Below are 72,089 nucleotides of genomic sequence, written 5' to 3' on the forward strand. Positions count from 1 at the left end.
GAGAGGCTTCAAAAATATAAATCTGCATTGTGCTCTTGACAATATCATATAGAGAGGAATGGATCCAAGTAATCTGCATCTCATAAAGTTGAGGAGTCCTCTTTAAGAAGAAGAATTATGAGTATAAAATTCTCCCACAGGGTCCTAAAGTTTAATCTTCATTAAACAACTTCTAATCCACTGTCAACACTGGACCTCCAATAGGCCCTATTTATATTACCTAAGGGGAAAGTATAAAAAAGACCCACCAAGCCTTATATTCTATATGCTGGAATAGCTCCCATTATGCACAGATCTATTTTTAGAACAGAGAAAGCTTTATTATAAAGCTGCATACATTTTATAGTTGCTATGCAAAATATGTTGAGAAAAGCAGCAACAGTTAAAGACTGAAAGACTTCTGGAAATGGTTCTTGTGACATTAACAGGAGGTTAATTAATGGGAAAATCTGACCTTGAACCTACTCCCGTCTAGAGAGACATGGATGAGGGTATGGAATAAAAACTGCTATTTTGGTCCACAGCTACATCTGATTTCTGAGCTTTGAATGAAAAATCGTGAATGTGGAACTGTAATATCTGCTGTCTCAGTATCTCTCAGCCAGCATCTCAAACTATGGAAGAGAAGGAGGAGCCCCAGTAACCCCCAGAAATGGATGAGTGGGAAAACCCGCCATTAGCAAATCAGGAGCTTCTATCTCCTGGCCTCAATCCTGGAAGGGAACTGATGATATCTGAGTTTTGGCAATGATCCCCCAGAAGCAGACCCCAGAGCACAGGAGGAGCATGCCACAGCATGTTCTAGGAGCCACTTGTTTTTGAAAAGAATTTTTTAAGTTTTCAAAAGTGACTGTTGAATTAAAAATCTCTTTTGTGCACTCATCCCCATGTGTCCCGCAGCAGCTTCTTCAACTGTCAATAGCATCAGCTTGGTTGAGTACCTACTACGTGTTAAGCACTCTGTGTCCCACATTCACTAGATAAATATGTAGAGACCCCACCATGTGCCAGGCTCCACTCGGAAGTCAGAGGCTCAGCTCCTAAGGTGTCGGTGTTATGTCTCTGAGGGGTGAAGTGTGTCCCCAACAGACTGCTCATCATCGAGACTTTTGTGTCCCCAGACGGCATTTAAGGAGACAAGACGCTCCTGTCCCTACCTCTGCTTCTTCTTAACCCCTCTGAAGCTGAAAAAAAGATCCTAACACTCCACTGTCTTCTAGAGTGCATATTCCCAGTGGCCATCTTGATCCCAGCTGGAGGAAGCTCAAATTACTTACGTTTTATACTGCACAAAGTAGATACTGCTGTTGCTGGTGCAAGCCCTCCCAGGCTGCCAGTGCAAAACGTTGTGGAAATTTCGAGACTGGAAATGTACTCTCTGAGGCTTCAGAGACTCATGGGCTGACTGAGTTTCTAAAATAAAAGGAGAAGGAAAAACTTTGAACATGAACACGGGCACAGTTGTTCTTAGCAATACTTTGCAGTGTGATGCCTGCATCAGGATTTCCTAAAGGAGTTGCTGGAAGTGCAGATGGGAGAGGTGGAGCCCAGAAGTCAACTTCTGAAACTGGAGTGTGAAGATTTTTATGCACGCTCAAGTTCTAGAACAACTGTGCTCCTCACTATAAAAACTCAAGCGATACCCTCCCATCCCATTGCCGAGCTCCAGAGGGAGCAAATGGCAGTGGAAAAAAAAATAGCATCTTCAGTCCCTTCCATGACGGTGATGGAATGTAATGACCAAGATGAAAAGCTCACACCAAGGCCACTCATCCACCTTCCCAGGAGCCATTATATGACTGCTACACTGAGGTGAAATTTTGCCTGGGATCCATTTTGGTTCCAGGCCCTCAGCCCAGGCCTAGGTTTCTCCTTCCTCAGGATATGAAGTTTCTTGAGTGTCTCCCCTTTCGTAGCTACTTATTAAGTCCACCTGGAGTTATGCAGGCTGCAGAGAGAAACTGACTCCATGTCTGTTCTGACCATTTCATGTCAGAAGAAAGCTGAAAATTTGACAAAGCCAGGAAAAGTAGAGCCATTTTCAACAGTCCCTTGAGCAGACTCAGATGACAAAGTCGTGAGCAGTTAAAAAGAAGTGAAGCACTTACCTACAACCCCAGTCGGGAAGAAACAGATGAGGAAGCCTAGAAAGCAATGCTTGGGCGGCATGGCTGGAGCGCGACCGGTCAGGCAACCAATGGCCCCCTCACTGAGAGTGTAGCTCTGCACAGAAGAGGAAACTGAAGAATCCTCAGGCAGGACATCCCCTCGTGGATTTAACCATGGTTCCTTGAAGCCACTACGATTTCACTTTGTTAAGACACTATGTTGTTTATTATTCTAGGGTTATTGTAAAAGTATAAAAATCACTTCAAAGAATATTTGCCGTAAGTCACTTCAACATGGAAGCTTGTTTTTGTCGGGACTGGGATTTTGTTAGCTCCGAAAAGGCAGAACACAGAGGATTGGCAGACCGCAGGGCAGGGTAGAGCAGGAATTGTGCAAGGTACTAGATAGAAAGTGAGGGAGTAAAACAGCTCCTGAGGCCCTCAGGGAATGTAGCCCTGGGAGGCTGAGGTGCTGGCTGGCAGATTGATTCTGAGAAATGTACTCGGGAGTTACAGCTACCCGGGCTCCCGGCTGTGGTTCAAGCTGGTAGGGTGTCTGATTGATTCTTCCTTTTCCTCTCTTTTTGGAAGCTCTCTAACTTCCTGGGTATACCTCCTACCCTCCACATCCTCTGGCTCTCCACAGGGCTTCCGGGCCCTACTCATCCCTCTTCCCAGTCCATGGTGGCCCGGGGCCCCACTCAACTAATGTTCTTCCTTTTCCATTCCCCACCTTCGTTTCCAGCCATCTGAGAAAGATTTTGAGCTGTCAAACTGCAGGAGTCCTTAAAACGTTGAATGATGGAGGGCAATCCTGTGGCGCTACATTCTCTCTTTTTCATATCTTCTTTGAAATCTGATCGAACTAGGTCATCTGTTCTTTGCCTATGATTCATTATATTCATTTTTCTTACCGATTTTTTAAACCACGCGTTTGTAGAGGTTGTACATTAGAGCACAAGAAGAAAGTCATGATTTTTTTAATAGATTTTATTTATTTTTTTGACAGACAGAGATCACAAGTAGGCAGAGAGGCAGGCAGAGAGAGAGGGGAGGAAGCAGGCTCCCCACTGAGCAGAGACATAATTTTTTTAAGTGAGGATTTTTAGGTCAAAAAGGGAAATACCTGTAGTCTCTTTTAAGTCCTTGGTAGAAAAACCTCTGTAGTAAGTACTAGGTAGGGCTGCTAAGCAGTTCTCATTCATTCCTTCATTCAGTAGCATGCACCAGACATTTGCCGCCTGGTTATTCTCAGGGGCAAGGGTCCAGCAGCGGTTGAGACAGACATTGCCCCTGCCTCCCAAAGCCTACTTGTATGGGGAAGTAGACATAACTGCCAGAGCAGTACGGAGGGGTCTGTGAAGATAATGCCAGGCTTTCCAGTGCCTCCATGCTGTGTCCAGCTTTGGAACCAGAACTTGCATCTCCTCCAGGTGGGATTTCCACTGCTTAGAAGCAAACCAAGGCTTTCAAGGAAGAAACATGCAACAGATCTTGGGCTCCCTTTGTACTCTCTCAGTGCTCCTTGTCCTCTAGGCGTCTCAGCAGCACATACTTACTCACTGATATTACCCAGTGAGCTGTAGACTTTGCATTCACCTTGGGTTTTTTTTTTTGTTTTATTTATTTATTTATTTTTAAGTAGACTCCATGCCCAGCATGGAGCCCAATGCAGGGCCTGAACTCTCAACTCTGAGATCAAGACTTGAACTGAGATCAAGAGTCAGACACCCAACTGACTGAGCCACCCCGGTGCCCCACATTAACCTTGACTTATAAGTCGGGGGAGAGAGTGATAACCTGTGCTTGAACTACTGATGTTCCCTATCTTCCACACAAATAGTTCTTGTTTCAAAGCAACCCAATTATCCCAAATTCCAGTTAAGAAAAAAAGAAAAATATTTTAATTCAAAGTTTAATAAGTAGTGCAGCAGTCAATGAAATCCATGTTTCCACTGGGTTACTGATTTTTGTAGAGCAAATAAGGGACAATTAGAGGGGAAAGGAGATCACAGAATATACTAAGTACTGAATTCTCTCAAAGATGTGTGAACTTTTGTGCTATGTCAAATTGCAGAAAACAAGCCAGTCCTGTAAGCATTCAATGAGCTCTCTAGTTGTGTGATATCATAATCTGCCTAAAAGCCAGTTCTGCCACAACACCTCAGGTAGATGAGAAGGTCAAGTTAAATTCAAAATCCTACTAATTTGAAGCAGAAGAATTTGTACAGAAATATTTCCAATGAAAATACATTTGCTTTGGGAAGTGAGAAAATTAGAGATAACAGAAGATGTCTGCTCTACTTTGCTTCAAGCATGGAATGTTGACTTCCAACTCCTCATTACCCATCTTTCCCCGGTACCCTCCTCCCCTCTAACTCATGGGCAGGAAGAGTCCAACTTGACAGTGACAAGGGCACCTCCATCATGCCGGGTCTGGAGAGAACTTGCCTAAGCCTCTGCCTTGGACAGACCTAATTCTCTTCTTTTTCCCTATGGCTTCCCACAAACCAAAAATTTACCTAATTAAGAAAATATTAATTATTTTTAAGTGTAATATGGGATTTTGGTTATCATTATTATTATTGTTATAAATGTATATTGAAGTATTACAGATAACATGACATGATGTCTGGGATTTGTTTCAAGATAATCCAAGAGGTCAGGAAGAGGGTGACCAGCTGGCTACAAGCTGATAGTTATTGAAACTGGGTTTTGGGTACAGGGATACTTATTATACTTTTTACTTGTATATGTATTTGAACTTTTTCATAACAAAAGGAAAAGGACTTTAAAAGTTTATCTACAAGATGCCATCTTTATAAAACTTTTGGTAGTTTAAGTGCCATTTTAGTGTCGGTAACAGGAGCTAATAACTATGGAAGACTGTGTTAAATTCTTTTCATGCATTATTTTAGTTAATTTTCAGGACAAGCCCAGGAGGTATTATTATCCTGATATTATAGATGAAGAAAACAAGACATAAGCTCAAAGAACCTAATCAGCTTCATCACATGTAGTGACAAAGCAAGGAGTGAAGTCAGGTCTGGCTGACCTAAAGGGTCTATTACAAAATCACTCTGTGTTATTCTTCACCTGTAGCATTTATTCCATAAAGGGATAGAACGATGTCAATGAAGATTTGGCCATTCATTCCTTTCATTGTTGATTCACTCAACTGAATGTTGACTGAGCATGTGCCGTTTCCCGAGGCACTGTGCTAGGCATGAAGTGATGAACAAGAGGGCAGAGCCAGTTCTGATGGCACCAGCTTCATTTTCTTCAGCCACATCTTATAGTAAAAGGCCACATATTCCTCATGCTCCTTCATAAAAGTGTTTAAAAATTGCCTCAGTAGTATATATCCAAGATGGACTGGGTTTCTGCTCCAGGTTCTTTCCCTCATTCTACGATTTGGTAAGCAACAGGGCCTCTTTCTAAAGTTGACTTAACAGAGCACAATGGTAACTTGCAATCCACTCTTCTCTTCCTCGGACCTAGAGAGAACCATATACTTGTAATACCAGTAACTGGGAAACAATTTGTTCTCTCTTTTGCACCCTGCCCTCAATAACTCTGAATAATCATGACCTTTAAGCACTTCTGCATTCTGGAAATAATTGGCATGCATTTCAAAACAGTTTATGGACTAGAATCCAGAAAAAAAAAAAAAAAGAACTTCATTGTTCAAGTACATGCAATCAACACATGACCAATCTGATTAAGTTTAGTTCTGACTAATTTTCGGACCACGAACACTGATACATTATTTAAAATTTCCATTCATATGACTGAGGGCTTCCTTAGGGTAACTTTCTGCTCTTCATGCCTGTTACTGATTTGGTTTTGACTATTCTTGACTAAGGTCTTTTACTGACCCTGAGCACCCTATTGGATATAACCAGTCATTATGCCAATTCCCCTAACATGTGCCTGGGCATTGTTCCAACTCTGGAAAGATTTCCATGGCATAACCAGAATCCACCCCGTTGCCACCCTTTCCACTGCAATCACTTGGGTACCCCCCAACTACCATCTGTTGCTCGGGTTGTGGCTGTAGCCTCCTGTCCATTCTCCCTGCTGTTGACACTGTCCTCTGCATCAGCAGGACTGTTTTCTTTAAAAATATTCGATCTGAGCCTTTGCGTAGAACCTTCTAATGTCTTCACATCTCTTTCAAAATAAAAGTCAATATTTTTATACTCACCTATAAGGCTGTGGGCAATCTGGCCCCATTACCCCTAACTTCACCTCCTACACTTCTCCTAACCCACAGTGCTCTGGCCCTAATGGGGGCATGCCAGTCTTATTCCCTCACTAAGATCTTTAACTCACTGTCCTTTCTGTTTGCACGCTTTCTGAGATGTTGAGACACACCTGTCACTTTCTTTCTGTGTCTACTCAGATATTACCTTACCAGTGGATTCTTCCATGACCACCCAACATGGGTGCACTTCTCCCCCCTGGCCCACCATCTGTCCGCATCTCCTTTGTCTGCTTAATTTTCCTGCATAAATTTTATCATCTTCTGATAGACTGTTTATTTTTTTCTTGCTGTCTATCTTCCCCACTGGAACAGAAACTCCAGGAGTGACCTCCTGACGTTCATGTGTTGTTTGCTGTACGGGCCATGCTGGGCACATAGTTAAGTACAAAGGCATAGCTAGTGAACCAGTGAAAAGGAATGTATATTAGCAGCTGAAAGGAATTTACAAGATTTAAGCCAGAAGAACATGAAGATGCTTCTCTGCTTCTTATAGTTGAGGGTGGGAGTCCTGATGAGATGGGACTGAGATTGTTGGATCTGCAAGGTCACTGTGTTTCTTTAGACACATACAGACAACTCAGGCTCTGTAACACCAGGTGGCACCACTGCCAACTCTCCAGCCCGACCACATAATCTGTGTGACCTGAGATGTAGCTGCTTCTTGAGGGTTGGAGACATTTCTTTGATTAATCACCTGGGTACTTCTCTGGGTGAAGAATGTGTGTGTGTGTGTGTGTATGTGCGCGCGCGCGTGTGCGTGCATGCAATTCTTTGGCAATTTTCTAATTCGAATTCTCCTAATTAGTGTGTTCAGATGTTTTATCTCTTTAAGGTTCGGTTTCAATAAATTATATTTTCTTTAGAAGAATGTCCATTTCATTCACGCTTTTGAATTTATTTGCATGGAGTTATACGAATTATTCGCTAACGATATCCATATTTGATTTCCCTCGTTTCTGCCATTTCTTTTACAATTTCCATTTTGAGAAATGATATTTTCTCCCTTTTCTAAAATTTTATTCTTAGTTAAGTCAGCTAGTTATTTATCTTTAAAAATTTTTCAAGGAACCAGATTTTGTGATTAGTTGTACCTCCTACTTTTTTTTTTTTTTTTAGATTTTTATTTATTTATTTGACAGACAGAGATCACAGGCAGGCAGAGAGGCAGGCAGAGAGAGGAAGGGAAGCAGGCTCCCTGCTGAGCAGAGAGCAGGACCCTGGGATCATGACCTGAGCCGAAGGCAGAGGCTTTAACCCGCTGAGCCACCCAGGCGTCCCATGTACCTCCTACTTTTTAAAAAAATTTCATGTTTCGTTTGTATCTCCTTTGCCTTTTAAAATTCCTTCCTACTGTCTTCTACTTCATTTGTTGCTTATTTTTGTAAGAACTCCTGGAGTCAGATGTTTGTTTCATTTGTTTTATTCTTTTTTTTTTTTTGAAAGACCCAAAATTTCAATAACAAAACACCTCACTTTTGAATGGGGTTATAAAGGTTTCATGGAACAATTATGCATGCAATCACTTATTCTGCTTTAAAAGAAAATTTATTATTGAAGTACAATTATATTTGTTCCATTCTTTATTTTACATCAATACAAGTAATTTACACTAGAAATTTACTCTGAACTATATCCCAGGGGTCTTTTGCTGTGAAGTGGGATCTTTTCCTTTTTAGCAATTCTGCAGTTTAGATCGCTTTTTCTGACTCATGGATAAAACTTTTTAATTCTCATTGTTTTTTCATGATTCCCAGAGAAGAAAATGTTGACTTACGCAACCATGTGCAGTTTGGAAATCCCCTCTTATTGTTTTGTTTTCTGGGAGTTGAAGGGCAGGAGGATGGATTAGTATTCATTCATTATTCACGAACAAAGATAAAATATGGCCACATAACTGCTTAGGCGTAATGTCCCTTCAAGAAGATGAACACTGAGCTTCTAAACAAAATTTAGAAATCCTCCTGAACCTCAGAGTAAGGAAAGTAACTTTTGCATTTTAAAGTAATGACTTTTTGTCTTATTTTACTGTAGCACTGTAACCAACATAAGTAGCTTATTGGTTTTAGAGTGTATTTCCAGCTGCACCTAAGGCTATTTCTGGAGGGAGCTGCCTGGTTATCAAAGTTAAAGCAGGACTTATATTCAAAGACAAATGGAAGGAGCCTGCACTTTGGAAACAGATAAAACTTGAGATCGAATCCCTCAAAATAGATCTCTCTCAGTTTCATACACTTGCGATGGGTTTCCCATCCTGGTACTCAAAGGCCTGTGACTTATCCCCCCGAATGCCCAGACAAACCTAAAGGACAGACTAAGTTCATTTGATTTCTGGGATCTCTAGATTCTTTACAGAACGCATTTAAACATCCCATATTCAAAAGATACAAACTTAGGGTTATAAGTCCGTGGGATGTCACCTATAGCATGGTGACTAGAGTTCACGATACTGTACTGTGTAAGTGAAAGTTGCTAAGAGAATAGATCTTAAACATCCTTAGGACAAGAAAAAAAAATTGTAACTATGTGTGGTGATGAACGATAACTAGACTTGTTGTAGTGATTGCTATATAACATGAACAAACATTGAATCATTCTGTTGCATACCTGAAACTGATACAATGTTAAATGTCAATTTCATTTCAATTTTCTAAAATCCTATATTCCCCCAAGGCGGGGGGCTCCTGCAGAGGCTACTTACTTTCTCTCCACCTGTGCTCTTCTGTCAGCCAAACACGACTCCAGAAGAGGTTTCTGGGCAAGGCTCCAGGCTCCAGATTCCCATGTCACAGCTCTTGGCTGACTCCTTAGCCTTGAGGTGCACTTTTTCCCAGGCTCTGTGGCATCCCTCCAACTTCCCTGGCTCCCCAATGCCCCAGTCCTGCCATCCTCCATGTTGTATGTACATTCTGAGTTCCTACTGCGTTGTATTCCCTAGATATACCTCTTTGGTTTCTCGTTTACCAAAAAACAACTACTTTCTTGTGGCCTTGTTTCCTCACTTGGAAAAAATGTATAATATCTGTCTCACCAGACAGCAAGGAGGGTCGATAAGAGAAATTTGCCAAACATCTGCCTATAGCGGAGCCATGATAAATATTCATCCTCCTTCTAGGTTTGGTGAGTTCGGACAGCTGCCATAATGTTCCCCAAACACTCAGGAAGGAGTCAAGCAGGAATCCTGCTATGCAGAAAGAGAGGATTGGCCACAGGTCTAGACAGGGAGGGGGTCATATTGGTTTCCATGCTGGCCCTGAGTGCTACAGAAATGATGGCAGCAAACAGTTCTATAGATGGTATAACATGGGTAGACTCATTGAGGTAAAAACAGTTCACTGAATTTGGGAAGCTGTTACAGGACAGGGAGGTTAATACCCTTCAAAATCAAAGAGCTGGGCTTGGGGGGATTTTGCAGCTTGTCGAATTTTTATCATCCAACTATAATCCCACACCTTTATTTCATTTATTCCATAGATTTGATTGAGTCAGTTCTGGTATGCAAGAATTTCTGCAATTCTGTACAAGTTTTCAAATTTTCTGGAATGTCAGAAACAGACATATTCTCTCTCTCTACACACGCACACACACACACACACACACACACACACACACACACACACACACTGTTGCAAAATGAATAACACTGATATGGGCATGACGATAAGCCAGACAGGAGTGGCTGCATAGAGAATTAGACAATTCTGCAAGTCAGCAAGTGTTACTGAGAACTTGCTCCAGGTCAGGCACTGTCATAAATTCTGGAAATACACAATGGGTTAGGCAAGCTCTGGTTCACATACAGCCCACATTCTAGCATGTGTGTTGGGCGAGGCAGACAGTGAGTAGTCAGTCGCTGGACTATTTTGTCAGTGGCGATCAGTGCTGTGGAGACAACACAGGGTGTGGGGACCAAGAAAGCCAGGCGGATGCCTCTGCAGAGGGTGGGTGAGAGAAGGCTTCGCTGACCAGGTGCTATGTAGACGGAGGTCCGAGCTGGGGAGGCAGGGAGCCATGCAGACCTCAGAGAAGCACAGTTTGAGAAAGGGATTCACAAAGTCCAGATGAAAGAGTGAGAGGCCACACGGTTGGAGGGAAGGGAGCAAGGGGCAGAGTATTTGCAATGCAGTCAGGAACACCCAGCGGGGCCAAAGGCCTTAGGAGCCATGGCAAGGATTCCGGATGCTTTCTGAGAGAAGGGGAAGCCACTGGAACATTTTAGCACAAAACATCTGAAATGAGACTAACAGTAAAATGTCAATGTTGAAGTAGTGGATTGGGAACACGAGGTGGGGGAGCTTTGACACCCTATTCTTGTTCCTTGTCAAGGTCAGTGCAACACAAAGCCGTTTATCTTTTGCCTCTGAGTGGCAACACTTCTGCGGAGAGTCCTGGTTCTGCTAGACAGCACTGCTCAGCTATGAGAATGAGAGGACATTTTGAAATGGGCAAGAAGCTGAATTAAAATACTATCCTTATGTACGTTTAAATATGAAAAAAAAAATTTGCAACTCAGGATGCTACATTGTTTCTTAAATGTGGAAGATTCTTCTCAACTAGTTCCCTCTACATCCACCACCCAATTTACACTTAAATGTCGCTTACTCAAGAGGCTCATTCCCAATGTCAACGAGGTCTGCTTGTTATGCGGCAACTGCACCCTGGACTTGTCCTTCACTATACTCCTCAGTTTGTTTGTAATTAAGAATGCGATGATCTGATCAGTTTCCTTCCCGCACGTGGGGAGCCGATCTTTATGAAGTCTTGTATTCGGCCCTTGCAAGGATGGCGCTGAGGGCTGCAGGAGCTCATTGCTGTCATCCTCCTGCACCGTAAACGTGAAACCGAGTGACTTGCTCCAAACCACTTTATGAATAGCAGAGCTGGGGCTCTAATGCAAGGGTCTGACTTCAGAGCCCCAGATCTTAGCCAACCTCTCCCCAACACACACTTGAGACTAGGGGCTACCGGTGCAGGCCTGGCTCTCAGTAGATGAAAAAACATTGACCAAAAGAAGACGTTTCTTAGACCAAATCCTCATTTGAAATTGATCCATGTCTGAGATTTGAATTTAGAGTGCCTTTCTAAGTCAGGCCGGGTTAGTGTCAGGGATGCCTGTTGCTCAGGCCCACACACTTCACCCTGCCCACTGTGGGTACCATGCCATTCGTGGCCTCTTCCCATCAGGAGAGAAGGGCCATTCAACCCTCTCCTCAGTGGGGTTCTAGATTCCCTCTCCTTCCTGGAGACTCTCGTCTGGCAATCTCACGCTCACACTCCTTATTCTGAAAGAAATGGCTTTGTGTGGGATTAGTTATGTGACAAGGAGGTTCCTCTTCCTCTCCAAGCCTTAGTCTCTTCACTTACAAACACGGGTAACATGGGATTTTAGCAATGAAGTGTGCAAGTGAGGTCCTAGGCAGAGCGCCTGGCACACAGTGAGGACTCAGCAAGTAGGAGTTGGTTATGCCTCAGCTCCTAGTTACGGAGGCTTCTAGAGACTCTCAAAGCAACCCCCACACTGAAGCATTGTTCTTTCGTGGGGAACTCAGTGCAAGCCGGCCACCATTTTACAACCTCGTTGGCACACGTAAGTCGTCAGACGTCTATTTCTGACTTGCTTTTCCCCTGGTTGCTTAATTCCTTCTCCACCCTTTGGTTTTTAATGAGTCTTTTATCGCCTCTTAACACAGCTTAAGCATCCCAGAAAACATCCCCAACTCTAAAATCTCTTTACCACCAAGCTTGCAACAACCACTAGCAGGCAGCTGAGATTTACTGGAAAAAGCATGGGAGACAGAATCTTTTACCTCACCAGTCACTGGGTGTGTCACTAACCGTGCTGTCATGCTTTCTCATTTTAAATGGGGACAGCAATTCCTCCTCACAAGGTGCTGTAAAATGAAATGAGGTGGGGTATTTTTACAAGCAGTTCAATAATTACACATTTGTTCTTTGTTCATTCATTCATTCCTCCCTTCATTCTTGATTAGCAGTTCTAGTTTAAAGTTGGCAAAGTCCAATTCCAGAATCTAGATAGAGAAGGAGAAATGTAGAGCAAGTATCTCACCTCATAAATGAAGCTAACTAATCACCCTATAAAAGTGGAATTCGTGATCTAAGACATCCTTTCATACGCTTCTCAGGTATAAATACCAGTATCTTAATGGGACACAGCCAGTAATCTTAGACACTTTAACTTGGCATGAAATGATGCAATGAGTGTTGGCTAACCAGTAATAATTTAGGAGAAAAATTAATTTAAGAAGCAGAACTGTGGGGGCACCTGGGTGGCTCAGTGGGTTGAGCCGCTGCCTTCGGCTCAGGTCATGATCTCAGGGTCCTGGAATCGAGTCCCGCGTCGGGCTCTCTGCTCGGCAGGGAGCCTGCTTCCCTTCCTCTCCCTCTGCCTGCCTCTCTGCCTACTTGTGATCTCTCTCTGTCAAATAAATAAATAAAATCTTATTAAAAAAAAAAAAAAAAGCAGAACTGTGTCAGGAAGAAGATCCCTTTATGGGTTAACCTAAGTGGAATATTACTCTTGGAGCCAAAAGGTGGAATTTAATTCAACTCTCACGAGGCTAAGTAATTTACTCACATTCAGCAGCAGCTTTTGACCTAAAATTTAGTAGGTATATTGCCCTAGGGAAATAGACCCTACCAATTCATCAAAGTTTGAAGACAAGGGAATAAAATACAAAGTACAATATTAGCAGCAAGGCAATATATCCTTGTTTATAGATGAGATAGTTGCATACTGGCACAGCCAATCAACTGAAAACTCAAAAGAAAGAAATTTAGATGTTGGCTATATAAAAAATAATCTGTAACAATAGCTTCTTGTTTTTGCTTTTTACAAACAGCCATTTAGAAACCTTAACGTCAAATATCAAGTAATAAACTTGGTAAGAAATGCCCTCCCTCTACCACTCTCATGAGGGATATAAGACTTGAAAACAGAAATATTCCCCATTCTTGTAGAACATTCAACTTCGTAAAATGTAAGATATTCCTAAACGTTGTACAGGGCCAATGCAATGCCAATACAACTCTCAAAAAAAAAAAAGCCTTCAAAACTTGGGGGGAAACTTGGTGAACATTCTTATAGTTCACCTCGAAGAACAATTGTTGAGGAGAAATATGACCAACAAGCAATAACCTAAAGTACTAAGGAGGGTCTCGGAAGTTAAAATATTCCAGTATAAAGCTCTAACAATTAAGAGTGGACACAGGGCCACCTGGCTGGTTGGCTGACAGTGTGCAACTGTTGATCTCAGGATTCTAAGTTCGAGCCCCCTGCTGGGTGTAGAGATTTCTTAAAAATAAAATCTTTAAAAAAAGAAAGGAATTAAAAAAGAAAGATAGATAAATAAATAATAGGCTGTAAATATAAGAAAAAAACAATGGAATTGCAGAAGTACTGAGAATTTGGCACGATACATGTGATTTTTGAAATCAGCAAAGAATTTAGATGAGTTATTTGTACTAGGGCAGCTAATTTGTCATGGTAAATATGAGTTGAATTGTATCCTCCAAGAAGATATAAAGTCTTCACCCCTGGTACCTAAGAATGTGATCTTATTTGGAAATAGTGTCTTTGCAGATCTAATTAAATTACGATGAGGTCATATTGAATTAGAGTGAGCTCCAATCCAAAGACCAGTGTCTTTATGGAGACAAAAGATTTGGACACAGAGACACACAGGAGAGAACACCATGTTACAAGAATCTGAGGCTGGAATGACACAGCTAAAATTCAAGGAAAGCTGAGAGTTGCCAGTTACCACCGGAGGCCAGGAATAGGCGAAGAAGGATCCGTCTAGAGCTTTCCAATATAATGTGGCCCTGCCTCAGAATGGTGAGGGTATTTATTTCCATTGTTTTAAGCCATCCGAGTTTGTGCTATTTTATGGCAGCTCTAGAAACCAAAATAATAAAGCTGGATTCCTACTTTCCCACTTGCACAAAAAGAAAAAATCTACAGGGATAGAAGAATTCAGTATAGAAATGAAATAAACAATGATCCCCAAATAACATAAGAAAATGTGGGTAGAAGTTTGTATTTTCTAGGGAGTTTCTTTAAAATGGAAGGGAAAGATGAATAAATTGGACTTTATAAACATTTTAAACACATGCAGGGTAAAAGATAAGAAATTATAAATGTGTAACTCACAGCAGACAAAGGATACAGTCAATAAAAAAAAATAAACAGCCCCCAAAGAAATGCACAAAGATAAAGATTAGGCAATCTCTTAAGTCTAAATACCTAACACATAAAACATGCTCAACTTTACTAATTATTAAAGAAATGCAAACAGAAGTATTAAAATGGCTACCTATACAGCTGGGAGAAATTTAAACGACTTTATCCTAATTAGCTAGGGCACGAAAACCATGTACACATGTGGCTGTAATGTCTATTATTAGCACAATCCTTCTGGAAAGCAGTAACTTGTCTATTTCAATTTCTCTCATATTTTTGCTTTTTCCTTTTCTAACTTGTACGCTTTTGTCTTAAAGAATTATTTTTTTATAATTTTGATACAATAAATTCTGAAAAGGATATATATTTTTACGGAATATATGTACTCATATATTAGTTAAAAAAGCTGTAAAGACACTGTTCCCCAAGTAAGTGATTATACTAGTTTTACCAAAATCTCACTAGTATTTACTACAACATTTTTTCCCCACTAATAGAATAACATAGCACATCATTTTAATCTGTACTTTTAAGTGAAGGGAAATGTTTCTCCCTGGTTAACTTACTCACAGAAGTCATGTTTTAAAAAAAAAATTTTGGTCAATTAATTCATTTGAATCTTGAAATTACTATCCTCTTTGTAATTCCCAAGAATTCCTTATGTAATATACAAATTAACTCTTGGCTTGCCTCTCTTCGGGGAACTCTCTCTTCACATATGCTTCTCTACCTACTCCAACGGCTTTGATAACTGTCCTTATGCTAGAGGACCCCTCAATCCTCATGCTCTCCAGAAAAATCTGCTTTTTCCCCCTTCCCAAACAGCCTGGAACAGTGTTTTATACAGGGCTAAGTATTAAAATACAGACATAAAAGGACCATTTTTAAACATTACATTATTTTTAGGATAGTTTTAAAGATTAGATATGAATAATTAGAAAATAATTCTATAGTCTTAATGCATGGAAGCGAACAAATGGATAAAAAAATACTAGGTTAACTGCCTGAGTGCTTGAATAAATGAGTACAAAATGAATTTTAAAAATACTTTATTTGGGGCGCCTGGGTGGCTCAGTGGTTTAATCCGCTGCCTTCGGCTCAGGTCATGATCTCAGGGTCCTGGGATCGAGTCCCACATCGGGCTCTCTGCTCAGCAGGGAGCCTGCTTCCCTCCCTCTCTCTGCCTGCCTCTCTGTCTACTTGTGATCTCTCTCTGTCAAATAGATAAATAAAATCTTTAAAAAAAAAAAATAAAAATACTTTATTTATAAGTCTCCAAATGCAATGTTCCATAAAAATCATACGTTTCAAAAAAAACAAACAAACAAAACATGTTTCTATTTACATATTCTTTATTAAGTGTATTGATCTGAATTAGAATTTAAATTCAATTTGGGGAAGCTTTCAGGATTTCTTCTGAAAGTGAGCATTTAAAAATACTATATATAAAAAAAATACTATATACATAGGGGCACCTGGATGGCTCAGTCCGTTAAGCATCTGACTCTTGACTTCAGCTCAGGTTATGGCTTCAGGGTCATGGGATCAAGCCCCGCATCAGATTCTGTGCTGGGTGTGGACCCTGCCTAAGATTCTCCTGCTCTCCCTCTACCTCTCATCACCCCTTACTCTTGCTCTCATGCTCTATTTAAAAAAATATATATATTTATATATATACACACACACATACACTATATACATAGACTTCCAAAAACAAATATGCTGAGGTACAGAAAAGAAAAAAAATCTATTCTAGATCTTGGAAGTGATTGGAAAGGACCCTAGGCTATCTCACCTACTATCATAGGAAGCAGAGTTCTTAGAGTTTTCACTAACAGCCCACCTAGATGGAAAATTCCAACTGCGACAATGTTTTGTTTTGTTTTTGTTTTTGTTTTTCCAAAGCCTCTGCAGTTTTCAGACCAAATATACCAGTGCCAAAGAGGCTCTTGGCGCTTTATGTAAACCCAGATACTCTTCTTTGGTTAATATTGACAAAGATACAATTTCTGAAAGGTGATCTTTCAGGAAATCAAAGCGGAAAATCTGTATGGGAAAAGCCGATCCTTCAGAGTTGGCACGTCTTCGTTGATTAGGAAAACTCTTTGGAATCTGCCGTCGGTCTATAACCAATCAAGGACTCCTTACCACCTTCATCCACAAGCAGATCCACTAACACATGCGGCTTATCGTAACCAAAGGAGGTGGTAGTGTTTCTCAGCACTACAGACTCCGGTCCTTCAGTCTTTATTTCAGTTTTATTATTTGGGGGAAATTCTGAGTCAGATAAGAAGCTGTCAGATTCCACAACGCCACTATCGGAACCATTTCTGGAGTGATAGGAGTTTAAGGCGACGACACAGGGTTCAGACTGGTTACTATTTGAATGGACAGAACTCTCTCCCATTCTTGGGGTCAGAGGGCTACCAGGAGCTGTGTCAGGATTATTTTCTTCAGCAGTGACCACTTCGATTTCACTGGAAACATCTTCTCGGTGTTCTGTTTTTCCTAGGCTGTCTTCAGTGGGCATACTTAAAATTGTGGCTGGAGACAACTGGTCTTCCCAGACCATCTTCTCATTTTCTGGGACAATTGGCTGGTAGGTGATGGGTGATACACATTTTGGTTCAGACCTTGCCTCTGAAGAGGCATTTTTTACCACAGACAGCTAAGGGAAGAGAAACCAAAGATTAAAAATAGTAAATTATTAAACTTAAGTGCATATCCTTAAAAAGATACTGTCTAGAGGTAATTAATGGGCAATGAAATATACCACTAAATGGCAGATTTACGGTAACAATGTAATAGCATCTGGTGGTTGTCTTTTCTTGCTTTTTAATGAAAATATACTATATTAAGAGCAGGGTTTTTTTTTTTAGAATTTTTAAAAAGCCATCCATCATCTAACTATATGTGTTGCTTTTTCTCCATCACCTCCACATGTGTATGCACGTCACATTTGTAATGGGAGTACACCTACTTATATAATATTTCACCATTTGCCTTCATAATTATAATTTTTATTAGAATTTTCACTGCCTCATACAATTTTATACTGATGATCAAAGTAATTTCTCTAACAGTGCATATTGAAGTGTTTCTAATTTTTACTATTTCTAGAACATGTTGAAGTGAATATCTTTTCATTTAGGAATTTTTTTTAAAAGAATAAAGTCTTAAAAGTAGGATTACTAAGTCAAAGGCTGTTGCACTATTTATGGCACTACTACACATTATACCCATTACATGTTTACCTTCCCACCAGAGCTGAATTACTTTTACCAGTATACACCAATTTGACTACTACTGATACTACTGGATATTCAGGTTCATTTTTCCTTCTCTAGTGGGTATAAAACTACATACTGCAAGGTTGGTTTGTGCTTACCTACCTACTTATTCTTAATTAGTAAGGACAAATACTACAATTCATACATGAGTTACCTACTACCGATAGTTCTTATTCACTTTACATTAAGGTAGTGTTTTCAAAACAAATTGAAATGTGTCCTTTACATGATATAGATATTATTCCTGTCCTATTTGATTCAAATAATTACCATTCTGTTAGCTGGAGATGTTCTTTTCATCATACAAAGGCTTTTAGATGTTAGACATTAAAAGGTCAAGCTTCTGGGGTGCCTGGGTGACTCAGTCAGTTAAGCATCCAACTCTTGATTTTGATCAGGTCATGATTTTGGGGTCTTGGGACTAAGCCCAGCATCAGGCTCCACATTTAGTGGAGAATCTGCTTGAGGATTTCTCTCCCCCAGCCCCTGCTCATGCTATCTCCCTCTCAAATACATAAATAAATCTTTTTAAAAAACATCAAACTTCTGGTCTCACTTGTGGCCATCTTTCCTTCTACACTCCAACCATAATGGTGCTTCTGTATTTTAGGATTTTCAAAAACCACACTTTCTTGATGCTGGGGTTTAGCACACACTGTCCCTTAATACCTTGATAAATGTCTGTCCCTCAAGATGCTCCAGTATCACTGTCTCTGGAAGGGCCACAATGAAATCCCACCCTCCAATGGTGGGCAAAGTCCTCACTGGCACAGATGAAAACCTCTATGTTTGAACACCGTACACCCACTGAATACTGACCTTCTTCGCCCACTAAATTTTAAGCTCCTTAACAGACTTATCCAATTATGCTCTTGTTCTATGCATAAAAAGTACATGATGTGTAGTAAAAATTATGTGGGTTTGGATGTGTTGTAGATCAACCAATCTATGACAGGTGACATGCTGCTGAACGTCATTCTACTTTAAAAAAATTAAGAAAATTATCAAAAGAGTCCAAATAAATGCTTTAGTATATATAATTAAAGAAAAATATTAAAATATGTTACCAAGGACTTGGGTAACATGATGCTTTCCTTCTTACATGGATTCATCTTCTTAGTGTAACAATATACAAATACCAGAATAAGTACTAGAAAAAGCAGAATGGCAACAACTGGAACCCAAAAAGAATCTAAAAGAATGGAAAAAACAGCAAGTTAGAATTAAGACAGAATACTGCTATATCCATGAAATAGTTATAAAGTCTTACTGCTGTTCTTTAATAGATTTGCCCACTGGGTAATTAATACGGTCATAATCGCAAAGAACCCTTGCCACAGAAGTTGGGCAAGATGAAAAAAGCTTCAGTGCACTTGTCCTAGAAAACTAAAAGGGCTCTTCCCAGCTCTGCAATTTCCTACCTTCTGCACCTACACGACACGAAGTGGCTAACACAGACTTTCATAACAACTTCCTTAAAGCCTCCAACATAGGGTGTTACCCTAGTTACACTTTTCTCTCCATTAAAAAGCAGAAGAAAATTTAAAAAAATCCATTCCTTCAGAAATAAATTGACAATGTTTATAACTCTTAAAATCATTTAATCCCACTCCTCAGAATTTTGTTTCATTTTATATTTATTTCAAGACTGCAAATACTTGTAAAGGTCACCAGACATACACACAACACACACGGACAGGAAAGCTGCAGGAATTACGTGTGTGCCCTTAAACGCAAACCAGAGATTATAATTTAGAATAGGAAAGATGTGTTTCAGAGCACATACATCTATAATCACTACAGTGTGATTAATCACTATAGCTCTAATTCTGCTTTTTATTTTCAAAGCACAATCTTCAGTATTCTATTTTCACAGTCCTCTCTTCCAAATTATCATGGTGGTGTTTAGCCTCCTTACTGGCATTTCATTACCTTTCATTTCTATTCCAAAGTTACTTTTTTGGAATAGTCACTCTGGAAATGATGACTAAATGAGCGCGTGTGTAACAGCTCTTACAGGATGCAGAAAAACATGAAGTTACTGCGACAGTAAAGATACAATCACTGTGATGAGAAGCAGGGCGTGCGGGGGCAGGGAATGCTGCTCCCGAGCCTCAGGGCCGCCACCGCGTGGCCACAGAACCAGCCCAGTTTGTAATTCAGACTTGGAAGAAAAAAAAAAAAAATCTGGGGCATCTGCATTATTTCAAATTTTACGTATTAACTAGGATTTTATTTTTTCAAAATAACCTAATAGCGAGTTGGCCTAAAATGCATTGCATTACTTTAAGTCACAAACTATCTGAAACCCTCATGATAACGGCCTAAAAGTTATTAAGTTTTAGGCATTTGGTCTAATTCTTCAGCCTAGATTCCCATTCTTCCAGAAGATATTTGTAGGGAGGCCTGCGTGGCTCAGTCAACAAAGCATCTGCCTTCAGCTCCGGTCATGATCCCAGTGTCCTGGGACTGAGTCCCAGCCCTACTCAGCAGGGAGCCGGCTTGTCCCCCTGCTTGCACACTGGGATATAAATAAAATCTTAAAAAAAAAACCACAAACAAACATAACAAAAAAAAGAAGATATCTGTATCATAAAATTTTGGGAGGCATCTGGGGGGTCCAGTCGGTTAAGGATCCGACGCTCGGTTTTAGCTCAGGTCACGATCTCAGGGTTAGGAGATAGAGCCCTGCTTCAGGCTCCATGCTTAGCGTGGAGTCTGCTTGAGATTCTCTCTCCCTCTCTGCTGCCCCTCCCATTCATGCTCTCATCTCTCTCTCTCTCTAAAATAAATAAATCTTCAAAATAAACAAAAATAAAATATATTATAAAAACAGCCTAATTGGAAAATATACCTATACACAGAGTTATCAAAGCATGCTATCATAGAGAAAATCGTAAGTAATCTAGAAGCCCCAAATTGGGGAACATTAAATAGAATACAAATTCTACACAATGAAATAGTCTGCAGAGATTAAAAAACAATATTAATAAAGTATATGAGTTAAAATGGAAAAATATTTTAAAATATATACTTAAAGCATTACATAAAATTTTATATACTATATAATACGATCATGGCTATGTAGAAAAAGAGAACAGAATGAGAAAAAAAAAACCACCAAATTATAACGAAATATTTGGATGGCAAGACTACAGATAATTTTGGTTTCTTTTTTTCTTTTTTTTTTTTTAAAGATTTTATTTATTTATTTGACAGATAGAGATTACAAGTAGACAGAGAGGCAGGCAAAGAGAGAGAAGGAAGCAGGCTCCCTGCTGAGCAGAGAGCCCGATGTGGGGCTCAATCTCAGGACCCTGGGATCATGACCCGAGCTGAAGGCAGAGGCTTTAACCCACTGAACCACCCAGGTGCCCCAATTTTGTTTTCTTCTAGACTTTTATATTTTATAAATTATCTATAATGACATTTAAATTTCGTTAAGTGCCAAGAATAGGTCAAATTTTTGTTAAGGTGCCTGCCACTTGAAAATACCAGTTCTAAAGTTCTATCATATGTACGCACCCCCCAACACACACACAAAGAAAAGATAATGAAATAAAAGTATTTTTAAGTGTTATAAAAATGACCCATAACCTAACAACATTTATTTTCAGATACTAATTTCCAGTGTTTGTCCAGTTCACATCACACATGCCAATGAATATTTCTGCTATTCAGCACCCCAACAGAGAACATTCTAATGGATACATAACATCTTGCTATACTGAAATAAGTTGCTTTATATCACTATGTGTAATCCTGAAATGCAGACATCTATGCATGGAATTTTAGATATTATGTTTCTTTCTTCTCTGGGTCATCAACAGCTTTCCAAATTGGTTGTTTTAGATCTATTAATGCCTGAGAAATGAGCTTATTTTTGCTTCTGGAATTCTTTGAGAAATGCAATCACTGAATTATTTTTTAAAGAACAGAGATTTACTGAAACTGCCTCTTTTCAATTACTCTAGTTCTGTTATCCTTCCCTGTATTTAGGAAAAAACGGCAGAAACTTGCCTTCTATGTGGTTATCATCAGAAGTGGTAATACAAAGTTCATCAGACATCTCAGTTTTAACAGACCAATCTTTTGAGAACCCTTCTGCTGAAATACAGTAGTCCGAACTCAGAGAGGACACTGGGATAACGAGGTGGCACTGAGTCTCATTGCAATCATCTTCATTCTCTACTGACATCAGATACGGAATCTGTATGGGGAAAACAACAACAATGAAAATGTATGGCTTCTTTTATTCTGCAAAAACAAAACCAGACCCCAAGAAGCACCATTTTTATCCTGATCAAACACCTGAAGGAAACCTATTGGTCAAAGTTGAAAATGTCTGCAAACAGTGTTGATATCAAATAAGAAGTCAAGTTGTTATTTTAGCACAGCATTATGCTACATATTCATTAAAATGTGCTTTGTAGGGATTACAGATTTAAAAACTCAAATAGCAGGAATGTTCACTGTTAGTTGTTAAAGCAACCAGTAGTCATTAGTCTTGTTCTAATAGTGCTAGAAACTTAGCTGATGAGAGATAAAAGCACCCGTAGGAAGAATATGAAAGGGATTCTGCCAAGATCATGGCATCTCCTCGTAGTAGTACACTGAAGGGACAGAGGCAGTCTCTGACAGTCTGTCATTCGTCCAACCAGCCAAGGGATATGCATCCTCTGTGCCAGGGGGTGCCTGAACACGTGAAGGTAGAACAGGGGTGCCGGACCTCAAACAACGTCCCCCAGAGCAGAAAGAAATGTGAGCCAGGAGTCCTGCAAGGGGGCTATTACACGGAACTAGGAATGATCAAACCACAGGGGTGCAAAGAGTCTATGGTGTCAGAAGAGAATTCAAAGGGGAGATGAAATGCCTGCTCAATAGAAGAATGAGCAGAAATTTGCCCAGGTTGAGAAGGTGGAGAGGACATTCTGTGAAATAGCATGGTACCTGCAGGGAACAAAGAACCAAAAGCAGCTCACCACAGCACAAATAAAACTTAGGTTGGAAAAAAAGGAGAGAGGAAGCTGAAAGGACACAAGCGGCTAAATCACGACGGCCTGGTAGGCCATGCCATGGAAGGGAATTTAGATATGATTTTGTAGCTCTTAGGGATTTGCGAAAAGATTTTAAGGAGTGAAGGAAGGGTAGATATGTACCTGAGAAGGATGACTCTGCTAAGCATCCAGAGTGATGTTTTAAAATCTAAGTCAGATGTCGCTCTTCCTGCTAAAATCCTTCCAGAGACCTAACACCTTCATCAGCATAATGTCAAATCTCTCCAGTGCCCCAAGAGTTGTGGCCCTGATGACCTTTGACCTCATCTGTGCCTGCACTCTGCCTAGCATGCTTCTGTCAGATTCTCTGCCTAAAACACTCTCCCCATCTAGATCCATGAAGCTCACTTCCTAGCACCCTGCAGACCTGGCTCCAGTAACACCTTCCTTGCTCTGACCATACTACTGAAGATCACTACTGCCCAAACCCCACTGCCCATCCCCCACTCTCTGCTCTGTTTTTCTCCATCCCACGAAGCACTGGAGCAGGGTCTGTACTGCTCACTGCTGTCTGCTGGTCCCAGGGACACAAAGCGCACGCGCCTGACAAATACTATTTAATAAAGCAACGGCAGCGCTGCGGAGAAGGGATAGATTAGAGTCATTCCAATCCAAGTGTGGGTCTGTACATCAGCGCCAGAAGGCAAGTATATCCCCACAGCAGAACCACTAACTTTCTCTTTCAAAAACAAGGATTCCAATTATAGCTTCCTATTATTTTACATCACTACCCATGAGGAAGAAAATATTAAAATCATCTTCGTCTTACCAGTGGAGAAATAGGAATAAACAGATTTCAAATCCTAAAATAGGGCCATGCTGTTAAATGAGGCCAAGGCAAAGCTTAAATGTATTCACCTGCCCAGCATTAGTAATTAACTCCAACAGCAACTCCCCTCAACATTTATTTATTTATTTATTTTTTAAGATTTTATTTATTTATTTGACAGAGAGAAATCACAAGTAGGCAGAGAGGCAGGCAGAGAGAGAGGAGGAAGCAGGCTCCCTGCTGAGCAGAAAGCCCGATGTGGGGCTCGAACCCAGGACCTGGGATCATGACCCGAGCCGAAGGCAGCGGCTTAACCCACTGAGCCACCCAGGCGCCCCCCCCTCAACATTTATTTATGTGGTTTTTTCTTACCAAAACTGAAGACGCGTTAAGTCTTGCCTGAGTGTTCATAAGCATTTCACTTTAATTACACTATAGATAGAAACGACTTACGCTAGCAACAGAAAAACAGAAAAGAATAAAGGAAACAGAAACACCTACCTTACTCCCATTTATTCTTAAATACACAGTGTACGTAAACATGTGACAATGATTTTCATCATATATGGGTACTGGCTCTCTTTCACTTGTATTAACTAAAGGGTGAAATATGTCAATGATGATTTGGTTTTCCCTCTTTCTGATACCCACTGCAGGTGGTCCAATGTTCCCTGTGGCGGGGTGGGAGGGACACACAAAAAAGGAGAATCAGCAGCGCCCTGGAACTTTATAGTACGTTACACAAAACTGCCCAAATCAATCAGTTAACATACTCTTTCAGTTGTCCTAAGGCAGATCCATGTTTAAACCATTCCACAAATATCTAGAAGATATTCTAAATGTCCTTAATAAAGAAATATTAAATTAATCTCAAAGCAGGACGTATTTTTATCTAATAGAAGCTCTCCTTTAATAACTTAAATGCACTTCCAGTGCTAAAAGTCAACACTTAGGTCATGAATCCTGTTAAAAACCTTCACATAACAGAAGCTCTATTAAGTTTTTCTCCTTTTTCTGTGGGTCTGCTTATTAAAAAGAAAACCTATTCTCTAAAAAATGTTTCAGAAAAGGCATTTCAGTTACCTTTGAACACTCACTGAAACTCTCCGTATCACCAGTGCTTATGGATGGCTGGCATGAAGGCTCTTAATGAAAGTTTGCTAAATACACTGAATTTTTATGGTGAAAATCAAAACCAGATATTCATTCATTCAACAAATATTTATTATGAGTCACTCATGCTTGAGACTTTGTTGGTGAACTGTTTGCCTATTCTTCACGTTTTTACTGCCCACTACATGCCAGGCAGGTCTATTTTTATTTGCTAATTTACCCTCAGGGCTTGGTATACTTCCAAGCACACAGTATGCCCTTGATAAATCTGTATGGGGAAAATCTGACATACAGATGGTGCAGTTAACAAATGACAAAGGCATGGACTCGGGCATAAAACTATTTCAAGGGCAAGTAGAGGAAGGGCCTGGAGTAGGCAACTATCTGAAGAGCTGGAGAAGCCAGGCTATAGTGGAAGAAACCACATGTGGAGGCTGAACAAGGAAGGAAGTGGAAGTGGATGGCAGGGCACAAGGCCTAGAACACGAGGAAGGAGTCAAGGGACTAACTGCTTCTTCACCCGGGAGTGAGGCTGTGAGAACTACAAGGCAGGATTTCAGTCACAGAAGAACTGGCCATGATGATTTTGGAGCCTGAGGTGATAACTAAGATCAGGTATACTGTAGGAATGCGCTGCTGGCAGGAGAAAGGACTAAAAAATCACTGGGTTGAGGAGATTATAGAAATCTAAAATTTGTTAATGTATTAAGCTGAGGCCTTGGGGACCAGGCAGAGAGTGGAAGAGGGAGAGCTGTCCTCATTGCGCATAGCTCAGCAGCAAGTGATGGAGCTGGCAGGGGGAGCGGCGCAAGGGGAAGGCCGGCACAGAGTCCACCTAGGCAGCACCAATCCGTGCTTGTAGGGAGTGGAACTGTAATGTTTTAGAAGGGGCAAAAGTGATGGGCACCTCATAGCCCTACTTTGTGAGGCTCAGCGAAAGAATAAGACACAGAGTCCCTAAATTCCTCCAAAAGTTTCTTGGGCATTGTGATAATTTTTAGCAAGTGCTAATAAAAGCAAACATATACAGAAGATATGTGTAAGTATTTTCCAACTTAAAATTTCAAATTTAAAAGTTCTACTCACCTTGTTTACACAGAATAAATTCTTTTGACTCTACATAGGCTGATTCTTTTTGTCCAAGCCTAGCTTTAATTCTGGCCCAGAGAGAAAGTGATGGATCATTAATTACGGAAAAGATATTACAAAAGTGCTGAGAGGTATTGCAGGCATCAATCCATATTGCTTCCCTACAATGAAGAGGAATCAAGAAGCACAACGGTAACTTTTACTGTTAATGTATAAACTCGAATCATCTCTGTATTCTGCTTCACTTTTTTCATTTACAGCATGGGACTGGTAGAAAGAGCTGAACAATAGGCTGGAGAAGCCAGACAAAGTAGGAAGTCCTTACTCTGGTTAGAAGTACTAGAAATTCCTTTACAATAAAGAGGTTCAATTCAAAATACAACACTTGAACAAAGTACATTCCCCATACAATTTTTAAAAATCTGATCTTTAAATAACTCTAGATTCTATTAATATAGATAATCATTACTCGACTGCAGAATCTAACACACTGCAAAGACTCCTGACACTTGTCAGAAATATTTTGAAGATTTTATCTTTCTATTCAACAATACATTCACTATGGAAAGTAAGAGGACATCATCTTTTTTTTAAAGATTTTGTTTTGAGAGAGAGAGAGTCGGGGTAGGAACAGTGGAAAAAGGACAAGCAAACTCCATGCTGAGCGCAGAGCCCAACGTGTGGCTGGATCCCAGGACCCTGAGACCACGACCTGAGCCAAAATTAAGAGTCAGATACCCAATCAACTGAACCATCCAGGCGCCTGGCATCATTACTTTTAATACAGAATTGTAAGCTTTATTTGTCATTCCTTTAAAAAAAGAAAAAATCTCTAATTCCTGGGCCGCCTGGGTGGCTCAGTCAGTTCAGCATCTGACTCTTGATTTGGATGCAGGTCATGATCTCAGGGTCCTGGGATTGAGTCCCGTGTCGGGCTGCCTGCTCAGTGGGAAGTCGCCTGGTGAATTCTCTTTCTCTCCCCTTCCCTTGGTTACCACCCTACCCCCACCCGCTAGCATACACACGTGCACTCTCTCTCAAATAAACAGATCTTTAAAAGTCTTAAAAGTTAGTGAGACTCCCCTACTTCAATTATGACAGGAAGAAGAACTAAGAGGCAGGAAGTGCTCTGAAAATAATTAATTTGCCTCCTCAGCACTTCTGGAAATCTACAAGCAGTTTAAGAAGTCCTGCCACATGGGAAAGGAAAGCTAACTCCACAGAGTTATGGAAAGTAAAGAGACCTAGACAAAAACAGAATAAAAAAGATGAAAGAGTAGAACTTACCCATAGGTCTTTACCTGTACAGTAAAAACAGGGGTCTGTGGCATGGTTGGGTAGTCCCAATATAGGACAGTATTAAAATTATAGGCCTTAATGTTAATATTGGTTGGTACTGGCACTGTAAGAGATTCAAAAAGTAAAATGGACAATTGTAAGAAACCATCATTAACACTAGAAAACCTTATAAAGAGCTATGTTAGCCAAATATGTATTTTGAAGTAAAATTCAAAGGACAAATAATATAATTATTTAAATTGAGATTTATAAAAGTTAATTTTATTGGAAAATGCATAGCATTCTTATTCATTTTAAATTCCTGAGACAACACTGCAGTATGAGGGAAATACAAGTATAGTAGAGGCAATAAATCTCTTATTATGTTTTAGGAGTTTTTATAAATAAATGCACTGCCCATTATAATAATAATCCTCAATTCATTTAATAAGCAGAATTTCCTATATTTGATACCACAGATTGCCTTACAAGGCTAGAGGAGAACTGGCTACCCCAGGGATGGTCAATTTCATTCTAAAATACCCTATAAGCTCAAAATACCCTCATAGCCCTTTGCCTGGTATCATCACACACCTCAGCACCTTTTCTGTAACACAGGAATAGAAACCTAACTTGCCTCCAGGAGCCATCCACCTTGTCAGTTTCATTAACATTGTGCTTTCTGGGGTGTGCAGGGCTTTTTACAAAACATAGTCAATATTCTTACCTTTGCTCTTTTAAACCATTTCAGAAAACGTCTACTGAGATGTGAGTCACATGAGCGAATAGGCAGAAGTCACTTTAACATCTTGTAACTAGTTATTAAAAGTAGCCATTTATTCCCCTGCTCTGGGTAAAAGGTTGTTGTCCACCATCCCTTGGAAAACAATCACACACATACATCTCCCTTTCTCCTTCTCTCTTTTTCTCCCTCCTGTCCTCCCTTCCTTCCCTTCTTTATCAATGAACACGAAGATAAAGAGTTGGCAATATGACCTCAATTTTAAGATGATTCAATCCTACCTGAAAACCATTACACACATAATTTACAATTACAGTTAAGATAAATGAATGAATGGCAATGCAGTCAGGTACAATGGCTTCCAAACATATCATCAGCCTCAAAAACTCCGAGAGAGCCAAAAGTTTATTTATCTATTTTTTTAAAGTTCCCCAGCACAGGACGCCTGGGTGGCTTAGCTGGTTAGGCTTCTGGCTCTTGATTTCAGCTCAGGTCATGATCTTAGGGTCCTGGGATAGAGCCCAGCATTGGACTTCTGCGCTCGGTGGGGAGTCTGCTTGAGATTCTTTCTCTCCCTCTCAAATAAATGAATATTTTAAAAAATATATAAGTAAAAAATAAAAATCAAAGTTCCCCAGCTGATAATCATGATTACTTGGGGGTTATATAAACTGGAACTCTAATAAGAAAAATATTCCCTGGGTTGGACATTAAAAAATGTGGGTTCTTTCCTGGTTATACAACTAGTCACTTCAGATTTCCTAATTTGACACATGAGGTGTTAATTTCATATACCTAAGGTATTTGCTTACTGTTGAAGGAAACACCTACTATATTTTTTTCCCAAAGCAAAAATTCCAATTTTCAAACCCAAACTGGTACATCCTTTTAATTTATAATTATTTTATAGTTGTATTATCTTTTTAAGGCAGAACACAGATCCAGAATTACTTAGGTAAAAAATAGGGACTTGGGGACAATTATTCTTTTTCCTCCCCTTTCTAGTTACTTTTCTCCTTTGTATCCTTTGTATCTCCTTTATCTCCTTTGTATCAGTGGTTTTCAACAGGAGGTGATTTGTGCCTCAGAGGGGACATGTGGCACTGTCTGGAGACATTCTTGGTTCCCACAACCGGCTGGTAGTGGTAGGGTGCTGCTGGCATCTCAGAAGAGAAGCAAAGGTTGCTAAGTATCCATAAATGTCCAGGATAGCTCTCCACATTTTGGCAGTCCAAAGTGCCAATAGCACTAAAGCTGAGGAACCCTGCTTCATACGTTCATAACTTTAGGAATGTTTTATTATTATTTAGGAGGAAAAACTAACTTAAAAACAGAATTTTTTTGATAAGCCAATATATTTCATGGCTTCCCCACAATGAATAGCTTTGGTTACTGCCCAACTATCTAACTTCTATAACCACCTACCAAAGAAATGTGATGATTCGTGCCAAAAGGTTGAGATTATGAAGCTGGGAGGATGTCTCACAGATTCAAACACTACACGCATATAATACTCTTTTTCTGCAGCCAGTGTTCAGACACCTACAAGTTTTCTATTTATTCTTTCTGAAATAGCTATTGGTACCTAGCATCTTTGGTTCTCTAAGCAATTTCCTTCCAGGTGAGCCAAAAAGCACTGGTCTGGGAAGATTTAGCCCTAATTCTTTTCTTTTGGTTTTGGTAGAGCTCCCATGACCTTACTTAGTAAGGTATATTGGGGCCTCCTTTTTCTAGGTTTCTTTAGGTATGGTTTTGTATGGTTGCACTTCAAATTCATAAAATGACCTAGTCTCAAAGAGTTTATACCTGTGAGGAAGAAATACAAGCCTCCCCCACCCCCCCGCCATTTCCCTAGCTTCAAGTCAACATTAATATCAAATAACATTCACACAGGGGCACCTGTGGCTCAGTCAGTAAAGTGTCTGCCTTTGGCTCAGGTCATGATACCAAAGTCCTGGGATCGAGCCCCATGGCCCCCCTGCCCCACCCCCTGCCCACATCTGCTTGTGCATGCATGTTTCTCTCTCAAATAAATAAACCTTTATTAAAAAAATAGTAATAGTCACAGATAAACATTATTTTCTACCAGGTAAGAGAGGAAACCAATGCTAAGAAAACTCACAATGAATGTGAACTTCTCTCAAAAGTCATCTCTTAACTTCAGCATCTTTTGCCTCTCTGGAGGGTGATTATTTTCAAACCTCCTGGTCCTGGTTCCTTTTTGTTAAACAGTCCTTCTCTTGGTTACTCTTTCTAGCTCAGGTCATGATCCCAGGGATCAAGCCCTTAGTTGGGATCCCTGCTCAGTGGAGAGACTGTCTCCTCCTCTCTCTACCTGCTATTCCTCCTGCTTGTGTGCGCTAATAAATCAATCTAAAAAAAAAAAAAAAAAGGCAAGAAGAAACCACATGGTACCTTCAACACTGAATGGCAACCTCCCTGGCTAGGTAGCTAAGCTCACCAGGCATGATCTGTCCGACTCTTCCTGTTACCAAATGCAACAGTGTTGCTAAACTTTCTGCCTCTAGTAACCAGGACCTGCCTTCCTCGTTTCCAATAATGAGGAGTTCTTCAGTCTTTTAAGTCTCTTAAAAAAAAAAAAAAAAAAAAATCATTCCCAACAGGAGTGATGTTTTTACTGTATAGACTCAGGCTGAGATTCCTATATTTGAGGAAAAGGTATATAGAATATTAAGTAAAGTGCATTTATATTTAAGAAGAGATTACTAAATCATGGTTCTAAAACCACAAAGTAGGCTTGCACATTAGATTTGTTTCTAATGTGAATCAAATGATGTTCCCCCTAGTTTAAGTTAAAACTTGACCTGGTTAGACTAGAACTAGGGTTTAAATCACAGCTTTCAAAGTAATCAGAACAGGTCGTGGGAGGAGAAGGTCTCAGTGGATACTTACAGACTTTACCATTCTATTAAAGGAGAAACTTTGAATATATACACCAAAGGATGTAACCTGTGGTTTTAATGTTACCAGAAGAGAAACCATGTGGTTATTACACATCTGCCTTTGTCATTATTTGCCAAACTCGCAGGATAGATAAATTTTCTACTGTTTTAGAATTTTGTGACCTAAAGTTTAATTTGTTTTGTATTCAAATTAAAATAATTAAGGCTTACAGCAAACTTCTATTCAAAATAAATTTACCTTATATCAATAAAAATATATGTAGAAATAGCAAGAAAGGATTAGCTGTGGAGTTCAAGGAAAGATCCTACTAGAGTATCTCATCAAATAAAATAATCTTACAGATTTCTCCATCTCTTGAAAATGATACAGATAGTTTTCTGTAACTCACATTGTTTCAGCAATGAGTTCCGTTATTTGGTGCATGCTACCTAAAATAAACATTCACTGTTTTCAAATCTGCTTCTCAGAATGTTTCTAGAACACAGCTGAGGTTTAACAAAACCAAACACAGTAAGGAACAATCAGTTTTTTGTAACACTCTACAATGCAGGCGGAGAAAAAGGAGAGTTCTGGTTACAACCGTTTCCTCTTGATAAACTGGGAGAGACAGGATGTGAAAAAAAAAAGAGCAAGGAAGAGGACAAAAAGACTGATGAAGATCAGTATGTGAGATGAGGAAGCAGTGCCACAAGGCAGGGCAAGGGCGATGTCGCAAAAGACCAGAAAACCTCAGCCAGAAAGAACAGCTCTGCTGTTAACTGCTGGGGAAGCAAGCAACCATGGACATCTCCAGATTTCCTCAGCACGGATGATGACGAGAGCATGCGCTGCCGCATGTCCTCCAGCCCATAACTACCAAAGGCACCTGTGCCTCTACTGGAAAAGGGACTGCCACAGAACTCTTCCCTCCATTTTAATAAAATCACGTACAAAGACTGGATACATCTACTGCGGAGCAGAGCTCTGGGGTCTGGAGACACCATGCGACAATCCGCTTACCCACTTCTCTACGGGAAGGACAAGGTGAGAGGCATAAAGATGTTAACAATAAAGGGGCCAGCAACTGAACTGTTTTGGAGGGCTCTAAGCCATCTGACACTACAGCTCAAAAACAAATGCTCCAAATTAAAGCATCCAGACCCTTTTGGGAATGAACAACTCCGAGAAAAGCTCTACCACCTTTCCCCTAGTGAAAGATGCAGGCAGGGCCATGGCTGTTTTTACAAAGGTTTCTTCTTCCATTGCAAACTGAGAAATGGCATGAGAAGTTCAGGGAAGAAAAGGGGGAAATACCAAACCAAGACTCCTGCAATTTCTTTTTCCAAATATATTTACGATCACAATCCACACCTCCTGAATGGTTTTACAGGATTGATAAAATGGCTATTTTTCTTAACGTCTTCTAAATTTTTCTCTTAGCAAGCTGCAGTTCTTTTTTTCTTAACGCAGTGTTATTTTTCTTAATGCTTTCTAATTTTTTCTCTCAGCAAGCTACAGTGTCTTCTAGATTTAAGATGAATAAAGACATTTTGAGAATTATTGCACATATCTCAAATGTTCATGAAAGTTTTTTCACTGAAACACTTCAATATTTTGGGGCTTTAAATCATCCATCACATTTTGTGAGATGATACAAAAAGTCTACTTTTACTTCTATTATTTTCTTACATCTTTACAAGAGATTCAGAGCTAAGGATTCAAATAATAATATTACTATCATAAATAATAAAGTAATAAAATTATTACTCTCCATAAAATAGTTCCTTAGCTGGGTCAAAACTGTCAATATGTCTGCTGTCTTCAGAATCTATTTGGATTTTATCACTCACTCTCTCTCCTAAGTTGTGGAGCCCAGAATACAAGATACATGAATGAAGTATTTTCCTTCCTCTTTTTTAAAAAGAGATGGACATATCAAATACTGTCTTATGTGGAATTTGTAACTAACTAAAAGCCCCCCAGATCTTTTACTCAAACCACCACCAAGTTAGAGCTTATCCAATAAACATCTGCTTAACCACTTTCTGACCTAAAATGTATGATTTTTATATGTGCTCCCATTAATTCATTTTATCTAGATGGGTGTGCTTGGCATGCCAATAAACTCTAATTGGACCAGACCCACCTAGTCCCCAAGAAAAGTCATTTCTCAAGACTAATTCCCATTTGGACTAAGTCACTGCAAGTTGAGATATGGTTGAGAAATAGGAACTGAAAAACTAGAGTCTTTTTTAGTCTATGAAGAACAGGGAAAAGGTAGAACAAATTAGTTACTGAACCTATTTTAAAATTTCTCATACTGATTTGCATGAGCTTTTTTTTTTTTAAAGGCAACACAATCTCTTCTATACAACTAAAACAATTTAATATTTTAAAATGTATTTGTTAAAATAAGTAACAGTGAATATTATTGAATGGTAATCATTAATGTGTAAACATTTACTACAAGACAAGCAATATGGTCCACATTGTTACGCACTGTCTCAGTGAACCAACAAAAACCATTCTACGAGGGAGGTGGTATCATTATACATATCTTTACCAATGAAAGAACAAAGCCTTAGAGAAGCTATTTAAAAACGTGGCAATCTAAAAAGTTTTATTGGTTTTTGTTAACCGATACAAAAACCAACACAAAAAATGATACTTAGACATCATTTTCGTGATAGTTTAACAAATTAGAAAATGACCTCCACATATTAATAGGAATTGGAAATTATTATTTTTGGATGACTTCACAAGCATCTAATTCAAGTAGTTTTGCCTGATTTATTATACTATCACAATTATACGATGACCACTGCAAAAATCTGAACAATGCATTAAAGGAAATCAGTTCTTTGGAATGGACATGACTGAAGTGGGTATCAACATTCTGATTACTATGCCTTTGGATAATCTAAAATAAAGAGACTCCCTCAGTAAGAAACTTACAAATAAACTGATTCCCTCCTATCAGGAATTCATTTAATTCTGGTTCAATTCTCATTCTGATTCTCTGTCCCGTTACAATGGAACCATTCATTATTCATCCAGTCCATGCAACAACTGCACTACTGCTGCACGCTGCCAGATTTTATGCACTCTTCACAAGGGTTAGATTTCTCTTTCTTGGGTTTTCCTCCATGTAGAACTAAAATGAGGACCTCCCAAAGTCCATATGAATTATGGATCAGAATCAAATGGAAAAAAGAATAAAATGAAGAAGAAAATTATGATTAATAACCTGTTAAATAAATATAATTAAAATGCACTGTCTTAAGTATGTTGAATCTCTAAATATAGAATCCAAATAAAATAATGAAAAGTTTAAGAACACCCAGAACATTTCCTTAAAGTCAGAAAAGAGACTTTCTCCACTTTATCAGTGGAGAAGGCAACTTAAGAGCCCCACGTGTATGTGTGAAAGTACAGTGTGCTCTTGGGTACTACTAACACCCAGAGTGGAAGAGCAAACAGCAGAAGGCAGACACTGCTTCACTTAAAAATACATATACTACTTTTTACAAATATATATACTACTTTTATACACTTTTATATATATACTATTTTTATAAAAATATATATATACTACTTTTAAAAATATTTATACTACTTTTGTAATAGCAGTATAAAAGTAGTGTATATATATATATACTACTTTTCATCCAGGTAAAATTGGATGAAAAGCGAAATACCTGATTATTAGACACATGAGTTTATTTTCCCTATCTATTCACTAATAAATACTAACAAAAGCCTATCACTGTAGCACAATACATTCCCAACCACCTGGATTCTGCAGAGACTATGTTCTCCTGCCTGCTTCCCTGTTCCTACCAGGTTCCCTCATATAAGATGAACTATCAAGCATATGTGAAACCCAATGCGGTGAGAGTGAACACATTGAGTGCCTTTTAAATGTCACGCACTAGCGAGACAAGGAAGCTAGCAAAGAGCCAGGCGTAGGTTGTCCTTGAGGGTTTTCAAACTAACTTTATATTTCAAACTAACTTTAAAAGCATAGGAAACACAACACAAACTAGAGAAATACACTGAAAAGCCTGGACAAATGTACTGAAAATAGAAGGCAGGGTGGGGGGAGAGTGTCCCACTGGCACTTCTGTTTACAAAATGCCGGGAGTACAAGAGGCCATAGTACATGTTCCCAGGAGAGCAGACAGACAATACTCCCAGAGCTGGCTTCAAGTATGTGCACACTGTGTAATCACAAGGGGCCCGACATTGTTCCAGGTGCTGGGAATACAAAAATGGAAGGTACTGTTTCTGCTTTCAAGGATCATGATTATGTAGCTAACAGTTACTAAGTGCTAGGCACCACTGTTAACTTATCACATCTCGTTTTCACAACTGGTATCTCCATTAATGGATGAGAAATCGAGGCACAAGGATGCCTACCCAGTTTGTAGAGAGGTCAGTGCTACTCAGTAGGGAGCCTGAGAGTTGGGCTCCAGAATCCAAGTTCTTAACCACTCTGCAGACTGACATTACCTAAAGCCAGGTTAGTCATCTACAAGGGCAATTACGGTACAAGGGCAACTGTGATAAGAGCCTGGACTTTTTGCACAGGTAGGGGTACCTGGCTTAGGAGGACCCTGCCTGCACTTAGAAGGGCATGGCACATGGTTTAATGCTCTACCTAAACCAGGAACCCGAGTCATCCTCTTCTCACATCCAATCACTAACTCCTGCTGACTCTGCCTTTTTTTTTTTTTTTTTAAGATTATTTATTTATTTATTTGACAGAGATCACAAGCAGGCAGAGAGGCAGGCAGAAAGAGAAAGAGGAGGAAGCAGGCTCACCGCTGAGTAGAGAGCCCGATGCAGGGCTCGAGCCCAGGACCCTGAGATCATGACCTGAGCCGAAGGGAGAGGCTTTAACCCACTGAGCCACCCAGGCGCTCCTGCCTCTGCTTTTAAAGGTTCTTCAAACGGTCCTCTCTTCTGCATTTAAACTGCCATTTCCATCGACTCATCCCAACTTAAGCAGGGGCCTAACTGGCCTCCTTCCTTCGAGTCTATCCCCAAAAGTACTGTGTAAAATGAACGGGCTTTCTAAATGGCCTAACTGATCCTGCATAAAATCATTTCTTCTTCAAATAATCCATGACCGCCCACCAACTAGAGCAAGGTATAGTGAGCATATTTATTTTACTGGCCTAGCACCTGTACTTCCTTCAGGAATATTTCTCTTCTGGAAACTCCCCTACTGCCACCCCTGCAACATGGTCCTTCCCCTGCAAGCTGGAGCCTGACCCAAGCGAGCAATCAGAGCCTTCTCCTGGGATTTCGTTAAGATGGCAGAAGCTGCAAGATGCAAAGCCCAAAAGCTGTCCACATCCATGATTCCTGCCAAGTAGGAAGAGCTGTCCACACCCAGAGTCAGTAATAAGAAATAGTCTTTTCACTTCTGAGTTACTGGTTCAGCTTTCTCAGGCCCAGGGGGCATCTCTACTCTAACTCTTGCCTGGATTCTCTAAGCTAATAAATCCCCCAATTTGCCTAAACTAGCCAATGCTATGTTGCTCTCCTTTGTTGTCTGTTACACATGACAAGCACTTCATTTACTGGGTTCCTAGCTCTCTACGTATCTTATCTCCCCTTATAGCCTCACACATATATTCTACAATGAAACCCTTAGTATTCCATTAATTCAACGTGCTGTTTCACACCTCTCCCTCTGTACACACAAGTCTGTACCTCCAGCTCCAACTCTGGGGTTATCATCTTTCTCTGTGAAGTCCTTCCTGATTCCCCGGTCATACCCAGGTACCCCCTATTTTGCTTTTCCAGTAGCCTGTGCAAAAGTCCAGGCTCTTATCACAATGTACTGTAACTGCCCTTGTAGATGACTAACTTGCTCTAGGTAATGGCAGTCTACAGAGTGGTTAAGAACTTGGACTCTGGAACCCAAATGCCAGGCTTCCTACTGAGTAGCTGTGACTTCTCTACAAACTGGGCAGACCTCCTTGTGCCTCGATTTCTCATCCATAAATGGAGATACCGATTAGCACCTACTTTATATGGCTGTTGTGAAAATGAGACGTGATAAGGTAACAGCAGTGCCTAGCCCTTAGTAACTATTGGCAATAGAATCATGATCCTTGAAAACAGAAACTGAGTAACTCCCATTTTTGTATACCCAACATCTGAAACAATGTCCGTCCCAAGGAATGACTAATTATTTGTTTGCCTGCCTCTTAATAAGCAAGCCAAAGGACAGGTGGATATGAATGCAGCACCCCTAACTGGAGCTCACAAAGGCATAATAGAGAGTTTCGGACCCAGATTTTGCCAAGGGTGCAGAAGGCGGGGCCTCTGGCAACTGCTTACTGTGGATACTGAGCAGACACTCAAGACTGTGGGGTTTCCTATGATTTAGGTTTAACGCTCTTGCAGAAGAGATTCACTGATTTCACTGGAGCTCCTAATCACCAGGGCAACCGAACTTTGTAAAACATACTCCCTGCATTTATTTCCGGGGAAATCTCAGTGAGCAGGCAGAAATAACACGCTCCGAGGAACTAAGCTAAGAGATGCACAGCCTGACAAATCTGCTCCCGAATGCACGCACCGCACGGCGGCCAGACTTACACGTAAGATGACCAACCACTGCCACTTAAGGATTCTCATAATGGGGGAAGAACAACTTATCTCGTAAGGATTTGGGGTTTACTCTAAGAACATTTAAGTCACGACGGCTATCCACACTGTCCAAATCCTGACCGAGAAACTCAATTAAAAATGAATTGAAAGAACTGGAAGACCAAGAGGCTGTTTTGTTTCGGCAACAACGGGAGAGGCGAGAGAAAGGGAACCGAAGTCCGCTGACCGCCGGCGCCCGGAATGGCCTGCCCGGCGGCCGCCCAAGCAGACGTCCCGGGGCGTCCGGGAACCCCGCGCGAGGTCCCCGGCCAAAGCGGACGCGACCCCGCAGGGCCGTGCTTCCAGACCCGGGCGACTCCCTCCCTCGTCCTATCCCCACCCGGCCGCCGCCCCGCCGCGAGCGACGTACCCGAAGGCAGTTCCAGATCCGCGGGGCTCATCTCACCCCAGCTCTCGGCCTGCAAGACGAGGAGGAGCAGAAGTTGCAGAGCCATGCTGCTAGGCGGTGACTCGGGGATTAGCAGCGAGAGAATGCGGCGTCCAGCCTACAGCCGGAGCCTCGCGTCACTTCCGGACCAGCAGACCAGCGCTCCGAGGGGCGGGTGGGCGTGCGCCTAGTGGCGGGGCCGTGGCGGGGAAGTGGGGCCAGAGCCCTGAGGCGGGGCCAGGCGGGGAGGCGGGGCCAGGCGGGGAGGCGGGGACAGAGCCGCGACCAGGGCGTGATCTCCGGTCTGGGGGCTGGAGGCTGGGCACCCGGACGTGAGCTGGAAGACAGGATGCGGACTGCCAAACCCGGCATGGGCTGGGAGGCGAGATTAGGATGGGAAGGCCGGGAGGGGCCGGGTGCAAGTCCTCACGGCGTTAAGGGCGTGAAAGTCTGTGGTCGTGACAAGGCTCACAGGTTTATGAGGAACTTGGATCCAAAGGTTAGGTTCTTTCGATGGGGAACCACCACCTTCCGTGATGATTCTTCCTGTGTTCTGGGGTTGCAGAACTTTCCTTGAAGCCACAACTGAGCCACGATCCTTACTTTAACCCTGTTCGACTTTGTCATCAAGGCGCCTGACAGTTTAGAACAGGAAGAGCCCTAAATGCCTTCTCTAATCCCTGCATTTGTATTTGCGGAAACTAAAGCTTCAGTGGTGAAACGGTTTGCGCAGCCTTCCACAGCCTACATCGAACTGGCTTGGCCAAGAAGTACTTCATCCTTGGAGGAAAAGCAACTTGTGTTATCTTTTTAGCAATTAAATATCACGAAACGATTTCTTAAGAACGTCCTCCTTCCTCCCTGACCGTATTAACTCTGCATTTCTCACATTCCTCTTCAGCCAAATGGCCTCTGCCTTCCTAGGGTACTCTAGGCTGTACTCAGATAAGTATATGGCTAACTACCTCAGCTGTTTCAAGTATCTTGTTATCATGGCTCTGCAGAAATTTAGAATCACAACCCAGCTTCTCACCTTACCTTACCCTGTCCTACTATTTTTTCATGGCACTTTCCTTCCCCCCATGCTCTGTTACGGGCATATCAATGTTTAGTTTCTCCTCTTTCTAGAATGTAAGCTCCATCACCCTGAAATCGTTGGCACTTGTTGAACAAAAGAATGCATGGCTGCGCCAGCTTTAAGCAAAATTTTAGAGGGAAAAAATTTAAGATGCTGTACATTCTAGAAAGGAATTATTAAAAGGATCATTTTATTTATATTAATAAATCTCTTAGCTCAGTACTTCTGAAACGTCAATGAACATATGAACCACTTGAGGATCTTGTTAAAATGCAGACTCTAACTTAATTGGTCTGATACAGTTGGGCCTTCAGACTCTGCATTTGTAACGATATACAGAGAATGCCAGTGCCCTTGGCCTAAGACCACACTTTGAATAGGGATGCTTTACCTCTATGTAGATCAAGGTTGGGGGAATACATTGGTATTTATGATGCTCACTGTCTTAGTCTGTTTAGGCTGCTTTAACAAAATACCACAGACTGAGTAGCTTATAAGCAACAGAATTTCATTTCTCGAAGTCTAGAGGCTCGATGTCAAAGATCAAAGTGCCAGCATTATCAGGTGAGGGCTGTCTTCTGGGTTGGAGACTTATAGTTGTGCTCTTACATGATGGGAGAGGGAGTGAGCTCTCCGGAGCCTCTTTTATAAGGGCACTAATCCCATTCATGAGGTTTCCATCAGGACTCAAGCATTTCCTAAAGGCCACATTTCCTAATACCATCCCCTTTGGGAGTTAGAATTTCAACATATGAGTTTTGGGGGGACACAAATATTCAAACAATAGCACTCACGATATGAAAGACACCTAGTCATTGCAAGAATGTGAGGATGAATAAGAATTGATCTTTGGTGGAGTAGGACAGAACAAGATATTCAATTCAGTTCAGTAAATATTTTTTAGTGGCTATCATGGATTGGATTACTCATGAAGTAGACTCTGCAGGGGAGATTAGCATGTAGGACATGCTGTTGTGCGCTCTTAGGATCAACCTCTGTGAAAGAAGGGTTGAGCAGAGGGAGACACTGATTGGTGATGTCATCCTAACAAAGGCTTCAGCTGGTATGTGCTATGAAGTATGTAAACCTGGCGATTCACAGACCTGTACCCCTGGGGCTAATAACACATTATATGTTAATTTTTTATAAAAGGGCTTCAGCTGTCCCCTTGGAACTGGGATAATCTTTTAGGGGTATCATAAGATGATGTAAGTGGCTGGCCCTTCAATTCCCAACACTGATTAGTTATTGGATACAAAAAACCCCTGTAAGGGGACATGATTTGGGCTTGTCCATTTCTTTAACTGAGGCATTATCCAAATAATGCTGACAATAAGGGTTTTTTTTTTTTTTCCCCCAGCAGTACTCCTAACAACAAGGAGCAGATGGGGCTTAATCTTCTGTTCTTAAAGGGTTTTATGGGCAGAACTTCACAATCAGCATTCACAATAGTGTCTGTCCTTCTGAGGCACTTTGTTAGTCACTTGGAGACTAAGGATGTCTATTAATTTACTAAATATTATTGAGTGCCACTATGTATATATAACCCTGTTATACATTGAGATAAAGAGTTAAGTAAGACAGATATGGCCCCTGCCTCCATGGTGCTGATAGTCTATAAGGGATTAAACAAGCCTTCATCAAACTATTACATAAATAAATACTGAAATTGTGGTGATCCTCATCAAGGAGAACAATGGATTTATAAGAGAATAAACTGAAATTTAGTCTAAGTTTTAAGGAAATTCTTTCTTTTTTTTTTTTTTTAAAGATTTTATTTATTTATTTGTCAGAGAGAGAGAGGGAGAGAGAGCGAGCACAGGCAGACAGAATGGCAGGCAGAGGCAGAGGGAGAAGCAGGCTCCCTGACGAGCAAGGAGCCCAATGTGGGACTCGATCCCAGGATGCTGGGATCATGACCTGAGCTGAAGGCAGCTGCTTAACCAACTGAGCCACCCAGGCGTCCCAGGAAATTCTTTCTTAAGGCAGTTATAATTATGCCATGACCTGAAGGATAAGAAGCAATTAGTCTAGACAAAATTGAGAGATTGGTGCTCACAAATTAGTAAGATTAGTAAGTAATTAGTAAGGTAGGAGGATGATCAATAAAATATATTTTAGGCTCCAGTATACAAATCTTATATAGCCACACAGAAGGCAAATGAGCAGTGGCAGTTGCCTTGGTAAAAAATCTTGTGCCTAAGGGCTGGAGAATATCCCAGTATATGGTGGTTTCTTTATATCCTCTGGTGAGTTTTTAAAACCAGACCAAACCAAAGCAAACAACAAACAATGTAGAGTAAGAGATGGTTAATCCCAAAGCTAAGTAAAAGCTGAAGTGCCACTCAGAGCTAAGGCTGCATTTTGTAGGCTATACTCAACACAGGAAAGTAATAGGACAAATAAAATAACTGAAGATATTAGACCATGATCTAATGAGAACAGAGACTGTGTGTGTAGTACAAACTATGCACTTTTGGCTCCTGGCTATGTGTATTTCCTTCCCTTTTTCTCTAGAGCAAAAATGTCTGCTCATTTTCCTTTAAAGGCAGCAGACTGAAAATTTTGTGGCCAAAGCATTTAGTTCTGAAATCTAATTATTCTATAAATTGTAGTTCATGCTCCCCTACCCTCTCACACTTTACCCATGCTTCTACATTGCCTCTTACTTACATTTTCACCATAGCACTTATTACCATCTAAATATATAAGTAGTGAAATTGTGCTAATTGTTACCAAAGAAAGCAATGGGTTTATTGGAGTGTAAGTTCTCTCTCTCTTCCACTAGGAAGTAAGCTCCTTATATTCTTCTCCACCATATCCCCTGTACCTAGATAAGAACCTATCATTACACCAATATTTATTGAATAAATATATGAATGAACCAAGCAAGCTTGTGAATAGATGGGGGATTGTGGCAGGTACAGTTAAGTTTGTGGTTGATTAAGCTATAATTGGGCCACTGATGAGAATTGAGACATTTGTATATCATACTGTTACCAGAGGACTATTAGTTCTTGCCCTTCATACAGCCCTCTTCCAAGGAAAGCTGTCATGCTGACATCTGATCATATAATGTCATTATATCATCTGATCATATACCTCTGACTCAAAGACAGTTATCCATCAACTGCAAAGTCTTTTAGCAGATAGCTTCTCTCGGAGCATTGCCTAAGGTAGATGCCACATGCAAGATGTTGACTGGGCAGACCTTGTTCACTACCTGACTGCTAATAACCTTGCTCAATATCCTTCTGCCTTGCTGCCTTCCCACGATAGAGACTGTCAAAGCTCAATACTCACTTTCCCAACCTTCCTGGCAGCTACACGTCATCAGATGACACCGTTCTGGTCAATAAGACTTAAGCAGAAGTGTGTGTGTGTCTGTGTGTCTGTGTGTCTGTGTGTGTGTGCGCGCGCGTGCGTGCATGTGATAGCTGCAATGGAAAAACTTGCTAGACTTGACCCTCCCCCAATCTTCTTGCCTTGAATGTAGACACATGATATAGCAGTCACCTTGCAACCATGAGGCAACATGACTGAAGATAACCCACAGCTAAAAATGAAAGAATAAAAAGATAGAAAGCTTGAGGAGTCAATGTAAGCATTGAGCAGCTGAACCAATGTCTGCAACCACCTACCTCTGGTCTCTTGTTATAAGAGAAAATTGAAGTCCTATTGATTTAGGCTACTACCAGTCTGGTTTTCTGTTAATTAACATGAAATTTTCTCTCACTTTCTGTCAGGCCAACCTAAATCTCTCTCAGAGAGCTGGAATGTACACCACAATGGCAAGGAGAATGGCTGGGGGTAAGGAGAAATTAAAAAAAAAAAAACAAAAAAAAGCAACAAACTCAAGAACAGAAAGTCGAAATTCAGACTACTAAGCAAAGAAGATCCCTCACTGAGGGGAGAACAAGAGGCCCCAGTCTGAGAGCGGCAGCAGCGGCCAGAAGCTTGCTATCAAGGCTGTGTACCCTGAACACTGCTCCCTCACTGTGGCCCCTGAGGACTAGCTCACAGCTGACTATTTCCTCTTCTGACTTTGCAGCACATCTGCACCAAAATCAGTGTCTCTGTCCCAGTCATCTAAAAAAGCTCACTTAAGATAATTTCAAGCCATGTGTTGTCAGCTTCTTAAAGGACAGATACCATTTTCTTTTGGAAAACATTTCTCCAGATCATACAAAACACTAGCTGCTTAACTGCTGTTGGAAAAACAAAACAAAACAAAACAAAACAAACCAAGTGACTTAAAGAAGCATGGAGTTTGTCCCCAGGGCCTCCTCCTACTTCCTCTTTCAGTGCTTCTTCCTCTTGAAGTGCTTTCCCTTACCTCACTAATGCCCAGTGCCTTCTTGCTGCTCTTTCCATACTAAGAGACCTCCCATGCTGAGAAATCTCTAAAACTGCCCTGGTTCGTAAAACTTGGGCTCAAGACTTCTATCTACCTTGATCTTTGACCAACATTTAGGTAAACCATTTGATAATGCACAGACAGATATTCTTAGCTCTTTGGGGGTAAAGATGAATGAACAGCTTACTTTAGATGTATTAGCATTTGGTATTTCTTTTTGGGTTAGCACCTTTAGATATTTTAGCATTATAACTGTTCCTAAGTAGCAAAACAATACATTTGCAACAGTGATATTGGAGGTCTTAAGGTCTTGACAAGTACATAGAGACCACAATATTTGCTCTGGGAAAAGGAATCTTTTGAGTACCTTTCAAATTATGATATAACATCATAAAACAGTTATTTTACTAACAGAACGGGTTTTATTTGGAAATGGAAAGGAATTGCAATTGCAAACTGTGGTGAACCAGAGACAAGTCCAGAGAGACAAAGTGAAGGGCAGCTTTTATTAGGATTTAGGAGGAAACTGGTGAGGGTTTTGAACAAAAGTTCACTGGAGAAGAACAAGAGTTCAAGGTTGTGACGGTTTCTCATTGGCTGCATGGGGTGGTCGGTGCATTGTTGCTGAGCTGGGAGGGATCTTCCTTCTTCTTAAAAGCAGGACATAAAATAGCTATGTGAAAAAAGTCTTCCCTTGTCATAATAATTCTTATCTTTTTTTCTTACTGGTTCTTCAGGTTCCTAAGGGCTCTTCCTTCAGGGCTCTGTGACTCCATGTTAAATGAGGTTCCCTTTTTTTCGTCGTCCCAAACACAGCACACACCTGATAATAGCTTCTGTGAACTAACAGCTCATGGACTGAATTCAGCAAGTAGATCTGTTTTGTTTGGTCAGCAAGAAAGTTTTATTTGCATTGGTTCTAGGCAGAGTATACATTCCTTTTAAGTTTTTAATATCTATATTGATTAATATTATCCTGTATGCCAACACAGAGTTTCTAGAGCAGAGCAGAATATTATTTACATAGAGCAAACAGTCATCCCATCTCTCCTTTGTCTTAATTCTTCTCCCCTGGAGCCATGTGATGAGAGCCAGATATCATAACAGTTTACTGTGGGGAAGAAAGCTTTTCCTGCAAAATGTATCTGCACATCCCTCCCCTTCTGAGAGATAAAGAAGGGGAATATTTATATTTATTTGAGATTGAGAGCATGAATGGGGAGGGGGGCAGGGATAGAGGGAGAGAATCTCTAGCAGACTCCCTGCTGAGCACCGAGCCTGCCACTGACACCGGGCTCTATCTCATGACCCTGAGATCAGGACCCTAAGAGCAGGACCTGAGCCAAAATCAAGAGTCAGATGCTTAACCTACTGAGCCACATAGGTTTGTATAAGAAGGAGGGGGGACAAGGAAGTTATTAGCAAAAGAAAGGAAAGGATTGTTTCAGGAAAGGTTAAATTCCCTTAGGGGGAAGGAGAGGGGGTCTTATTAGATGGATTCTCTCTTCCTCCTTGGAGGCGAGGTGGTTGGTGGAGGATGGAGAGGGCCCGTGTGAAAGATTACCTCTTCCGTACTGATCAGAAAATTACTGACTGACTGGTAAAATTACATTTCTGGGGGAGGTTGAAACTGCAATCAGGTTAGGTATTAAGCCCTAGTTTGGTGACCGGCCTAGCATAAGCAACTCCATATTGAAACCTCTACCTCATATCATCCTTTAATTTAATTAACCTTGAATGATACCTTGCCAAGGTCTCATAATCAATAGTTTGATCAAAGAATGTATAAGTGCTATTATCCAGGCCTCTAAAAAGAGAACTGAAAGTTTGTGTAAATGAGGAACTTATAATATGATTTTTTTTGGACTAGAAATTAAACCAATGAAAGGATAATTTCTTTTTACTTGCTATAAACTGAATGACAGTGTTGTCCTGCAATATTATTTTATATATATATATACATATATATGTATTTGGTTGTTAAAACCACAGCCCCAAAATGGAATCATTAGTTGAATTGTCAAACCCTGCTACTGACAGAATTGCTTGGTGTTGGGAAGCACCCCTCTATACAAAGAAACCTAATTAAGGGCCCTAATTTGGTCCAAGAACATAATTTACCCCTCCCCAACATACACACACTCATATGTTAAATCCTAATCCATTTTATTGGTATTTGGAGGTGGGGCCTTTGGGAAATGATTAGGTCAGAGGAATGGACCCCTCTTGAATGAGATTAGTGCCCTTGTAGAAGAGACCCCAGAGAGGTCCCTTGCCCCTTCCATCTTGTGAGGACACAGCAAGAAGATGGCTGTCTATGGACCAGCAAGCTGGCTTTTGTCAGGCTGCCGTCTGCTGGTGGCTTGACCTGGGACTTCCCAACCTCCCACACTGTGCAAAATAAATTTCTGTTGTTTACAAGCCCCTCAGTCTATGGCATCCTGTTATTGCAGCTGGAAGAGATGAAGACACTTCAAATTGTGTAGAGAACAATTGCATTTACATGGAAATTTATCATGTAGGAAAGCGCTAATCCTAGCTGCTCCTTAGGAGTGAACAAGACTGTTGTTGTTTCTTGAGTCAGTCCACCATCAGACATTTTGAAGAGAAACTGCATAGTGCAAGGACAGTCATGAAGCCTCCGAAGCTGGGCAACCTGGGCTCCATGTATCCATCATCATTAATTAGCCACGTGACTAGGGACATGTTCCTTAATCTCTCTGTGCCTCAATTTCATTACCTGTAAAGTGGAGATAGAATAATGTATTGCACATAGGGTTATTGTGAAGGTTCAGTGAGGTCATTGTGAACAGTGCTTAGCCCTATGCCTGACAGGTAAGTGGATAAACATTAGCTGTGTATTAGTATATTCTAGATATCCCCTGCCACAGTAATTTAAAGAATAAGCTATGATTAATTCCAGACAGAACTTATTCTATGAGATAGAGGATTGTAAACAAAAAAATGCCATTACACGGGACACCTGGGTGGCTCAGTTGGTTAAAGCTTGTGACTCTTGGTTTTGGCTTGGGTCATGATCTCAGGGTCCTGGGATGCAGCCTGGTGTCTGGCACCCTGCACTCAGCATGGTATCTGCTCACAATTCTCTCCCTCGCCCTCTGTCCATCTGCTGTACACCCCCCGCCAAACTCTAAATAATAAGTAAATAAAATCTTTATAAAAAGTGGCATTACATGAACACCTGGGTGGTTCAGTCTGTTAAGCGTCTACCTTCCGCTCAAGTCATGATCCCAGGGTCTTGGGGTCGAGTCCTGCATCGGGCTGCTTCTTCAGCCTGCTTCTTCCTCTGCCTGCTGCTCGCCCTGCTTGTACTCTCTCTCTCTCTCTGGCAAATGAATACAAAAAAATTTTTAAATGGCATTACAGCTTTTTGTTGTAATAGAAGTTTGTGTTAGCTGTGGTGAGAACACAGAAGGGATGTTAGTTCTATTCAAAGAGGTGGAGAGTGACCTGGTGGAGAGCGATCTTGAAACTGGTTTCTATTCTCACCTTGGGATCCAGCAACCACCAACTAGTGGTGGAGAAAATAAAATAGAAAATTTTAACAGTATGTGGGTGCTAAAAGCAGGATGTCCTAGGATGTGCCACTCGGGTATGAAGACTATTTTGGATTGAAAAGCAATCAAAACCCAGCAGATTCAGGAAAATCTCTTTCCCTCCGTACGACTGCCTACAAGAATTGAGACAGAGGATCTGCTCCAGGAAGAGAGCTATCACCATAAATAACTATGTCATGACATCAGCCCAGTGTGGCAGACAGGGAGGAACCTGTTTGATTAAAGTCCTTCGTGTCCCCTTGCTTCTGAGAGGCCCAGCAAACATTTGTCTACCATTTCCTTTTTTTCATTTTCCTGGGGATTGAATTTCTTCCCTTTGAAGTCCCCAACCCCTACCTCCTTTCTTTACTTTAGAATGACATGCATACCTCATTTTGCCTGACTGCCTTTGGAATTTTTTTTTTTTTTTTTTTGAGAGAAAGAGTGCATGTGTGTGTGTGCATATGTACATTGGCAGGGTGGAGTGCAGAGAGAGAAAGAGAGAGAGAAACTCAACAAGCTTCGTCCTCCATGCAGAGCCCAACAAGGGACTTGATCTCATGACCCAACAAGGGACTCGATCTCAGATCACAATCTGAGCAGAAATCAAGTTAGAAGCTTCGCCAACAGAGCCTCCTAGGCTTATGTCTTTGGAATTTCCATGTCTGTGTGAATGAAATGAAATTTTATTTTCTCCTGTTTATCTGTCTCATGTCAACTTGATTCTTAGTCTGGCTGGAAGGATCTTGAAGGGGATGAGAAATTCTTTCTTCCCAACAAGTATTATTTTCCTATAGACTAATAGGAAATGACTATGTCTTTGACAAAAGTGCTTAGATTTCAGCGAATGGAAATAACAAATCTGTAAGCAACATCAGCTTGCATTCCCCCCGTTTTTGCCTTTATAGCTGCAGCATATCCGGGCCCACAAACTCTGCACCTTCACCACACCCCTTTCCTTAGTCATTTGGGTCAGGTTTAAGTACATCAGCAAGTTGGTAGAATGTCATAACAAGAGTTTGCTTTTTTTTTTCAATTGAGGTATAATTGATACGCAATGTTTTATTAGTTTCAGGTACACAGCATAATGATTCCATATTTGTAAATATTGTGAATAATCACCATAATAAACTAACTAATATCTGTCACCATACCTAGTTACAGTTTTTTTCTTATAAGAACTTTTAAGATCTACTATCTCAGCAACTTTCAGACACAGTATTATTAACTATTGTCACGGTGCTGTATAGTATAGCCCCACGATATTTCTTTTATAGCTGGGAGTTTATACTTTTTGAACCCCTTCACACATTTCACTTCCTCTGCCCACCCCACACCCACTATAGCTACCTATCTGTTGTCTGCATCTGTGAACGAGCTTGTTTATTAAAATTAAAATATAATAAAGCCAACACTATCCCTTAAACCAAAAGATGGAAGAACAATTTAATCATGACTTAAGTAGAGATATTAATGTATTTTTTAAAAATCACATCAAAAGAAGAATGGTTATGATGGAAACACAGAAAAATCATGGAGGTCTGGGATACAAAATTATTCAATGTGTCTCCAGTAGAATCCTGGAGAAAGAGAGGATATCCTTTTCTGATCATGCTCATATTCAGTCTCTTTGCTAGAAAAAACAGAGGTGGGAAGCCAGACTGTCTGGGTTCAAATCCTAGACCCATCTAATAGCTCTGGAACCTTGGGTAAGTTAGTATAGCTCCGTGTGCCTCATTTTCCTCATTGGTAAAATGTGAATAAAATAGTCATACTCACCTCAACATGGCAGATGTGGGAATTCAGCAAATGTGTGGGACAGAGTAGCGTGGCGCTTGACACAGAGAGAGTGCCCGAGACATCACAGGCCACCTTTCTCTTTTCTGAGCATCAGCAGTTTTCCTCTTTTCTCTGGCCCTCCGTCCCATTACACTCTATGCTCAAGCCAACTCCATTCCAACATTCCTGACATTAACTTTGGTTAGTGAGGTGGAAGCTGAGACACTGGCTGGTGGTGTTAGATGAAGCCACACATTACAGATCCTCAGAGTGTACAGAAGAAACAAGCTGAGGATGGTCACATGACATGGGGGGATTTGTTGACTGTCATGAAATGTTGAGGAAACTTAAACAGGTGCTGAGCCACATCTCTGATTTGCCGTAGGACTAGCAACCTCTTGACGACCTTGAGCCCTGCCTGACATTGGGACTCAAACATAGATAATGATATGATGCGCTATAGGGAGAAGCAGTAGACCTCTGGGAGAAAATCACTCTGAGTGGGAAGTATGGCGCAAGAACGCATTTATTCAGTCAGTGGCCATTCAATCAGTGGAAGTCTCATTCAATCAGTGGCCAGTCCTCATAGGACAATGACTGACCGCCCCCTGCAAGGAGGATCTCTGCTGGCAGACGACTTTTGGACTTGAACTGCAACATCAGTTCTTCTTTGGGACCCCAGTCTGCTAGCCTACCCTGCAGAGCTTACACTTGTCAGCCTCCATAATAATGCGAGCCAATTTCTTAAAATAAATCTCCCGGGGTGCCTGGGTGGCTCAGTGGCTTAAAGCCTCTGCCTTTGGCTCAGGTTGTGATCTCAGGGTCCTGGGATCGAGCGTTGGGCTCTCTGCTTAGCAGGGAGCCTGTTTCCCCCTGTCTCTCTCTCTGCCTGCCGCTCTGCCTGCTTGTGATCTCTGTCAAATAAATAAATAAAATCTTAAAAAAAAATCTCCCTCTGTCTGTATATACGTAACATGTATATAAACATAATATATCATACATTATATATACATAAGTTGTATATACACACGTACATGAACACACACATATCATACTGGTTTCGTTTTACTGGAGAATCCTGCTTTATATAATCATGCTCAGTGTTTCCCAAGCTTAGTTTGTGATTTCATAGACCGTGCTGCTAGACTTTCTGACCTAGCTAGGAAAGTGTGAGGACCTGCTCTGAACATTATGGTTGTCTCTTGCAACATCCATATTTGCCCTCCTTTGCTGCATAGCGTTCATGGGCTTTGGGTAGAGTACAGCCTACCCCTCACTCTAGGCCAACCTATGGCCCTTCTGGGGCAATATGCTTCACTCAAAGTCCACCAATTTAAATGGAAATATCATCCCAAAAAACCCTCACAGAAACATCCAGAATAATGTTTAACCAACTATCTGAGCACTGTGGCCCAACCGACTTACTTTAGCAAATTAACCATCTCAATCATTCTATTTTTCTGCAAAAGTGAAAAAGATGTCCATTTTTTTGACAAGGAAGACACTAAATATGAAGACAGACTGAGCACTTCCTCAGGATAATACCATCCATGGGCACATAGGTTTTTCCCACTCTCTCAGTTGTTGGCTTATGATATGGGCAGAACTGGGTCTTCCTATTACCATTTGGGGGTACTTGTCACTGAGTGGGCTAAGGAAAGAGGTAGGGACTGGCACAAAACCAAATTTCCAGAAGCAGGCCTGCAACAGTAAGAATATCCCTGACTACTTAGCCACACAATTGAACTTGGCTCCAGCTACTTCTGGGAAGCAAATATCCAGAAAAAGCAAATTAGTAAAATCCACTTCAGGAAGAAGATGGTGTCCAGCACAATTTTTGCACCCATACTAGGCACAGTACCTCAGGAAAACAGGAAATCGGAGGAGACATTCAGGAGGTGAAATGGGCCTCATTTCTGACTGAGTGAGGAGGAAGATAAAACCTCCCCGCTCCCCAGTCCTTGGGCCTTTGTTGGTGGTGCTCAAGCTCATGGGAAATAGATTTTGAATTATCTCTTACCTGTGCCTCAAAATTTCCAGCAACTCTGTAGTTTCATTATAAAATGCTTAATGTCATAATGATGGTATTAAATTTGTTTTTGTATTTCTTTTAGGAAGAGGAATGAAAATACAGAAATAGTAATCTTTTGAGGGTAAAAACGGTTCTCACTTTCTCTGTGGAAAAAACTGGGGAGGTTTTAAATCAGAGCCTGGACGTTTAAAGAGCTAATTGCAATGAGTTTCCTTTCTAGAAGGTGTTAAATTCTAATCATTACTTCAACATCACTTCAAAAGATTTGTTTTCTCAACTCTGTGGTTTAAAATGTGTGTGTTAATTAGTCAGCAGTGAAGAGGAGCTGGGGAGTTTGCTGAACCGCAATTGTAGTTTTAAGCTAGAATAGTTCATAGAATCCTCCCACAGCTTTAGTCCAAGTTACTCTCAACAGACTCTTCTCTTTAAAGTATAAAGAGTCAGAAAAATAAATGGACTGGGCATACGATCTATTTTTAAGAGATGAGGATTTGGATTTAAAAATCTGTAATCCCAGTCCAGTTTTGTGGTTACGAAATGAGATAAAGAGTAAAACATCAAAACATGATTTAAGAGGCTAGACTTGCCAATAGCTGCATGTGGCTACCAAGCCCTTGTAATGTGGCTAGTCCAAACAGAGGTATGCTGTAAGAGGAAGCCTGTTCTGGATGTGGAAGGCTCTATACAAGAGAGAAAAGCAAAAACTATCATTAATATTTTTCCAATATTGATTAGATGTTGAGGGATCATATTTTGGATATACTGAGTTAAATAAAATATGTTTTCGAAATGGATTGCACATATATCTTTGTACCTTCTTACACTTACTTAATATGGCTATTGGAAGATTTAAAATCACATACGTGGCTCATATTAAAATCTGTGGCACTACACAAGGATGTCCTTCATTTCTGCCATCTTCTCTGCATACGTGGCGTCGCCATGTTGGCCCCAGGCTCTCCTGCTTGGATCTTGCAACAACCTGCCACCTGCCACCATGTTATTCCTCCCTCACGCTTTGAGCAGTTCTCCCTGCTCAGATCTTCCTCAGTCAGTGTGTCCCTGCTGTCCTTGAGACTGATAATGCCTCCGTCCTGCTATGAGGTTCCGGGTCTTCTGCCTGCTCTTCCTTCGGAAAACGATGAAGGTTTGAAATGGTCTATTATTTTTGTCCAAAAAAGTCGAACTTGTTGGGAAGGATACCAGGACATCTCAGGAAGTCCAAAGACTGGGCTTTGGGAGAGGAGGCAGGGACAAGGAGAGCACCCTGGGCTACTCGAGATGGTTATTGCATTGTTTTTCTGTTTCCACGCACATGGTTAAAGAGGCCACTCGATGGCTTCTGATTTTTACGCATGAGGTCTTTCAGCTACAGGTAGAATGACACCTGTCACAGTCTGATTCTGAAGTGGAGAGGTCTAGCTTGGGGTCCTGGTCTAGCACTGTACCTGATAATCTCTTCAATTTTTCACATTGTCATTGGCCTGAGCGTATGCGCCATTGCTCAACACTGACTCATATGACAGTAGTAACAGGAACTTGTTTGTTTTACAGTTTAGAGAGCACTTTTTAACAACCATTATATTACTGAATTTTCCCAACTGCCAGCTGTAGATAGCCCCAATATGGTTTGTTTTTGTTTTGTAGACACGGTAACAGAAGGGCAGGCCAAATGACTTTCCCAAGGTCCCGGGAGCCAGGTGATTTGGTTGACTTATCCTGAAGGCTGGGCTCTTACCCCCATGTCTATGATGCTTTGTACTCTTGAATGATTCTGACTACTCTGTTTTCTCAGGAAAACCCCCTTGGCTCTGACATTGCAGAAAGCCTATCTTTAAAAGTTGTGGAATAAATTTTTGTGCTTTGTATCAAAGGAGCTTTGGAGGTGGGAGGGGGAAAGTGGTGAATTGTACTAAACAGATGAGTCATTGTTTCAAGATTGAGGAAGCAAAGATTTATATCTGAGGGACTTTTCAGGAGTTTCTTGATCTTAAAAACAAATAAGCGAAGGAAGGGAGGAAAACAGACCTCAGGTTTTTATTTTCCCTTCTTCCTCTTGAGGCAAGTTCTTTTTTTTTTTTTTTTTTTTAAGATCTTATATATTCACTTGACAGAGAGAAGGAGCACAAGCCGGGGGAGCAGCAGGCAGAGGGAAGACGAAGAAGCAGGCCCCCCTCTGAGCAAGGAGCCTGACATGGGGCTCTATCCCAGGACCCTGGGATCATGACCCCAGCTGAAGGCAGAGACCTAACCAACTGAGCCACTCAGGTGCCCCTTGAAGCATGTTCTTATTACATTTCCCACCTGCCACACTTCTGACTAATTTCAACAATTTCTTGTTAAAAATGCCCAAAGTTGCAATTTTCTTCCATACACACCCTTCATTGACTACCTCTCAAGAGGTGCCTGTACATATGCTTCACAAGGCAGTTTTTTTAGTCCTTTCCTACCAACACCCAGGTCTGGCCTTTAACTGAATAAACCTCACTGAGGTTTATCACTTTTGTCTTCCTTTTCTGCTTGGCTGTTTTTATTCCTCTTCAGTATTCTACCCACTTGCAAGAAAGAGTTCTGAAAGACATCCTTATCAGCTGGCCTGGAAGGAAAGAGCAATGAATTTTCTCACCTGTAGACACACACTGATGAGTCAAATTCATAGCATAACTCTTTTCTGTGCATGTATGTCCCTTAAACATTTTCTTGCCAGCCTTTAAATGTTATTTTGGGGGGAGGTGTACTTAGTACTATCTGTGAGAATCTGGAGAACTAGTTAGTATTAAGATCTTGTTGGGTAGAAGCTAGATAGGAACAGTGGAAGGACTGTTCCAGGCAGAGTCCCAAGTCCTCAAAGGGGAATGATGGACACATGAGCTGGAGGCAAGGACATAGATGAATATGCTCTACCCTAAAAGCCCTGGGAGCACCATGTCCTGACCTTGTGGCTTCCAAGACCTTGGGCCTGACAGTGTAAGAATCACAGGTTCCGAACATGCACACTCCTCATCCACGTCTGCCTCAGGGTAACCTCTAGACTCATTATAATACATCTGCATTGTGGGCCCAGAACCTCCCATTGAGAAAGCTGCCATGATGGTTCCAATGCAAACACTATAGAGTCAAAAACTCCCCCTCCTAATCTGTGGGAGGAGTTTTCCAAATGATTGGAAGCAGCCTCCATTAGAGACCTCTCCACAGTCTTCACAGAGTCTCCCAGCTCTGAGAGACCCAATAATATCCAATCCTGAAACAACCCAGAGACTGGTTCTACCTCAGAACCTACCTGCCCTCCCACCTTGAGAGGGTATGTTCCCTTTGATAAAATGCTTTGTGCTTTCTTTCTGACTTTCTTTCTGACTGTCTTTATTGGAGTGAGGATCCCCACATAAATCTCCTGGGAAATTCAAGAAAGGAGACCTCCATTCACTCTCACTCCTCACAGTCTGAACTGTCAATGTTTTTATTTGGTTGTTCGTTGCAGTGGGATGAATTAAAATCTCTACTGAGAAAATAGATTAATTGGACAATGTTATATTTGGTCATAGTTTTATGAAGATTTCTAGGATTTTTAAAATATCTAATTTTGCCTCTTTCTGGAAGAGAACTATATATATTTTTTAAAAACTTTCAATGAATTATACACACAGAAAAGCATACATAAGAAAACATTATTCATTTTTGAAAACTGAATGTACTAAGTAACCAGGACCCAGAAGAAACAGAGTGCTATAACATGCCAGAATTCCCCTCATGCTCCCTGCCTGAAAGAGAGAGAGGAAAAAAAAAAAAAAAAAAGGTTTAGAAATGAGCTTAGAAATGGGAGCTTCCAAGTTGTAAAAGGTTATGTCACTACAGATTAAATCTTTGGTTAATAATGGTGTTCACTTTCCCTGATTGACTTATTTTCCATATGTTTTAGGTATATTGGAATTTCTAAATGATCTGTCTTGGAATCACTTGTTATTACCACTCTTAGTTTTAAAATGTCATCTATAGATTGGGCAGCCAGGTGGCTCAGTAGGTTATGTGTCTGCAGTTCATGATCCTAGGGTCCTGGGATGGAGCCGGCATCGCACTCCCTGCTCAGTGGGGAGTCTGCATCTCCCTCTGCCTCCTGCTCCCCCTACTTGTGTGCTCTCTCTCTTTCTCTCTCTCTCTCTGACAAATAAATAAATAAAAACTAATGTGCTGAGTATTCAACTTTGTATTCTACCTTATTTTGGCTTAATATTGCATTTTAGCATGTTTTTCATTAATGACTCTACATAAATATCATTTTTAAAGACTAGGTATTCTTTTTTTTTTTTTTTTTTAAAGATTTTATTTATTTATTTGAGAGAGACAGTGAGAGAGAGCATGAGCGAGGAGAAGGTCAGAGAGAGAAGCAGACTCCCGCGGAGCCGGGAGCCCGATGCGGGACTCGATCCCGGGACTCCAGGATCATGACCTGAGCTGAAGGCAGTCGTCCAACCAACTGAGCCACCCAGACATCCCAAGACTAGGTATTCTTATCCCATAAATGAACTGTCATGTACTTACTCATTCTCCTGAGAGAATCTTTAGATTGTTTTTAATTGCCAACTAATGAATGCAACAGTTGCATTCATTAGTTGTGCATTTTCCTGCACTTTTATATTAGGTGGGTATCTAGATGTAAAATTACTTGTCAAACCATCTGAATGCTATAGAGGTACTTGATAAATATTTCCCAAAATATTTTCAGAAATACTGTAGCAGCTTCACTCCTAGAAACAACATATGAGAGTGCCTTTTCTGTTGTTTATTAGCAGGGCTTCTTATATCACTAAGAAAGGTTTCTGGCTTAATAGGAAAACAAAATCGAATCCATCCAACCTTCAACTGGGGTTGAATATTTTCCCACCTATTTGCTTGCCATTTGTGTTTTTTCTGTTGCAAAATCAATACATTTGGGGCACCTGGGTGGCTCAGTGGGTTAAGCCTCTGCCTTCGGCTCGGGTCATGGTCTCGGGGTCCTGGGATCGAGCCCCGCATCAGGCTCTCTGCTCAGCGGTGAGCCTGCTTCCCTCTCTCTTTGCCTGCCTCTCTGCCTACCTGTGATCTCTCTCTCTCTCTCTGTCAAATGAATAAAAATTAAAAAAAAAATCAATACATTTCCTTTGTCTCATGGTATGATTTGTTAACCATGATTAGTGTATTTGTATTATTTCTCATTTCAGAAAAGAGGAGGTTGCTGTTTCTATTCAGAGACTGTAGGAAAGGGTCTGGCATAGGAGACAGTAAGGAACTTCCAGGGAAGGGAGGTGGCTAGACTTCATGGTGATGACATAGTTGACATTGATAGACTAAGGTTGATAATAATAAGTGATTCTAAGATGGGCATTCAGAAATCCCAAGATAGCCAAGAGAAGTGAATCAGAGGAAGTGAACATCATCTTTTTTTTTTTTTTAAGATTTTATTTATTTATTTGACAGAGAGAGAGATCACATGTAGGCAGAGAGAAAGGGAGAGGGGGAAGCAGACTCCCCGCTGAGCAGAGAGTCCCATACGGGGCTCCATCCGAGGACCCTGGGATCATGACCTGAGCCAAAGGCAGAGGCTTTAACCCACTGAGCCACCCAGGCGCCCCATGTGAACACCATCTTTAACCAAAGATTTAATCTATAGTGATATAACCTACATCTTGGAAGGTATCATTTCTAAACACATTCATTGCTATTTAGAATACCAAGCTGCTAGCTTAGTATTCTATTCTAACCTGACAAATGTGTTCTTTCTTTCATGTTAGGCAAGCTCGGCTGCTGTTATTCTTAAAGTTTGTTACTCATTGAGGTGTCCTTCATACGCTATCCCGTGGGGGCCACACAGAGCCTGTTTTTACACTCCAACTTCATGTACTAGAAGTTTGACACATAGCATGCTGATTGACTAAAGGAGGTTAAAGGAGTTTCTCTTTCAGATTTTATTTTTTGCTACTGGAACTCACTCCTGTTTGTTTTGATGATTCTGTACAGAGAATTCTAACTTGAAATGACTGGTTTTGAACTCCTTGCTTAAATAATTTGATAATTATTTAAATTATTATATATATATTATTATATATATAAATATATATTAATATATTATATATATATTATTATTATATATTATATATATTAATATATTAATATATATAATATATATATTATTATATATAATATATATAAATATATTATTATATATAATATATATAAATATATTATTAAAATATTAAATTATTTAAATTAAATGTGAAAATAATTCTACAGTTATATGCAAAGTTAAATTTGTCCTGTGTTCTTCTTATACCAATTCAATTTTTAAAATGTTTTATTGCAAATTTTCTTTTTTTGTTTGTTTTATATCTGTATTAGCTCATCCAGAAACGTATGTAGTCTCTTAATCCTTATTTGTGTTTTAAACATTGGAAAGAGGGCTATATGGCCTTCAAAATTCAAGTCATAAATCTTTACCCTCTACTTTGGGCTATAAAAGAAATTTGAAATCCAATGTTTAGTAAATTGGAGCTCTTAGGATGGCTTACCTATTACTTCCAGGGTATTTGCAGTAGAGAATCTAAAGAATGTTCAGACTAAAATTCAGAATTGGATCTTCCTTTCCACCCTCTCTTTCTGTCCTCTTTTTTTCCCTCTCTTTACCTCTTTCTCTTTCTCCTCAATTCCTTCTTTCCTTCCTTCCTTCCTTCCTTCCTTTTTTCCTTTTTTCCTTCTTTCTTTCCCATACATACTTACTATGTGCCAGTTACTTTTCTGGTGGCTAGGGATAAAGCAGTGAATAAAACCAGGGCCACTCGGTGGCTCAATAGGTTAAGCATCCTGCCCTTGATTTTGCCTCAGGTCATGATCTCAGGGTCATGGAATCAAGCTCCATGTTGCGGGGGGGGGGGGGGGGGGGCCCTGCACTCAGCAGGGAGTCTGCTTCAATATTCTTTCCCTCTGCCCCGGCCCCCAACTTGGGCCCTCTCTCTCTCTCAAAAAAATAAATAAATCTTTAAAAAAAAAAAAAAAATACAGGGGCACCTGGGTGGCACAGTTGGTTAAGCATCTGCCTTCTGCTCAGGTCATGATCTCAGAGTCCCACATCAGGCTCCTGCTCAGTGGGTAGTCTGTTTCTCCCTTGCTCATGAACTCTCTCTCTCTTTCGCTCTTCTCTCTCTCTCTCAAATAAATAAATAAAAACCTTTTTTTTTTAAGAAAAAGAAACTCCTAAAAAACAAACAAACAAACAAACAAAAATAAAAACAAATTTCATGCCCCATGGAACTTTCTTTCTAAAATCAGGTTGATTGAAGTATCATTTAATACAGTAAAGTTTGCCACTTTCAGATGTACAGGTCTATGGTTTTGACAAACCTATACAATTATGTAAATAACACCACAGTCAAGTTAAAGTATATTTTCCATCATCAAAATCAAAAGCCCTTATATAATCATACCCTCTACCCATCCCCAGCTCTAGGAAAGCAGTGATCTCTTTTCTGTCTCTACAGTTTAGCTTCTTCCTGGATGCCACATAAATGCGAACATTTGGTAGGTGGCATTTTGTGTTTGGCTTTCATCATTCAGCGTAATGCTTTGAGATTCACCCATGCTGTTGCATGTATCAGGAATTTGTCTTTTTTATTCCTGAGTAGGATTCCATCTCATGGATGTACCACAATGCATTTATCTGTTGACCATTTAATGGTCACTTACATTGTTTCTAGTTTGGGTTATTATGTATAAAGGTACTGTCAACCTCCACTGACAGGTTAGTTTGTATGGACACATATTGTAGTTTCTTTTGGGTAAGTACCTAAAAAATGGGACTGCTGGCCATATGTTAAGTATTTGCTTAACTTTATAAGAAACTGCCAGACTATTTTCCAAGTAGGCCAAACAATTTTGCATTCCCACCAGCCGTGAATGAGAGCTCCAGCTGCTCCTTATTCCCACCAGCGTCCTTGCCAGTAGAAGTTTCTTTGTTTTTTTTTTTTTTTTTAATTTTACTTTAACGACTTTAATAGGTGTATGGGATTTTATTGTATTGGAAAGCACCAGTTAATCAGTGTTGGTATTTTCAGTCTCCCACACTTCCTCCTAGATTGAAAGAGACTGAATCAGTCCATCAGGTTATGACAGATAGAGGAGCCCAGTCATCTTGATTGGTGGTTCTCATTGTGGATTCTCTCATGTGGAGTTTAGGCAGAGCCTTGCTGTTCACGTACACATAGGGTTATGCTGTGTTTTAGGAGGGCATACTCATACATTGAGCTGGGGAGGTAGGTGAGAGAGGCCTCTCCTTAGTATGCTTCTGATGAGAACCAAAGAGCCAGAGGAATCCCTGAGAAAAGCTTTGTTCCAGGATGACTAATTAGGATGCGTTGCTGGTGAGGAGACCAGATACTGCGAGACACGTTTGAAGGACACACAGTGATTCAGCCCTGAGCTAGCAGAGGTCTGAGGTAAGTGTATGTAGTATTGGTAAAGTGTGACCAAAACAAAACAAAACAAAACAAAACCCACCAAAACAGGAATGATTAGGGATACAATAAAAAGATAAGCTAAATTAGTAGCTGATGATGGGGCTTAAGGCAAATAAACAAGTTGATGTGCTTAATGTTTCACATTTAAATGATAAGGAGAAGGAGCCCAATAGCAAAATGAAACAGCATTTCACAATGTCCCCGTCTTGCTAAACCCAATGATCAGGCAGTTCTCTAGATGCATTTCACTGACTTATTAGAAAAAGAGACATAGATCAATTGACATACCAGATGTCCCTTTGTCCTTTCCTTAACCTTGAGATGCCACTCCCGGTTGAGTCTTCGGTAACACTGCCTGCTCCTCTCTTTCTCCTTTGTTGGCTCCTCCTCATTGCCGTCACCTCTGAATATTTACATCCCGAGCCTGCACCTGCTGTCCAACCAGCACCTCAAACTTAGCATATCCACAGCCAGACACCTGGTCTTTAGGATCCCCACGCCCCGTCTCTCACTCTTGTCTTCTTTTATTCCAAATGCTCAGGCCCCAAATCATGAGATCAGCCTTGATTTTTCTTCCTCCTAGATCTCTATCATATTCATCAGAATATGTTTTTGGCTTTCCCTTTAAAATATGCCCAGAACCTGACCATTTCTGTCTCTTTCTACTGCTACCATCATGAGCTGAGTCACCTGCTCCAGAAGCCTTATTTTCCTCACCTGTAAAAAGGGGGTAATAATTAATAATAATAATAACTTTTACATAGGATTATGTGAAGAATTGTGAGTATGTAAAGCAGTATCTTGCACATAGTAAATAACAGTTATTTATTATTTCTATAGTTTACAGAGAGTATTCCTTATCAAAAAAATTCATAAAGCTACATTTCAGAAAAAGTATCCCTTTTCTATAGTCTCAAAGTCAAATCTATTATTTTTAGTTGCTTCTTTAAGGATATGATTGTTTATCCTGTAATTGTGGTTTGAGGGGAAGTTGCACAACATGCTTTATTTGTGCTGACCATTTAAGAAATTTCTAAGTTGTTACGAGGAGTCATACATTTCTGAATAACCTAAAGCATGGCTTAAAAATGGGAATTTCTGGGCATTGAGAAGAGTTACCATGTTTCTGAATTGTTATTGAGCTGTTCTTTTTCTTTAAACTAGAAAGAGAAATACTTTAGGTCAGCAGCCCATTCCTCTGATTTCAGAGACTAGAACATGCAATTTTTCTTGTCTCCTTTGCCTCTAAAGTGAGGCCTCTGATCCTGATACTAGGCATCTCTTTATTAAAAACTGGAGAATGGTTTTATTATCTATTATTTGATAGAAAGACCTATAGTGGGAGAACTTTTTTTTTTTTTTTTAATTAGCCATGGTTGTCAAGAAACAGAGGCTATAAATGCTCCTATTCAATCTTCTTGAACCTTTCATTTCAGAAGATATGAGCCTGGTGGTGGGTATTAAGGAGGGCATGTATTGCAGGGAACACCAGGTGTGGTGCATAAACAATGGATCTTGGAACACTGAAAAAATAAAATTAAATTTAAATTTAGTTAAATTTAAATTTATTTTAAATTAATTAAAATAAAATTAAATTTTAAAAAAAGAAGATATGAGGTACAGATTTTGGAAAGATGTAAGACAGAATATAAATTTCTGTTTCTACTGCTACCATCATGCTACTAAAGAAGACTTTTTAAAAAATTACTTATTTATTTTAGAGAGAGAGTGGGGAAAGGGAGAGAGGGAGAGAGAAAACCTCAAGCAGGCTCCATGCTGACTGCAGAGCCCCACTTGGCAGATCTCAGGACTCTGAGATCATGACCTAAATGAACTGAAAGCAAGACTTAGACTCTTAACCAGCTGAGCCACTTAGGCACCCCAAGATGTCTTTATTATTGACTCATTATTCCTAGGATATGAGTTGTTTTTCTGGTCATGATTTACAAAAAGTAGAAGAAGAAGAAGAATGTTCACTAACCCAGGCTTCTTCTCAGTCAGCAACGCTTATGAAAACCAACTGCTTTTAGAAGAGGCTGATTGGAATGTGGGACACAAACTAGCCACCCAAAAGGATGGTAACTGGCTATGAAGGAGCTCCAGTCTAGCTGGAGATGACAGGGTGGGACTGTTTATTCTGACAATGCCGAGTATGCACTGTCAAATATTTGAGGGAACAAATCATAGACTATGTTGGTTTCTTGGAAGTTCTTTTTGCGTGTGGATTTTCTCGACTGCCTATGATAATCACTATCACTATACAGTTGTCGAAATTTACTGTATCACTATATGGTTGCCTCAGTGTTGGGAATTATATTGAGAGAAGATATGCCAGAACCAATTGTACTTTGGTTCAAGGTCCAAATGAACAGTTGCCATATTAGAGCTATGATTCAGATAAGAGCTCTGCCTTATTCCTGTTACACATTTCTAAGGAAATCATAAAACTTTAAGCATGACACAGTTATTAGTCACTATGATTGAAAATATAATTAGAATAAGAATCAAAGAAATACAAATACTTAAATATAATTAACATTCTTTTCCTTTTTTCATAAGTATTGGTTTTTCATTCATTCTTCATTTCTTCATTGAAAAAAATACTTTGAAAATTTCTTTCTAAATCTCAATACTTTCCAGGCCCCAAACTCTCGCATGTTATGAAGTTTCAGGCTTTGAGAATTCTACCCCATCTTTGAAGCAAAATCCCTAACATTTTCTTGCAACTTTCTGACTGTTGATTTTTAAAATTCTTGCCTATTTTTCCAGCTCTCCCTCAAGGGTTACTTCTAAGATAATTTTTAGAGGTTCTTATTCTCTCTCATGGAAATTTCTGGTTTTCTTTGTTCCCCTAGGCAAGTATAAGAGATTGTATCTGCCTGTGAAGAGCTTTACAGTTGCCTGGATAAAGCCTTATAGATAATGTCTAACTAATCGGGAAATATTTTCTCTCTTCCCTTAACCTCAGCTTCTGCTTTATTATTTTCCTAACATACATTGAGTAGTCTCTTCCTAGCCACCTCTCTCAGAGATGGGATATACAGAAAACACAGTAATAACAAATCCTCACCTTAAAAAGTATACTTAAGCACTACTGGGGGCACCTGGGTGGCATAGTTGGTTGAGTGCCTGATTCTTGACTTTGGCTCAGGTGATGATCTCAGGGTCGTGGGATCAAGCCCCCATGTTGAGCTCTGTGCTGAGTGTGGCGTCTACCTGAGATACTTTCTCCCTCTGGAGCCTCCCCACCATGTTCTCTCACTCTCAAATAAATAAATAAAATCTTTTTTTTTCAAGTATATATAAACACTACTTTTTGTTAAATAGTAAGATTTGAAAACATATATAAAAGATAACACCATACCTGCCCATTTTATCACATGAAGGCGGATGCACCATTGTATATTTCACTTAGGTATTTATTACCTTTCTCCCATCCAGTTGTGTCTGTTTTTATTAGATTCTGTATTCTCACTATCCAGAACAGTATCTGACCCATGAAAGACGTTGAGAGATTTGAGTGAGCAAATTAATGTCTTTTCCTTCTTTTGTGCTTCCTAAAGATATTAATGGTCATGCTATATTGTATTATGTTTAAAAGATGGGTTTAAATGAGAGGTAAGAGTTTTCAAATAAAAGACTCATATACTTTAGCTATTACTCACAAAAACATATAATTATGTGGCAGATATATCTTATGTTCTGAGAATTCTGCACAGGAAAACTTAATAAGTTATATTTAGTTCATATGTCATACGAATACAACATTTTTTTTTTTAATCAGTGGTCTTTTTTTAAATTTTGACACAGAGAGAGATCACAAGTAGGCAGAGAGAGGCAGAGAGAGAGGGGGAAAGCAGGCTCCCCACCAAGCAGAGAGCCCAATGCTGGGCTTGATCCCAGGACCCTGAGATCATGACCTGAGCAGAAGGCAGGGGCTTTAACCCACGGAGCCACCCAGCTGCCCCCGAATATAACATTTTGTCACAAAAAAGACATTTGTGGAGTGCCTGAGTGGCTCAGTCAGTTGAACATCCAGCTCTTGGTTTTGGCTCAGTTTATGATCTTGTGGTTGTGAGATTGAGCCCTGTGGGATCCAGCTCTGTACTCAGCTTGGTGTCTGCTTCAGATTATCTCTTCCTTTCCCTTCTGCTCTCTCTCTCAAATAAATAAATAAAATCTTAGAAAAAATAAATTTGTCCAAGAGTTAGAAGTTTGTATTTTAGGCCCAGGTCTTTCCTCAATTATGTCTGGGACCATGGACAAATTTACTTTTATCTGGACTTAGATCCATTAACAGTGTCCACCAGACTGCACTAAATATCTCCACTGTCTACACTTTGTCATGTTCTCATTGTACCCTCATCATACACCTGTTTCTCCCCATTTATCACATTATATTGAACATATATCTACTTATGTATGCTTTTCCCACTAGATTTATGAAATGCGGACTCTACTTCATAAAAATAATAGCTATTATTTTTTTAATACTTTTAAATGTCCTATTCTACCTAATTGAATATTTTTTAAAAGATTTTATTTATTTATTTGACAGACAGAGATCATAAGTAGGCAGAGAGGCAGGCAGAGAGAGAGAGAGGAGGAAGCAGGCTCCCTGCTGAGCAGAGAGCCTGACGTGGGGCTTGATTCCAGGACCTTGGGATCATGACCTGAGCTGAAGGCAGAGGCTTTAACCTGCTGAGCCACACAGACACCCCCCTAATTGAATATTTTTAAGAAAACCATTCAATAGGTATATCTAATTCCATTTTGTAGAAGAGGAAATTTAAAACTTTGAAAACTTAATCAACATGTCCCGGATCTATAAACATTTGGGATTTCAACCTCTACTCTGACTCCAAAATCTCTGCTCTTAATCACCTTACAGTAGATCCTACTGCCTTCCTAAAAGATGACTACAAAGTGTTGAATTCCTACCAAGTGCTGAATTCCTACCAAGCACAAAATACCAATATATTGATTGTAAACCTGAGAACAGCCTTGCACAGTAAATATGATTATCCTCAGCCTACATCCTATAGACCAGAAAACTGATGATCAGAGTTGAGAAATAGTCTCCTCCTCATCCATACAACTAGTACATTCTGAATAGTCTAATACTTCTTTCTGCAAATTATCATAAGGTTAGTTTATATTTATGTCTCTCTTCATCTTCTACCGATTCATGTACCCTTTCACTTTAGCCAACTCCTTAATTGGTTGGAGTTCCTCGTATGGTTGAATGATTTTTTTTTTAGTTGGTTGAGTTTTTTTTTTTTTTTTAACCATTGTTCCTAAAGGGTCGGAGCCCTTGATGGTCCTATGTCTATTGAGTTGTTCTAGTCTTCCACAAAATTTGTTACTGAATATGGAAATCCTGATAGTTGCTCTCTAACCCCTAGTGTTTGGCAGGGGCTAAGCTGAGTTGATGTGCTCCAGGAAAGAGGCTGCATTTGTAAAAGTACCTTAACTTAGAGTCATTTCATATGTGATTACATTTATACTTACCAGTCATTCTCCAGGACCCATGTATCTCCTATACAAGTTAGGCAAGCCAATCAAGTAGGGGTGTCATAGGAGTCCTGCTCCAATCCCTATGTTTTCCACACCTTTGATGGTGGGTGGAACTGATTGTTATAATTTCTTTAGGGGTATGCTATTTTTTCAGTTGTTATTTCTGAAGGAAGAGGCAGTCAGCCTAAACCACTTAGTTTAGTCTTTTCTTCCATAATAGCCCTTAATCCGTGGTTGGAGAATGTGATACAACTCTGAACTAGTACTCAGGACCTGGAGAAACCATCACAGTTTGAGTTTGCCGACTAGTTTGAGTTTGCAGACTATTTGAGACCAATTCAGGCCAAGACTTCATTTTCATCTGCCTCTTCAACCTCTTGGGCCAGAGAGGAGTTCTGGTTCTATAGAGATTGGGGGTCAGCTCAGATCCAGTCTAATAATGTGTTCCAATTTCCCAGTGCTTAGTTGCCCTAGCAAAGGACCACAGGCTTCTTTGTTGAAGATTTAGGAAGAAGATATATAGTGCGTAATTATGGCAGTGATGAAAGGTATTCCTCAGGGGAACTCTATCACCTCTTCATTGAAGGGACTTTTTATAACTGGCTCAGATCTGGGAGCTGGATGTGAGAGCATGATTCTTACTTGTAGCAGCTCTAGTTAGGTTCACTAGTCCTAAAGACTTGGTGTTTTTTCTTTTAAACGCACAAATATAAATATATAGATACATATATCCTGCAAAATATCTTGCTGATTGCACATAGATCTGTTTTTTAAATTTACTTAAGTAGTATTGAGATAGCAATCTTTTTTCCCATACATTTAAAACTCAATATTCCATATTCCTTCTCACTGTAGCATGACATTCATAACAAAAACTTATCAGATTTCAGTCATCTCTTCCCCCAGGATTGGACATCTTTAATGTTTTTCACTTTCTGCTCAGTGGAGGTGTCCCTGCATGCAGGTCCCGTGCCTGTGAGCCTATATGGAGGCTCCTGTAGGACTGTACCCAGGAGTCACATTGCCTGTTCATGGGGTCTGCTGAATACTACTGTGTAGTCTCCTGAATGACTAAAATAGTACATTTCCACCTGTGATGCATAATCATTCTTCTTTCCCCCTGTTTTTACTAAAACTTTGTGTTTTCTGATTACCAGATTTTTGTCTATCTGATGTTTATTTGAGCTATCTAAATATCACCTAGGGTTTGATCTCATTTAGTTTTCAGGTCCACAAGGAATAGTGGCTTCTATAGATTTCGCTTCTATATACTTGTTAGCCTCTTGTATTTCCCCTTCTGTGAATTGCATCATATCCTTTGTCTGTTGTTTTGTTTCCTGTCTTGTTGATTTGTACAGATCCCTTCTCTGCTTGACTTATTTCACTCAGAGTAATCTCTTCCAGTCTCGTCCATGTTGTTACAAAAGTTGGGTATTCATCCTTTCTGATGGAGGCATAATAGTCCATTGTATACATGAACCATATCTTCTTTATCCATTCGTCCGTTGAAGGGCATCTTGATTCTTTCCACAGTTTGGCAACTGTGGCCATTGTTGCTCTGAATATTGGGGTATGGATGGCCCTTCTTTTCACTACATCTGTATCTTTGGGGTAAATATCCAGTAGTGCAATTGCAGAGTCATAAGATAGCTCTATTTTTAATTTTTTGAGGAATCTCCACACTGTTTTCCGAAGTGCTGCACTAACTAGCATTCCCACCAACAGTGTAAGAGGGTTCACCTTTCTCCACATTCTCTCCAACACACGTTGTTTACTGTCTTATTAATTTTGGCCATTCTAACTGGTGTAAGGTGGTATCTCAATGTGGTTTTGTTTTTTTTTTAGAGATTTTATTTATTTATTTGACAGAGAGATCACAAGTAAGTAGAGAGGCAGGCAGAGAGAGAGGAGGAAGCAGGCTCCCTGCTGAGCAGAGAGCCCAATGCCGGGCTCGATCCCAGGACGCTGGGATCATGACCTGAGCTGAAGGCAGAGGCTTAACCCACTGAGCCACCCAGGCACCCCTTGATGTAGTTTTGATTTGAATCTTCCTGATGGTTAATGATGATGAACATTTTTTCATGTGTCTGTTAGCCATTTGTATGTCTTCTTTGGAGAAGTATTTGTTCATGTCTTCTGCCCATTTTTTGACATGATTATCTGTTTTGTGTGTGTTGAGTTTGAGGAGTTCTTTATAGATCTTGGATGTCAGCCCTTTGTCTGTAGTGTCATTTGCAAATATCTTCTCCCATTCCGTGGGTTGCCTCTTTGTTTTGTTGACTGTTTCCTTTGCTGTGCAGAAGCTTTTGATCTTGATGAAGTCCCAAAAGTTCATTTTCGCTTTTGTTTCCTTTGCCTTTGGAGACATGTCTTGAAAGACGTTACTGTGGCCAATGTCAAAGCGGTTAGATCTCTTTACACCTTAAAGAACTGAGAAGCAATAACAAATTAAGCCAACCCCACACACAAGAAGGGAAATAATCAAGATTAGAGCAGAAATTAATGAGATAGAAACTAGAGATACAGTGGAACACATCAACGAAACTAGAAGCTGGTTTATGAATCAATAAGATCAATAAACCATTGGCCAAACTAATCCAAAAGAAAAGAGAGAGGATCCAAATTAACAAAATTAGGAATGAAAAGAGAGAGAGATCATGACTAACACCAAGGAAATAGAAACAATCGTCAGAAATTATTGTCAACAGTTATATGCCAGCCAATAAGTTAAGCAAACTAGACAAAATGCATGCATTCCTGGAAACCTATAAACTTCCAAAACTGAATAAGGAAGAAATTGACAAACTGAATAGACCAATATCTAGTAATGAGATTGAAGCGGTGATCAAAAACCTCCCAAAAAACAAGAGCCCAGGACCTGAGAGATTCCCTGGGGAATTCTACCAAACATTCAAAGAAGAAATAATACCCATTTGTAGCTGTTTCAAAAAATAGAAACAGAAGGAAAACTTCCAGACTCTTTTTTTATGAAGCCAGTGTGCTCCTGATCCCAAACCAGGCAAAGACCCCACCGAAAAGGAGAATTTCAGACCAATATTCCTGATGAATACGGATGCCAAGATTCTCAACAAGATCCTAGCTTATAGGATCCAACAATACGTTAAAAAGATTATCCACCATGACCAGGTGGGATTTATCCATGGGAGGGATTTAACCCTGGGTGGTTCAATATTCGCAAATCAATCAATTTGATAGAACAAATCAATAAGAGAAGAGAGAAGAACCACATGGTTCTCTCAATTGATGCAGAAAAAGCATTTGACAAGATACAGCATCCATTCCTGATTAAAATGATTCAAAGTATAGGGATAGAGGGAACGTTCCTCAACTTCATAAAATATTATCTGTGAAAAACCCACAGCGATTATCATCCTCAATGGAGAAAAACTGACAGCCTTCCCTTTGAGATCAGGAACACGACAAGGATGCCCACTCTCGCCACTGTTGTTCAACATAGCGCTAGAAGTCCTAGCAACAGCAATCAGACAACAAAAACTGCCCTTTTCAGGGGAAACAAATGTATCTTGATAAGAATGTTGAACAGGGAAAAATAAACATTAACACAAATATTTATTTTAGAAAATAAGGGGTGCTCCCTGGAGAGACAAAAAAAATGTATAAATTTCTAAACAAGGAGGTTGAACTATCTAGTAAAAAACATAGAAATAAAAAGGAAAGAAAAAGTATGGCCAATACAAAGTATGAAATACAGCAGGAAAATGTTCTAGTACAATAATAAGTACAATACATTTTAAAAACTCAAACTTATTAATCTAAGCTTATAGATTTTGCAGCAAAGAAGGATATAGAAAAGTTGAAAGGAGTGAATGGAAAGAGATACACCAGGAGACCATGAACTTAAAGGAACCTGAGATAACAATTTTAGGTTAAGACAGAATTTGGGACAACAAACATGCTAAAGGTTAGAGAGATTAATATGGGGGAAAAGGAACCCGAGATCAAGATGTGACAGCCATACATGTGCCAGTCAAATTAGTGTCAAGATATATAAAGGAACAATGGATCAATTTGGGAGAAGTGTTTAGAGCTTACGGTCTTGTTATTTGCCCAGGAAGCTTACCCTGTTGCCCTTAGCTGATTGGTGTACTGGGAAGGGGACAAAGGCTCAGCTCCTAGTTTTTGCTCTTCCAAGGGCATTTAAAGAGGGAATGCCCCCAACCTCACTTTCCTCAGCCTGGAGATCTCTGATGTGAGGTCCCATTTATTGTGTCTCCAGCTCCTATTACCCCATCCCTCAGGGGACCTTCCCCCGCCTTAGCCCAGCACTGCCCTTTCCCCAAAGCGACCTTGCTTGGGCTGTCATCTCCTGTCCCCCAGGAGTGTTGGGGCAGGGCTGAAGGATAAATGATCTGGAAGCAGCTGGTCTGCTTGTGCCTGCTGCCATTTGTCCCATGGCAACTTGTTCCTCAGCTGTCCTGATGTGACACCACAGCTCCTGACAAGTGCTGTGGACACCAGCTGGTAATGATCCAGCCAAGGATTGAAGTGCAGAGAATAGGGGCCACAGGAAATTTCTCAGCAGCCTATCCCCTGCTCTGTGGCTCTTGGTCTCTTCTGCTTCAACACTAGGATCCTGCCCCTTTTGGTGTGCCTGGGGCTTCTCCAAGTCCTTCTATTCTCATCCAGTCACTCTCTTTTCACTATGGCCTTTCAGGACTCAATCTGGGGTAGAGCGATATTATTTTATCATTTCCCAAGGATCTAGAATTCCTTATGTGTCTTTGCTTCCTTATAGACTAGTAGCTGCTTAAGATATGTTTGTAGCAACATTGACCTTGACCTCTCCTATCTCATCTAACTCCCAGGTTCATTATGAGGAACAAGTATGTTTTTAAAAATAAAAATATAAAAACATAATGCACTGTACTTCAGTTAGTATGATTTAGCACATAAACTACTTAGTAAATAACCACTAAAGAAATATAAATTTGGATGAGTGATAGAGTAGTTTGCATGCATTATAGCATTATTTCCTAGCACTATAGCTGTAATGCTTTTTTCAGAGAGAAGAAAGGATTACTTCAGGTGAATTTTGACCAAATTCTTGAACACACTTAGTTGTATTTTGGGATTTGTCTTTCAAAAACATTTTAACTTCTCAATTTTGACTGAACTTTGCCGATTTTTTGTGAGCGAGCTTTGTAAAATTGAATGCAGAAGTTTTGATCATGAGGCAAAAACGATCACCCCATTTTAAAGAAAATTCACATGCCCTTCTTGGTGATATTCTAGGAAGTAAAAGGGGAAGTGCTCTGTGGGAGTGAATTTTCTTTACCCTTGTTTTCTACCTCTGTGTGAGAATGGATCAAGTCCTCATTTATTTTGCTAGAAAAATGTACTCCATAACTTCCAAACAAGGAGTAAAGTTTGTCATGTACACATCTAATACCTTAAGTCTATGGATCTAGTGTCAGTTAGGAACAAAGAATCTCTGTGTCCTATGCATTCACTAGAAAATTTCGTTTTGAGTTGACCTAGTTAACTCATGCAACAAACGCCATCCAGGGGGTGCCTGGGTGGCCCCGTCAGTTAAGTATCTGATTCTTGGTTTCTGGTAAGGTTGTGATCCTGCCTCGGGTTCCACACACAGCTCAGAGTCTGCTTGAGTTTCTCTCTCCCTCTCCTGCTCCCCCTGCCCTCTCCTCTCAAATAAATAAATAAATCTTTTTAAAAAAAGTGCCATTCAGGCACCTGATACATGAGAGCATATCAGTTTAAATAAAATATTAACCATTTATCCTTTGTAAGATTTCAGTTCCAGCTCTTTATCCAATTAGATCACTATAAATTAAATAATCTGGTCAGAATTAGTGTAACTCTCTATAAAATTTCCTTTACTAATGTAACTTAATATTGCTCTTTGGCATTCTTGAATATTGATAGGAGAAATGATCCTGTAAAATTAGGGTTTCTGCAACCTTTTAGAAGTGTCTGTTGCAAGGGATTAAGAATCTAGCAAAAGCTTCCATTCAGAGAGTACACTGTATGTTTTTAGGTGCATGCTTTAGTGAATTTAATTCTCTCTATAAACTTACTAAGTAGATATTATAATCCTCCTTGCATAGATGAGGAAACAAAGGCCAACTAAAACAACTTGTCCACAGCACACAGGACTCAAACCCAGGCCTGTTTGATCTTGAAGTCTGAGACCTTACCCATGTTTTTGCAATATTATTATGTTTCTCAGTCTCCCTAAGGCAAGGATCCCAGGGATCAGTTATCCTTATTAATTGGCAAAAGATAACCTGCAGACGGGATGAGCTACACTCTAGAGCTAGAAGTTTGCTTGAGGTGGCAAGGTACGATTGGGGTGATCTGTAAGCTCGCCTGGAAATTTCGAGGCTCCTTTTATAAGGAAGCTAGAAAAAGACTGGGTTTTGCAACCAAGCACACTGTGGTCTCAAATATTCCTGACTTGGATATTAAAGAGAAACTTGATTTCCTAGGCCACATGTCTGGGACATTTAGATGACATGCAGATGCAAGAGTTAACCTTTGATTTTAGAGCTTTCAATGAACTATAGGCTAAGAACTCCCAGGATAAGCCTTGTTATTTCCCAGTGTTTCTTGACTTTAAGGAAACCTAGTATCAAATGAAACACTCAATTCTAACACACCCTCAAATATTCTTATGTGCTTCCTACTCTGTAACTTGGTAGGTATCAATCATGTTCCCTGTTGTACTTGGAGTTCTATAGGTACTTGCGAAGGGTGCCCTGATGCTAGGAGAGAAGACGGAAGGAACTTTGGCTGGGTGTACCCATACCTCAACCCGGGCATCTCCAGGGACACATAAAGAACATGAGCTCAACTCCACTGTCCAGTGACTTGATTTCTTTTTTTTTTTAATCAAAAAACCATTTTTTAAAAATCAGTATCCTTATCTACAAAAAGGTACTGATAATCCTACCTTGTGGTTTTCAGTAATGACTGAATGACTTCATAGGTGCAGAGCGCTTACAACACTCCCTGACAAAGAATACACACTCTGTAATTGTTGGTTATTATTATTGCTTAATTATATTTTTGCATATAATTTTGTAATAGTCAAACAGCTGAAACTAAAAAAATAAAAAAGAATTGAAAAGCATTTTCTGTATGATGGCTGAACTTTTTTATGTTTAAACTGTCTCTGTTTATTTAATTTTTATCTATGTTATGTATCATTTTCACGGTAAATGGGATCTAATTTATTCTCAATCTGCCACTTCTGAGCCAGCACACAGCCTTCCCTGAATATGAAGTGTTATCCCTGACTTTTCCCAGGAAGAAACTTGGAAATTACCTTTATTTCTTGGCTGGATGATCTCATAAATGAGATCGTGACAACTTAAAATATTTTGCTGTCTTCTTTACAAATGAGGAAAAATAGAATAAAG

At 40.2% G+C, this 72,089-nt stretch overlaps 2 protein-coding genes across 2 annotated transcripts in view; both read right to left on the bottom strand.

Moving 5' to 3' along the window:
- LOC111147765 (interleukin 22 receptor subunit alpha 2) overlaps positions 1 to 2,169 on the bottom strand; it is a 19,150-nt gene extending 16,981 nt beyond the window's left edge. The window contains exons 1-2 of the mRNA XM_022503993.1: positions 2,109 to 2,169; positions 1,278 to 1,413 (exon numbers count right to left, since the gene is read on the bottom strand). Coding sequence (XP_022359701.1) covers positions 1,278 to 1,413; positions 2,109 to 2,169 — 197 coding nt within the window. The remainder of the gene's footprint in view (positions 1 to 1,277; positions 1,414 to 2,108) is intronic.
- Positions 2,170 to 16,140: 13,971 nt separating this feature from the next.
- On the bottom strand, positions 16,141 to 37,994 carry LOC111147686 (interferon gamma receptor 1). Its single transcript, XM_022503910.1, has 7 exons — positions 37,851 to 37,994; positions 27,178 to 27,292; positions 25,888 to 26,051; positions 24,190 to 24,359; positions 21,883 to 22,072; positions 18,930 to 19,054; positions 16,141 to 17,240 (listed from the first exon to the last, which is right to left on the bottom strand). Exons 1-7 carry the CDS (start codon positions 37,933 to 37,935, stop codon positions 16,665 to 16,667), a joined length of 1,425 nt encoding a protein of 474 aa, XP_022359618.1. The 5' UTR covers positions 37,936 to 37,994; the 3' UTR covers positions 16,141 to 16,664.
- Positions 37,995 to 72,089: the final 34,095 nt, after the last annotated feature.

The sequence above is a fragment of the Enhydra lutris genome, unplaced genomic scaffold, assembly GCF_002288905.1.
Source record: "Enhydra lutris kenyoni isolate GAN:26980312 unplaced genomic scaffold, ASM228890v2 scaffoldscaffold17, whole genome shotgun sequence".
In the NCBI taxonomy this organism is placed as follows: domain Eukaryota; kingdom Metazoa; phylum Chordata; class Mammalia; order Carnivora; family Mustelidae; genus Enhydra; species Enhydra lutris.

What these genes read in the sequence shown, in the direction of transcription:
- LOC111147686 (XM_022503910.1), bottom strand. Translation starts at nt 37,935, where the DNA reads ATGGCTCTGCAACTTCTGCTCCTCCTCGTCTTGCAGGCCGAGAGCTGG. An exon ending in ATTTATTCTGTGTAAACAAG is followed by an intron (nt 24,360 to 25,887) that starts GTGAGTAGAACT and finishes ACCCCGCCACAG; the next exon opens with GGAACATTGGACCACCTGCA. An exon ending in TGATGATAACCACATAGAAG is followed by an intron (nt 19,055 to 21,882) that starts GCAAGTTTCTGC and finishes CCATTCTTTTAG; the next exon opens with ATTCTTTTTGGGTTCCAGTT.